This window comes from Fringilla coelebs (genome assembly GCF_963513975.1).
Source record: "Fringilla coelebs genome assembly, chromosome: Z".
Taxonomy (NCBI): Eukaryota; Metazoa; Chordata; class Aves; order Passeriformes; family Fringillidae; genus Fringilla; species Fringilla coelebs.
This window is the reverse complement of record NC_140031.1, coordinates 10,718,959-10,790,828: the sequence shown is the minus strand read 5'-3', so window position 1 is coordinate 10,790,828 and position 71,870 is coordinate 10,718,959. Positions and strand designations below refer to the sequence as shown.

Below are 71,870 nucleotides of genomic sequence, written 5' to 3'. Positions count from 1 at the left end.
CAGTAGGTACCGTAACATTACAGTGCAGCTAAAATTCTATTAAAAAGAACACTATGTCAACAGAAGTCTTTTTTTATTTCTAAGTGTTCAAATTGTTATTACACATATGCCATTTAACCATTTTTTATTTTAACATTAAGGTAATTACAGTTGAAGGGCTCTACTTCCAGTGGTCTCTCTGCATTGGACACCACCAGAGCAAAACATGAAACATTCCACACAGCTAACAATAAGACATTTTAGTTACCAGAATTACAATCAACTTTTTCTTTTTGCTAACAGATCACATACATACATAACCAGGGCCATCTTCTTTAGAAGAAATACCAAAATTAGTACTGCATTTGTTTATTTTCAATATGAACATCTATACATACGAGCAACATGGTACATGACAGTTTGATTATCACATATACAGTACTTTGGCAGTTCTGTGTTTTTTCCCCTAAGCTCCACAGTAGGCCTTATTTATAAAACATATTGCTAATATGCCCTGCATAAACACCAAGAATCAAATGCATCTTTCATCACCTAAATGGGAGAGGGAGCAGTGCTTTTATCTTGCATTAGACAGCCTTATCATGCATACACAATTTTCTTCCATGGACACTTCAATACATATCCGAGCTAACACTGTCTGCAAAAAATAATCTTTAGTCAAAAAAGATCTGAATTTTCTTCTCAAATTAAGAGAAGCTACAGATGATTACATGACAAATCACTAGCATTTGTTTCAAAATAATACTGAATGTGTCACACTTTTATTGAGGTTACTTGCATATTACCATCTTACAATCACATCAGTCACCTGATCAAGTCATCCCATTTTGAGTTCATTTGTGAAACTGACTTGTCTCTTTTGATACCTACTAATAGTTTGTGATTAACAAATGCTAACTTCTTTGAACACCTCTACCATCATATTCCACATGAAAACTAATCACTATATTAAACCTTTTCACTCAACCTCCCCAGATGAATGATTTCAATTTCCCACCTTCCTGAACACAATTGACCTATTAGCACAGTAATATAAGTGAGGACAATCTTCCCTCTGATATAACTATGCACTTTTAAGTAGCCAAAGTTCTGAGGTAAAATGCATGAAATCTGGCTGCAAAATTTCAGACTTAAGGGAACAAAATCACATTTTATATATATATTGCAAAAAAACCACCTAGAACCTGTCTATAGGGATCTGAAGCAATGTATTTCACTCATCTGTGAAATTTTAGCAGCTATTTCATATTTATTCTATTTGGTCCAAATAGCCCTATATGTTGTTAAGTCACTCAAAAAAGAATGCTATGCCCAAAACCACATCTGCTTCCACAAACCTCTCCTCACCCTTTTATTCACCCTCAACCAGTTCTTAAAAAGTAAGATTTCTTGAGCTATACAAAAACAGATTTAAATTTTATTTGTAATTAATCAACAGTGGATAAGTTAAAAAGCAGTTGAAGATATGTGACATATTTAAACTAAGTAACATGCACTTAATTTGATGAAGTCTCTCTTCCTCAGCCTTTAAAACCTATTTGCATTGAATTATGAACTCTGCAGTACATAAACGGACAGCATATGGCACTTACAATCATGTCTGCAATATAAACAAATATATCAAAATGTTCTGTAACTAAACAAGAAGTAAATCTTGCTTATCTATACAATTTAGAGACTATGTTATCATCAAATGGGAAAATTCCATATAAACTAATTAAGTTGGACATTCACCAGTTTTGAAATGTCCTTTTTCATAACGTTGTTTTATCTTCTTGCTTTGCTTAATTATGTCAGAAAATGAACTCCTCCAATTCTGCTTCCATTTCTTCACTGTAGTTATTTTGTGCCAGCAAATGTTGATCTTGCATCATTAACTTCCACCCTGGTGCGCCCCTTACATCTCCAAGTTCTCTATCACATTCTCCCTTCTCCCTTCCACTGTTTGTGACTCGGTGTCACCCAGAAGCCCTTCCTCTAGGGCAGCATCTTGTGCAACAGAGCTTCCATGTGGCAGAGGCTTTTCTGTCCAGGGTAGCAGGGCTTACCAGCCAAGCTTGCTGGGTCATGGTCCACCGTGTACCAGGTAAGCTCCCTGCGCGCGCTAAGCGCCTTCTGCGCAGAGATAAACCAGCTGTGCACACGTGAGCCACAGAGAGCATCCTGAGCTCAGTGGCCTGGGCAGGCAGCGTGCACAGGGCAGAAACATGACAGAGAGACATTTTGGCTGCAGCAGCTTTAACCCTGTTTGGTGGTTTAACCTGTGTTACAGTCTAATTTAAGCATCACTGTTTACGCAACTTTCAAATGAACGAAAACCCTACAGACAGGTAAACCACTCCTTTTCCACAGAATAACTGAATATGCATTCCAAAATGTATTTAATGCAAACCTTTAAGAGTGTTCTAATAACCACATTTGGAGCCTTTAAATACTGTCTTACTCTGAGGTATATGTCTATTACTGTAGAAGTTAATGCTTCACATAGAAAGTCCCAAAAAAAAAGGGCTACTTGTATTTTCTAGGTCAAGCAAGCTACAGAAAAATGGGAAGAGAGAGCATGTGTTTTGTGTTCAAGTGTTACTGTTTAGCATAATGCTCCATGCAAGCAATGCAAAAAAAAGCTATCTATTCAAGACTGTTAACATTTGAATAAATAGGGTAAATTAGCAAATACAGTATTTAAAATTATCTACAAAAATGTGTTTTTCCAAGTTTTCACTGTTTGTATCAAGTCTTAAAGCAGAAAGCTGCAGGGCAATACCAAAGAAAATGGAATAAAAGAAAAAGTGAAATTGAGACATTTCAAGAAATCCCCTCATAAAACATGAATACTTACTGTAAACTAAACTGAAATTAAAACAACAGCTAAAGCTATTAGGTGGCCTTATCAGCAAACACGTTCAATCAAAAGGCCATAAACAAGTATGCTTTACATATTACTTAATTTGTTTATTTTACACCATGGGGTGAAAGCAACACAATTCATTTTAGTAAAGTATACACAAATAGCCTCACTCAGAATACACTTTTAATGCACATAAAAAAAGTATTCATCTTACAAATTGTTTTGCAATCCAAATATACAATAGCTTGGAAAACAATATTTTAGAAAACTAAAGCCAATGTAGAAAGACTGCTTAATACAACTAAATGATATAAGTTTTTGTATGGCTCTGTCTTTAGAGTTTTCTTACTGCATCATCAATATCAGAAATCTGTTCCTTCAGCTGGTTCCACTGTTCTGGATTTAAAGAAATACCTGAAAAGCATTAAAAATAAACACTTAAAACAAAAAGAAAATAGTGGTGCAGGATCTCGTGCAATTATTATAAAGGCTGCTTTCATACACTAAGCCTCTGTTATAATATTAACACTTGAGTTACTTCAACAACCACCCACTTCCACAGCTTCAACTGAACTTCAGGTTATTTCTAGACAGGTTTACAAAGAAAGTGTGTGGAACATAACTGTAGAAGAACTAGACAAAACACAAGAAGTGAAACAGAACTCTGGCCTTGACAGAAGGCAGTACAAATGTCCTGGGGGATAAGTAGGAGACCATTTATATTCCTGTTGGCTCCTAAAAGCTGTACCTATGCAGACAGGTCTGCTGTGCATTTTTCCAGTACTGTAATTCTGGGGGGGCTTTTCACCTTTTTGTTTCTTAAAGTACTACAAATAGCAGGTGCTATAAGGAGCCTTTTGAAGACTCTCTATCACTCCCTAGCACTCACAGGCCAACACAAAAATTACTTTTTAATTCAAGTTTTTCAGTTTCTAGTGACATTCAACCAATAATCATTCAGTACCCCACAAACCATGACTTCAGTTCTAAATTTGATTTCATCTTCCCTTCAAGCTTGAGTACAGGCCACTGTTTCATTTTTGCTCTGGTCTACTCATTCTTAACCAAAAATTTCTACAACCACTCTGTGGAAAGTGCAGGCTCCTAGGGCTCCCAGTTATCTCATACTTTCTCCTGTCAAGATCTTCCAACTAATTATTATTACTCTCCTCTCCCAGTGATAGCTTTGCTTCACTGCTTTCTCCCTGAAGGTAGAGCAGGACCTGAAAACAGCTGAAACTTTGAATTCCATTTTTGGAGCACAGTCTTTTCCATCACTGTCCTATCAGAGCACCACCACAATTTAGAACAGCAAGTAGTGTACATGGGGCTCCTCCACCAGTCTTTGGAGGGCAGGTTTCATCTGAAAACAGGTCAGGTGTGCTAACCATTATTAAAGGGTTAAATGTCATGAAGATGTCTCTGTATCACAGACCAGATGAACCAAACAAAATTCAGACCTGCAGTTTAAGACACTGACAGTAATTTAAACTGCTGGGTTTATTTTTGTTTTATTACAAAATTTTGACTGATTATACTGGTTTCAGGATAGATAGATAAGCAGCTTATGAGTGCAGCTAGGAAACATTAGACTCACATATTGCATCAGATTATTTTTATCATAACAAGACTCTTTTTGCTGCGTTGATGAACATTTCTATCTACATCCTGTCATTTTTGTCACTTGGCCCACCCATCAAATCCTGTTGTTGTTTGCCATTCCAAGTGCACATACTATTGAATTCTACCTTGAAACACAGAACATAAAGTCCTTAGAAGTTAGAGTAACCTTTTTTGTTAACTAGCAACAAATCCAAAACCAGCAATTTTCCTGTAGAGCACGAGTAGACCTGTTAATGCAAACCTATTTTCAGTGGTTATTTAAGAAATGTTGAAAATGCTTTTTAAACTTTATAAATGACTGTTTACTGAGTTGCTCTAAACACACTAGAAGAATGTAACAAATCTTAGAAGAATGTAACAAATCTTATAGTGATTGTACATTAGATTTCTTCAAACTTAGCAGCCTGCCAGTACATGAGGCTGGGAAAGGACTTTTTGCAACAGCATGTAGTGACAGGACAGGGAGGAATGGCTTCACACTGCAAGTGGGTAGATTTAAAGTGGTTATTAGGAAGAAATTCTCTGTGAGTGTGACAATGCACTGGCACAGGCTGCCCAGAGAATGTGGATGACCCATGCAAGAGACCCATGCAAGAAGTGCTCAAGGCCAGACTGGATGAGGCTCTGAGCAACCTGGTCTAGTGGAAGGTGTTCCTGCCCACAGCAGGGAGTGGGGCTGAATGAGGTGATCTTCAAGGACCCTTCCAACTCAAACCATTCTGTGGTTCTATGAATCCTCAGGGCAGAACATTTCATACTTACCTTTCACTAATGCTATATGATAAAAAGTAGGCTTTCAAAGAGAAGCAACACAACATTAAGCATCACTACTGCACTGTCCTGCAATCCCTATCTTGAGATGTGGAAGTTCTGAAAATGGTACACAGTGAAGCCTTGCCATGAAAAGCAACTGTGCAAGTGACAACTAGAAGTACAATGGCTTGTGCTGTGCTACAGATTACAAACTTGGGATACTTGAGATATTTCTACTTCTACTAAAACATTTTTAACAATCTTTTTTCATAATTAGTCACATTAAATATTTAGGTTGTTTTAATCTAAAATTTAGTAGAAACTGAAAGACATGGTTCGTTTAATAAAATCAAAAATCTTGTAAAAACTATTAAATATTTTCAGCTAATTCTGAAATAAGAAATCCAAATAAAGAGGAAATTAAGTTCATTAAGTTAAACAATTGTGGCAGGGGAGAAAAAATATGGCAATGGTGTAAATATGTTTATAACTCCCTACCAAATTTGCCTGTATTTGACATCTTGCATTCCATAAATCATGGAGGATCTCTTTAGGAAAACAGACTCACTTAAGATTTTATCCATAACCTACAGATGAAACTAATCCTTTGTAAAAGCACAAATCATAAGAAAAATAAAACTCAAAAAGTGTAATGCAGCAACAAAGGAGAGAAATGTAACATAGGAAGTTCTACTGCAAAGTGCAGACCATGTTTCAATACCAAGTAACATTAAGAAAAACAATACCTTTTCTGCCAGGCTTCATTTCACCTTCTTGATCCATCCAGTATTCTCTAATATCAATTAAGACTTTCCCTTTAAAATCCCGAACACTGACATACCTCATTTTGCCAATCTGTCAAAACATACAAGGGTCTATTAGGTATTTTACATATTAAAGCATTCACTTTCCCCAGCAGCATTAGACACTGACATGTCACACTGCAGCTTATTTTAGACACCACAGAAACAACTAGATTAAAAGCTTAATTCAGAGTAGTCAGTAGGCTAATAAGTAACAACTTAAAACTGGTTGAGCAGGCAATGCTCAATGCAAAAGTAGCTCTCCTAGAATAAAAATACCCGTATTCTTGACATGCTTGCTTCTAGCAAGTTGTGAATTCATTGTTTTCTGAAAAAAAAAAATTTCCTTTCTTTGCGAAAGTTCTAAACAAAGAAGGAAAAAGGGAGCGCTACTCCCAAATCTAAATTTTAGTTCATTCCACAAGTACAGAAAGCAAATTAAGATGTTCACATGTAAAACCTTCCCCCCTTTTTTTTAAACACAGTAAATACAGATGGAAATGAAAATTTCCATCTCTATTTACTGTGTCCCAGTAAATACTGTGTCCCAACTGTCCCACACCCACTCCCAAGTCCTCATGGGCACCTCACTGTACCACCAGATCTTCAAAAGCACAGTCAAATCTTTGAAGTCTACCAGTATGTAGCACAGTATGAAATTTCGGAACTCGGATTTTAGAATTCAATAATTTTCAAATCAGTGTCACAACTGCATTACATAGATACCTCTTTTTTTTGGCGGGGGGCAGAATGGGGAGAAACTGGGGAAGAATCATACTACCAACTATGCAATACACTCTGCATTTGGGCTTATTCAATATCTTTCCAAACCTGATAAAAATCTCTCTATTCAGATAAATTCCAAGTACAAGGTGAATTTGATAATCAGAAAATAAATAACTAAAACATAAGCAAATAAAACTTCTTGCAATTCTAAGAAATCTTTTGAATTCTGCATGTATCTTCTGGATACATTTTATATAACAAAAAAACACATTCTAAAGTACACAATTTTAAAATAAAACATTCCCTCCTGGTAAAACAATAACTTTCAATTTCAACTTCTTTATCTCTCCATGTTGCATTTTGATACAATTTAAGGATGGGCCCTGCACTTCTGGCCCAAAAACACTAGAATTAAGTTTGATCTGTAAGACTGAAGAACTCTCCAATCAACTACAATAATTCACAGATGTTAAAGTCATATCCTCACATTTCACAAAATAGATACAAACATGAATACTTTATCTTTGCTTACATGAATTTTTCTTTTTCTGCAGATGCTATATAACATCTTAAATTGATTTTAGAACAATTAAGATAATGTAAATCTGAAGTACTTTTCTTACTTTGAAGCATCCTTTAAAATTAATAAGTCACTACTGTTCATAAGACAGTATTTTCATTGTATAAAGTTACAATACAGATTTAAAACTCAAAAATAAAACTATAATGTTATGGCAGCTTAGCTCTTTCAGACCAAACCTGGTACCATGCCCAAGTCCATCTGCATTCCTGGCAAAGAATACCCTAAATACCCTACATGAACAACCTTTCTTAGTTTTACCCTTTAACACTCCAGGAACTTTTAAGGTCACCTCCAGGAACAGCTTCAACCAGCAGCACTCTGCAGCACGCTTTTTTTCCATGGCTATTGAAGAACATTAGTGCATTGCCATGAAACTCCAGATTTGTCAAAAGAGGTAAAATCTAATTGAATGAAGCAGATTACAGCTACAAGTAGAGTAGAAGGGTTTAAAATATGATTTTCAAGGATAAGAAAGATTCTATGTCTTAATTCAACTACAGTAAGGTGAGGGGAAATAAGGCAAAGTTTACATTCATTCAATCATGAAGTCTATCTTAGCTAAAAGCATTTCTCTATGTAAATGCTGAAAATAAGTTAGAGTTCACATCACATCTAGATTTCAGACTAATGTTCCCATTAAATTTCAGATATTTAGTTGAACTAAAAAAGCTGCCACTACTAAAATTATTAAGCAGGCTTCTAAAGTACAGTTCCAACAAACATCTACACTCAAACAAAATCTAGACTTAACTCATTAAGTAAGGAAACTGATGTTCCTTGATACTTAGTTACCAATAATTCCGATACAGGTAAATTTCGGAATATTTATTTTTTCATGCACCTGCTGATAATGTTAAGAGTAATTCCAGTGATTGAAGGTATTTTTCTGTCTCTAAAACCAAAGCAGCATTCTAAGGGTTGCCGTACTGAGAAAAATAAGTTTTCTTCATATTGGCTGCTACATGGCTGTGTTTTGGCTTTGTGCTGAGCACAGTGATGATAACACAGAGATGTTTTAGTTACTGCTGAGCAGAGCTTACACAGAGCCAAAGCCTTTTCTGCTTCTCAGACTGCCACGCTGGCGGGGAAGCTGGGGGTGCTTGGGAGAGTGGGAGGAGACACAGCCAGCAAAGGTGACCCCAGCTGACCAAAGGCATATTCCAGACCTTGTGACATCACCTTCAGGATATAATGGGGAGGGAAGAAGAGGGAAGGGGGCATGTTGGGCATGATGACTTTCGTCTTCCCAAGTGACACTTAGGTGTGGTGGGCACTGCTCTCCTGGAGATAGCTGAACTGGAGATGGCTGCCTGCCCATGGGAAGTGATGAATTAACTCCTTCTTCTGTTCTGCTTGCATGTGTGGCTTCTCCTTTCCCTATCAAATTGTCTTTATCTCAACCCTTGAGTTTTCCAGCTTTTACCCTCCCAATTCTCTCTGGTGGGGGTGTGAATGAGTGGCTGCCTGGGGTTTGGCTGCTGGCTGTGGTTAAACCAAGACAGGTATCACAATTTACAGCTGAGCAGTTAGTGCAGTTCAACCTTCACAGAGAAGTTCATATACTTTTTATTAAATAGTACAGATCCTTAAATTATATTACTCTATTGACTTACATCAATCCAGGTTTCTGTTTCTTAGAAAAAACACACTGAAATGTATCTCTGTTCCTTTCAGAGATATGCAACTGACTTCCTCTGTGAGTTTCAGCAAGCACCTTCTTTGTCCTTCCTATTTCCAGTTTCTCTGGATTAAACTGCACACCCACAGTGCAAGCACAAACAGCAAAAAATCCTCTCTCTTCCCTAGACAATAACCATATGTAAGGACCACAAGACTCGCGTGAACAGTGACATCTGCAACAAAGCTAATTGTGAAATGCATCGGTGACCATTTAAGTTTCGTAATTAGTGTGCTAAACCAGTAACAGTTTCCCAGCATTATACATTTCTATATCTACCTTCTTTCAGGAGTCTATGATAAGGACACTGGGAAATTATACTGGAAAAATCAAAGAACTTATGCCTCAGAAGTCAAAGCCCATATATGGTGAAAACTCGCAAAAAAAAAAAATAAAGGGGGGGTTGGGAAGTGGATGGACAACGCAGAGACAACTTCTGAAATAACAATTTCAGTTAAATGCATGATCATACAATGTGGTTCTGCTCTGAGCAGCCATTAATGAATCCTGACAAACCTTATCCAAATCTGGCATAGGTAGATGATAAGATTAGTCAAACTACCCAAGCACATGGTGCAGAGCTCAGGTTGGCTTGAAGCCACAGACAGGAATCTAATGCAGCAAGGCTAAACCCTTCCACATTAACACAAATAATGCCTGTCCTTAGGGCCTCAAGTAATACATCACACATGGGAGTAACAAATTTCTGCATCGTAACAGCACATGAATCTTTCATCATGTTGCGGAGTATATACCACGTTCCCTATAAAACCTAATAAGGCCAAGACATGCAAATACATAGAATACACCTTGTCTCTTACACTGAACAAATTGTCTTCTCCTTACATTAACATTATTCTTTTAAAGTAGTTGCAAAAAAATCATTACACCAACAATTTCAAATAGAAATACAAAATGCACATATTTTTGAAAATTATGAATCTTCTGACTACAGTAGTCACAATGATCTCTATATTAAGGGAATCTGTGTGCTTTAAGAACACAGCTTGAGGGTGTAAAACAGGATGACTCTTGGTTTCACATCATTTGCAACCACTCCCACACACAATATGGACACCACAGAACTTGTGACTATCCTATGAATGCTTTACAGTCTGATTTCCATCAGCTGAAGCCACTCTTGTAAAGATATACTGCAAAGTCACTTCCACATCAGAGATCATTTTACTGCCTTGAGAAAGAAGCTCTCCAGAAAGGTTTCTAGTATCATTAAGATGCCTAGAACAAACAAAACTAGATCTAAAAAATTAACGAGCATGCCCTCCTGGGTAGGGGGGGAAGAAGGGGGAGTATTCTCAGACCCACTGTAGTTTTATTTCTATAGTTCAAGATTTGCATGTTCGTTACTGCACAGAAGTTTATGTGGACTACAAAAACTGACAATGCTTCACCATAACACAATGAGTAGTCTAAAAAATATTTTATTGTTGATTACTTCAAAGGCAGAAACAGACTGGGTAATGCTGATGTTTTAGGTCAAGGTGATATTTAAAGATCTGTATTCTACTCAACACCAGAAGAACCTTGTTCTTATCAGAGTAATATGAGTCCTCTACTGTCTGTTTTTAGTAACTTTTTATTATCTTAGGTCAAAGAGGTTTCAAGAAACCAGAGCATGCATACTTTCGCTTTTATTTGAAAGGATCTGAGTGTGTTTTTGCAGGGGCACTAAAAATTTTGACATTTTCTCCACGGCTGGGATTTCTGAACTTACTACAAACATAGCAACTAAAATTTCTAAATTTACTACAAACATATCATTAAGTTTATACATAGCTCTTTAGAGTCCTACCAGCAGTTCACTTCCTAAGTTGTAGAATTCACCATTTCATTTTTCCTACAGGGTTCAAAGCATGCCCAAGCAGACCTAAAAATATTATAGACTTTCTTCAATACAGAAGTCCAGACACAGCCTTCAAGTGAACTTCTCCCTTCTAAGCGAAACTGGAAAAAGTAAGAACTCAGACATTAAAAATAACTGCCCTGTATGGCAGTATCAGTTAAGCAGGTCTTCTCTCGGGGGAACACACTTTTCTTCCCCTGTACTACTTCATATGGATACAGCCCAAAACCATTTCATTCACATTACTCTGCACTTGGGTCATCTCACTAGGCACCTTTCCCATACCCTTTCACAAACTTGAGACTCAAAGCCTCAAGAATGTAAGTTCCTTTCCAGCCAGCTAGTCAGAGACCTTTAATAGATCTTGATCCACACCCCCAAAACAGGCAATTCTGAGCTGTTTATCAACCCTCAGCACGCACTGCTACTGCGTTGGCTAACCCTGGGAACTGCAATACCCTGAATTCACAAATGCATCTTTCTACTGAAAAACAGACATTTATCCCATCTTAAAAACAAGGCAATACCACAAGTTACTATCTTTATGGATCTTCAGTGATAAGACCCTAAATCATGACATAAAGGAACAAACAAAACTTATTCCAAGACGCTGTAATAACACAGGAGGCCAAGCTGCCCTTGACCTAGTTAAATAGGAACGAAGAGTCCACATTTTGGTTTCCAAGAACATATTTTTCAAGAGCCCTAATTAAAAAAACATTTCCATGTAGAGAAAAACCTGATCTAATATTTCTGATATACTGATAGCAAGTACTGTATTTACTGACAAAATGAATACCTACAGATACCAGGAACAACGTCATGAGAATCAGATCAATTGATACAACTCAGATTCTTTTACTCTTGTTGAAACCTAACCAGGTTTTTCTGAGCATCTCATCTAAACGCCAGCATCATAACACCCTTCGGCCAAGGATTCCAGGAGGCCAAGCACTACACAGTCAGGAAGTTCAGATCACCTCATAAAATCTATACAGCATATGATGTAACATGTTACCTTAACCAGGCTCTATGAGTCATCAATTTTACCTGAAACATATTCTCATCTCTGTTACTGCTTTGCTTAGAAGAAGCTGCACCTTTTGAACTTTCACCAGTCTTTTGTTTCTTCACAGGTTTTTCTGGAGTTACTTGCTTTTTCCGCTTTGCCTTGGAGCAAAACAAAAAGAGAAAAGCATGAGCCACACTCTCTCTGTATGCTACAGATAAGTTTACATTGTATGTCACAGCCTACTACCAGGCAATGCACTTCAACACCTTCTTGCTGTGAAGGCAGGAATTCAATACTGTACATTTAGGCTGGAATTTAAAAACTTCAAAATGAACCTGATTCTGTTCTCAGTGAACTAATACTTTGGCTTCGAAAAGAATTTAATCACATCAGAATACATTTCAAGAATCCTTCTCTTTTTGCACAGTAACACTGTCAGTTCAATAGTTTTAATAAAAAAATTAAGTCTGATGGAAATGGCACCCTCTTCTCCCCTAAATGGAACAAAAAGTACAGAACAGCTTGCAACACCTCCAAAAAAAAAAAAAAAAAAACCCCACCAAAAAATAGATAATAAATAATCTAGAAAAAGATAATAAAAAAAATCTGGAAACCACCTCTACCAGATCATTGTTTTTTCAATAAGCATCTAATTGCTGACCACAGCAACTTATTCGACTTTTTAAAGCATTCAGAAATATCACCTGTAAATCAGATTACACAGAGAAGCTACAAAGTTACTATTTCTACTCCTGTAAAAATAGGAGATCAGATCTCTCCATGTACTGCACTGCATTAAAAGACCTGATGTCTATGTTACCACCTAGTCTTTCTTAAAAAAGATAAATTAGCAATTTTTTTTTAAATCACTTTGATTTGTACAATCATTTTGTTTTTATTCAAAATGACTGGTACATCTACACAAACTTGTAACTTAAATAACTATTTAAATTAAATGGAAACATTTGATTTATACATTTCTAACAATCATATTAAAATTTATCAACTCAGGTTGGCTCAGCTTTTGAGCGAGAAACTAGCAGATGGTGTAAGAGCAAATAAAACAAAATAAAGCAGAGAAAAAAACCCATGCAAACAAGTGACACAAGGAGCACAGGGTAAGTGCAGATTTTTGTTATGGAGAAGTAATCCATATATTAAAATGGCAGAGGGTGGCTGTAGGCATGTTCTCAAGTTCTAATTCTTCCCACCAGAGCAGTTGATACAGAAGTGTTCAGAAGCTTGCCACAAAGCAGCAAAGAATCACAGGGAATTTGCAATTATCATATGGAATGGCATGAAGAAAACAAAGTGCAACTAAAGAAAAAAACTTTTCTTCAGGGAAAAAATTATGCAATCCACCCATACTTGGAAGGTGGATTGTTTGGTTTTTGGTTGTTGCAGTTGTTGAGATGAGTGGGTGGAAGAGAAAGTTTCTTAAGAGTGTCTGATAAATTATATGGAATGACATACATGTTGTAGCATAAGGCTCACCTAATTCCTTAACTGCAGCCTGAAAAAAAGAGTTAATACAGTAGTGAATTGTATGTATTGTTCACCTTTTTGTCAACTTCACTATCTGAATCACTGGCAGATGAGCTTGAAGATACAAGTTCCTTTGATTTAGGCATTCTGGGAAAAGAAAAATAACATGAAAACACTATATAAGGAGTGACATTCTATTTTGGCTGAAAAGCAATCTTCAAACCTGTTTGTACTGGCTCATCTTCTTCAAGCCCTCCTAAAGATTTTCCTGCCTTTTCATTTAAGCTTTAATATGCACTGCAGATGCAATATCAAGCACTCTTCCCTCTTGTCTCTCTTCCTCTTTTTGCTGCAACTGCATTAAAACACATCTAGAGCACATTAAATGCAGTGGTTTGGCATCTGAACTGTCTACAGCAGAATGATTTTTCACAATTTTCATATATCCCTGCACATGGCAAAACCCTCAATGTAAAACACACAGTACAATAGTGCCTTTCAGCTGAATCCTTTCTACTACCTCCACAAATATGAATTATTAACACTCTAGCAGTATGTATACTCTGGCACGGGCATCTCACCCAGCTGGATTTGCAAGCAATGTGCTGCACAAATGTCACACACGAAATGCCTGGGCTCCCACCTATAATCTAACAGTCTAAAATACACTTCAGCTGCAGAGAGCTACAGCACTGCAATTAATATTTTCACTGCAACTTCAACACATCAGTCACTGGCGACTATTAATTCGCCAGACAAGCAGACACTCAGCATTCCTTGAAGGCGTGCTGCCAGGTGCACTTGCACGTCACCCTAGTATGCAAACATGTGGTTAGGTATAGCGGTTACACATCTTCCCTGCTGCTATAAACTCTTTGTAACAAACATACTGCTCATTTGGTCTTTTAGAGTAAAATTAAGCATCCCTGAAACTGTACAATACAAACCTCAGCTAGGAAAGGCCAAGATAGTATTACACAGTATCTCAGGAAAGAAAAAAGGAGTAATAGCGTTCTTAAACGGGCAGTGGAAAAAAAAACCCCACAGAAGCAAATGAAAAAAAAAAAACCAACAAAAAACCCAACAAAACAAAACAACCAAACCAGAGTCCAAATAATGCTAATGGACCAACGTAGTTCTAAAGTAGGGCAAGACCTGAGGTAATAGCCTGTAGCACAAGGACGGAAGCTGCAGCACTGCACAGGATACAGGGTGTGAGGAAGCACACACAAGCCACGCTCTAGGATGGAGGCAGAGGAGCGCTGGAATGGGACAATGTGAAAATAAGCAAACGGATGACACTGAGTCGGCGAGCTAAACGATGTTTCGGGGGATGACCCCGGGGGTCCGCATGGGACGGAGAAAGGGACAATATGGAGGAATGTGTGGGCGGAAACCGGACGAAAAAGGGATGCGAGGTGGTGGGTGCCCCCCGGGAGAGGCCGAGCGTGAGGAGACACCGCAGTGCCGGGGAGGGGGACGGGATAAACCAGGCCAAAGGAGACCGGGGAAAGGTAAGGCAAGGAATACGAGTAGAGAACTTCAGGTAGGCGGATCCCAGCCGCCATTTTCCTCCCCTATTCCTCTTTTCCACGGCTCGTGTCGCCCCCCGAAGATACAAGTCGAGACCCGAACAAGGATGGGGGCGAGGGGGTGGGCGGACGAGAACGCCCAAATCTTCCTAGGGCAGGGCGGCAGCGAAGGGACTGTGGGTTACCCGCGGCTGAGCGGACGAAAAGGACAGCACAGAAACTAGCGGGCCAGGGGTCGCCAGCGGGCCGGGTCTACCCCCGGCCCCCGACGCGGGGGGGAGCACGGCCGGGCGCCATCTTATCCCTCTATCAGAGTGTGCCCCCCAACATGGCAGCTCCCCCTCGGCAGCGGCGGCTCGCTCCTCCCGCTCCACAGCGGGGTATCTCTCCCGCTGGGCACCGCGGCCACTCGAGGAACAAGGGGAAGCCTCGCCTCGGCGCCACCCATCCACGGCTGCCCCGATGGGGCCGGGAGGTGCCGCGGCGGTGGGGGTCGTGGGAAGGGGCGCGCGGGAGAAAATGGCGGCGTGGCGGGGGCGCGCGAGGGGATCCAGCACTCACGTCCTGCTCCACGCGTGGCTCCTCCGCAGCGCGACACAAGCGGAACTGACGCGGCTCGGAACGCCCGCCCCGGGCCGCTCACGTGGGGCGGCGGGGGGCGGCTTTAAAGGGAACGCGGCCCTTTGTCCCCGTCGTCGCTCGTTCCCGCCTCCCTGAGGGGCGGGAAAGGGATCGTAGTGCTGCTGGAAAGGAGATTTTTACAGGATCACAGAAAGTCCCGAGTTGGCAGAGACTCACGGAGGACATCGACTCGTGCTTCTGGCCCTGAACAGCACACTCCAAGAGTCATACCCTGTGCTTGAGAGCGTTGTCCGAACACTTCTTGGTGCTGTGACCACCTTTCTGGGGAGTCTGTTTTAGTGCCTAACCACCTTCTGAGTGAAAAACCTTCTGGTATCCATCCTAAACATCCCCTTACTCGCCAGCGAATCCTGTCGCGGGCCACGAGAGCGAAGATATCGGTACCAGCCCCTCTGCTTCCCTTCGTGAGGGAGCTGGAGACTGCGACAGACCTTAGAAAGAATTTCTTCGCATAAACGATTAGACATTGGAATGGGCTGCCCAGAGGGGTGGTGGAGTCATTGTCCCTGGAGATCTTTAAGGAAAGACTGGAAATGGCACTTGGTGCCATGGTCTGGTTGACCTGGTGGTACTGAGTCATAAGTTGGACTTATTATTAGTTGTCTCAAAGGTCTTTTCTAAATTGATTCTGTCGTTCTCTGAAGTATCCCCTCAGTCTTCTCAAGGTAGAAAAAAACCCCTACAATAATTCATAAATAGCAGGGCTTTTTCACGCTCTGCAGCGGTTCCTCGATGCCGCTCGGCGCCGCCCGGGCAGCGGCGTGAGGCGGGCTGCGGCTGCGGCGGCTTTGCATAGCGAAACCACGGCCCCGCCGCACCTGGGCCGCCGCTCGGCAACCCCTCCTGAGGCTTCCCCTTCTGAGGCTTCCCCTTCTGCCACCCGATCCCCCTTCTGCCACCCGTGCCCCGGGTTTCCTTCTCTTACCGCGGGGCTCTGCAGCTAGGGAGCGGGGAGCATCAGGGCGCCTGTCCTGGCAGGGACGCCGGGGGCTGGAGCACCGCGGATGGAAGGTTAAAGCTGTCTCAGCGCCTCTTTTAAAACACTTACATTTTAAAAGTTGTCCAAGCAAATAAGCTTGAAAACATACTGACAGCGTTGGGGTTTTTTCTGCCGCGTGTTCAAGTGGTGATGCGTCCCCAGCGCCCTGCTGAGGAGGGCTTCACAAGGCCGAGTTCGCCCAAGCGAGTTCTGCTTCTGAGACACACCGAGATGGAAGGGAGGTGAGGAAAGGGCCCTCTGCCCTCCGCTTTGCAAGAGGCGATTTTTAGCAGCCTTTGCAGACTGCGATAGGCCAGGCATGCTGTCAGAGCACGAAGTGGTTTCATGTTGTGTCTTCTGTGTTACCTGTTGAGCCTTTCAGTTTATGATGAATGTAATGTTATGAATATATAATGAATATAATGAATTTATTGCTATTACTAACATTAAAATACGGTCATGATTCACACAGAACTAACACAGCTTGCTCCTATTTGCTGATCACTGTTTGCAGCAATGGGTCATGTAGTTGTGTTGTGAGCAATGACAATTCTTCAGACACCCTGTACCAGTTGAGTCCTTTTCTCATTCTTACTAACTCTAGACTTATGCCTTTGCTACCTCGTGAGTACAACCTTTTTGTAAAAAGTGCAAGCAAACTATAAAAAATAGGAAGTGGACTATAATCCCAGTTCTAGCTTCCAGATAAAATTGATACAGACTGAGTGAGGGAGGGGTTGATCAGCTTTCATAATTCCAATAACAAACACCTATTAATAAAGTGTTGAAAAGCAAAAGTCTTTGGCTTTTTTTTTTTTATTAATTGCAAAGATCTCTGTTTATTAATGTGGGCCAAAAAGGCAAACAACATGTTTCTAGAAGGAATAATTGTCCATAATCAGCATGAGCAGCTGCAAGTTCTAAGCAGTGTTTCTGAAAAAGTACTTCAAGGAGGTGGACAAAAAAATTTTCAGAGGGGATCCATGAAGTCTTTAGAGCCCTCATCATGAAGTAAACTGGCTTTTGCTGTGACAAGTGGCTACCACTTCTTCACTTTAATAGCAGGAAAACAGAAAGGAAATACCTGAAATAGGAAGTGCACTCATCTAAATAATCCTTGGTAACTTGTAGTTTCACAATGTCATGTAGATTGCAAAATGAAAATAAAAATAGAAAAATATAGAATTCCTACTACATGTCTGACCTTTGGAAGATAAAAATACATCTGTTTATACAAGCAGGGGTCAAAGTACAGTAAATGATATGCAGGCAATACAGCAGTTATCACCACTGCAGTAACGCCTGGCTTGTCAAAACATGTAATTGTGGAAAATGAACAGATATAGTATAACACTTAATGTTTAACTCCAACAATAAGATCATCTCAAAATAAGGACTATTAAGTTGTAAAAAAATATAGTAAGTCTTTTCAACTAATTGATGCTAATTTTTCATGTTAGAGGCATAATGAGAGTTTAAGTGTTTGTAATCCGTATATGCCTTGCTTTTTTACAGGTCAACACTTGGTACACAAAGAATGTTCAGGTTTTAATCAAATCATGAAGGAATTGTTTATTTAAATCAACAATTCTTTATGCATTTCTAATAAATCCTTTCAGTCTTGACATAAACTGACTAAAAGAAACATTTTCTGCTGGCTCTTAATGAGTTAATTTCTCCCACCTGCAGTATTTCCTCCAAAGCAAGCACCAAGTTTATTTTTACAGCTGAATTCCTAAATAGCAGGTCAGTAAGAGGAAAGGAAGGTTTGCTGCAACTGGGATTTCATGTTCTGCTTTTCAGGAATGTTACATTTCTTTAAGAAATATTCTGGTCATTAAGTATAGCAGCAGTTTGAGCTTTTGGTAAATTACCTTCACTATATTTTATTGTATTTAGAAAAGAAGAAAGAAGCGACTAAGAAAAAATGCTGTCTTTAGAACAGTGGGGAAGGAGCCATAATTTTTCCAAGGTAAATCTCTGCTGTTACCTTCTGAGTGAGTCATCTATCCCCCCCAGGGGTATAGTTCACTTTCTGAGCTCTTAAAATAGACTTTTGTAATGGGTTTGTTCCTTCATCAGACACTTTCCTTCTGTAGCTGCCTTAAAAGGGCTTAAATTCTTCTAGTTACTGCCTGATTGCCTCATTTCATATCCCGCATGTCTTCGGCAGAGAAGAATGTTGAAGCATTAGTTTTTTCTTCAGTAACAGATTTTAGCATGCAGATTTGCAGATTTGAATGAGAATGCTGAAAGATACACGCTAGTGCTTCTGATCACATAGCAATTGCTAACTGCAAAGGATGGCTCCTCTGGTTAGAAATAGTAGAGCTAGCAAGAAAAGCATTTTGGGGCAAACCATAAGTGTGGGACAGCTTTTAAAGCTTTGGTGTTTGTTCTTACTAGTTTAAAAGGTAGAAGAAGAAATCTGCTGTGAAAGGGTAGGTTAGCTTATAATATTGGCAGTAGTTTTATTAAAGTGTCAGGAAAGAAAGAGTAAGGGATGCTACCACACAGTGGTTTTGTTTGTGGAATTGAAAATGGTTCGTTTCTCATGTGTATCACATAATTTGAGTTTGCATCAGTACTTGCATATGTTTTTATTATGCTTGGGAAGTGGGGATTTTTTATGTTGCAATTTAGTAACCTAAACAGTAATAATTTCCATCAATAGTTTAATAGGTCTGTTGTTATGGTCACTGTACAATATCTAAACCCTGTTGTTAAAACTAAAACTTTTTTGCTTTAATAATTGAAAAATATAGGGTCTTTACTGCTTTTAAAAAGTGTAATTTCACTCTTAAATAAGAAAGCTGATAAGCTGATGAATGTCTTGTCTTTCTAGGTATCTGAAATAATTTCCAGGTGAGAAGATCGCTCTGGTTTCCATGTGCTGATTGTAAATCTCTTTCTATCTAGAGCATTTACAAAGAGAGCACTAAGTATTAAATTACCTTTTCAGGAAATAAAAGCAGCTTTTGTTGACATGGTCTGTGCTGTGTTGGAAAGCTTTCACGTTCTGCTGCATGGCCCTGCCCTCTGGTGGGCACGCAAAGGCTGGCTGAGAGCCTGCTTTTACATAAACTAGAATGTTGCCTCCAAGAAATCTTACCTAATCTTACTTAGCAAATCTTGATATTTAAAAACATTTCGGTTTTCCCATTGTGTTTCAGTCGCAGTTTTTCAGTCCTGTGGCAGCAGCAGGACTGAAACATTATCACATGCATCTTGGGATATTAAAGTAAAATAGTAGGAATGATAACGCTTGTTATTGTATTGCTTTCTTCTTCTCACCATATTTTGGAGATCTCTCCTCATACGGTTGAAATGAAACTCAAAAATGTATTTTCCTGAATGCCAGCTCACGTGCCATTTTTGTCTGTGATATTTTTAGACACTTTGAACTTTACACAGATAGAGTATCTGCCGTATATAATTCCAAATTAAAGGTTTGTGTTCCAGCATATGTTTTCACTCTGGAACTTCTTGGCTGTTCTTCTGTAATCTTATTAGGACTGGGGATAGAGAAGTTTCTTTTTCCTGTTTAAAAATTATCTTTTTCATGTTTCACTAAAGCTTTTCTGTCTTTCTCTCTGTGCCACAACCTGCACTTTATCACTCCATGTATTATCCTTCTAGTTAAAGATACAGAAATCAGTAAAGGTCAAAATGCCCTTAAGGATCTAATCTGAATTTATTACTGTTTTATTTTGAAGCAATCTGATACGTGTCTTAAGGAGATAGAATCTTGTTTTATAACCCACAGAGTTTTTTTTTAAGTATAGACCATGAATCTGATCCTGCAAGCTAGTAGTAGCATAAATAGATGTTATGTAATGGTTCACAAAGTCACCAGGAAGCATCAGATTTTTTATTAGGAAACTACTGAGGGAAAGACCTGTATAATACTAGTGGTTTGGGGCTTTTTTTCCCAAGGAGAAAGGAAACCATGGGTTTAATTTTTTTTTTTTTGTCAAATTTAAAAAGTATGACTTCTCACAAACTACGTTATAGTCTTTTTAAAGTTATGTATGCACTCAAAATGCAAAATTCACACAGGAAAGTAATCTGAAACTTTTTCTGAAATTGCAGCTGAATTGGGCTGCCAGATAGGAGCTTATGCTCAGAAATAAGCTGAAATCACAACATAAAGGCTGTAGTATTTGAATTTTAACTACTAGAAACTACTTGAATGAAGAAGAGTTATGAAATCTGAGTCAAAAATCTCAGTTGTGAGTAAGAAAGCCTTGGGTTTTTTGTTTGTTTTTTTCTGATTGTTTTTCATGGAGACAAAGTTGAAAAGAGCGTAAATATTCCAAGTTTATTTGGAACATTATAATATAATACGTATAAATAGAAGTATATATTAATAATGTGGAGATCTGTGGAGAGAGTCCACAGGATCATCACTCATTTGATGAGAGGAATTGGAGCACTACTGCTATGAGTAAAGGGTGAGTGAATTGGGTTTGTTCAGCATGGAGAAGGGAAGGCTTTGGAGTGACCTTAATGAGGCCTTCCAGTACCCAAAGGGAGGCTACAGAAACAAGAGCCTGGAGTGACAGGACAAGGGGGAATGGCTTCAAACTGAAAGAAAGTAGGTTTAGCTTAGATATTGGGAAGAACTTCTTTACTGTGAGGGCAATGATGCACTGGCAAAGGTTGCCCAGAGAAGGTGTGGGTGCCTCATCTGTGACTAAGTTCAGGGCAGGTGGGATGGGGCTCTGAGCAACAAGGACTAGTGAAAAGTGTTCCTGTCTATGGTAGGGGAGTTGGAATCAGATGATCTTTAAAGTTCCTTCCAACCCCAGCCAATCTGATTCTGTCATTCTATGAAATTAATCTCATAAATGAACAGCAATGGCAGGCCTACCTACTTTGCAAAAAATAGCTTTAGTGATGCACTGATAAAAGGTATGTGAATGTCTGTGTGTATAGATGCTTATATTTTTAATGAAATGTGTATTGAATATTGTCTATTTATCAGGATATTGAAAGGCTTATAACTGAAAAAACTTGAAAAACAGTGGAACAAAAAAAGCTTGTGTTGTCTTCTTGTCCAAGCAGCATGATCCAGCATGATCCAATTATGAACAATTTTTAATAGAAGTAAGGATAGATATAAACATCTATAGAAATCATAAATCTTTTTATAATTTGTATCTTCTGAGTCAATTGAGATTTTCATGACAGAGGTCATGTCCTCTAAGTTCTTCGGCAGAAGGTTCCTGTAGAGCCTTCTCCTTGAGTACTGTCCCATTGAATTGTGGATTAAGGCTTTTCTTTCCTAGTCTGTAGCAATTAAATATTCACTCAGTAGCCACTTTCTTCCCAGAAAAGCACTTTGGGCAGAACCAAGGAGATTTCTTTTACTGTTGTGCTTGATTAGGATAAGAATGAACAGGAGGTACAGTAATATTCAGTTCCTATGCAAAATTAATAATAATGACCAACAAATTATGTTCAGTGAATTGGGAAGGATATTTGGCATTGAGAATGGCTGTACTTCATATGCAGCTGCAGTAATGTTAGCTATGAGATGAGGAAGTACTTTCCTCTTCTCATTTTATGAACAATAATATCCTTGCAGTCCTACTGTGGTCCTACTATGACCACAGCTACTGTAGGTTGTGGGAATCCCTGCTTTTGTTAGGACTGCAAGAGGGCATCCCAGACAGGTGTGTTTTGAAGAGGCTTAGCTTACACTTGACAAAATTATATCCAAAATGATACAGTATACTGAATCCAGTGTTTATTAATAGTTTTATAAGCCTTGATTAATCTACTGATAATGCACACTGTAGCACAGGCAAAATACATAAAGGGGATGAAAGTATTTAAGCATTCAAGTTTTGCTTAATGTTCAGAGTTTTGGGGGACATCTGATGTTCAGAGGGAAGGATTCGCCGGAAGGAGCGGCAGAGCCATGGGGAACGGACGCTCATTCAGTGCCTTTGATCGAGAGGGCGCTGCACCGGCCGCAATGTGCTGCCCAGCGCGTTTCAGCAGTGATCTGACGGACTGCTGGCTTCTGGAAGAGCCATGGGGAATAGACGCTCTGTGGGTGAGGCAGTCGCAGCGTTGCAGGTGCAGAAAGCATACAGGAGCCACGGCGGGACCCTACACACCGCATACCCATATGCATGTCTGCGTGCGTTCTAAGGGCGCCGCGAGCGCGGCTCCCCATGGCCGGCCAGCGGGACTACAGCTCCCAGCGGCTCCCGCGCACATCGCGCGCCTGCGCACGCGGTCCCCGGGGCGGAGGCGGCTCCCTGTTCCTTGAGCGGGAACCCGGCTGCGGCCGGACTACATCTCCTAGCGGCCCCCGCACGCATCCCGCGCCTGCGCAAGCGGAGCCGGCCTGGCCGCACTCCGCCGTTGTCGCCGTCGGTGGGTGGGTGGGGGAAGGGAGCGAGCGGGAGGAGGAGGAGGAGGGAGGGGGGGGAGAGTTGAGAGTTCACCCGCCGCCGTCGCTGCTAGGCCGGACTCATGATTCCCATATGCCCGGTAGTTTCGTTCACCTATGGTGAGTAGCGGTGCTCGGCGTGTCCGTGCTTGGGGAGAGGGCGGCGGGCGGGGGTCGGTTCTGAGGCGCCGAATCTGACCCGGCGCTCCTGCGCTCTCTCTCTCTCTCCCTTGTCCTTCTGTGTGTCCCCTTCTTTCCCCACCGCCTCCTCTCGCCGGGCCTCCTGTCATGGCCCCCGCCGCCGCCCCTCGGTCGCCGCCGCCGCAGTGCCCAGCCGGCTGGGGGAAGATGCCAAAATGGCCACCGGCAACTACTTTGGATTCACCCACAGCGGGGCTGCTGCCCAGTACAGGTGAGCAGCGCCGCGACCCCCCGGGACCTCCCCCAGGGCCCCTCTCCCCGGCCGGGACCCCGGGCGACTCCCGCCCCTTGCCCCGTGCCGTGGGCTGTGCTCGGACCCTCCCGCCGCGCCCGCGGGTGTGTGTTCTTATCTCCCTGTGTGCCTGGGGGTAGGAGGTGGGGCTGGGCACCGCCGAGAAGGAGGAGGAGGATGATCAGCGACAGCATCGGTCTCCAGGCCCTTAGATTAAAATGGCCACTTACAGTCAATCAGCAGCACCGGCGAGTCGCCGTGTGCCGCCCCCAGGCCCGTCTTCTGCCTCAGCTTCGGGGAACACAGGCCTTGCTCCCCAAGGCTTTGCTGTTACTGTGGGAGCCCAGAATCCCTTCCAACACGGGTTGAAAACCAACCTAAGGGAGGCTGATGGATCAGGGAGAGATCGAGCACCGGAAAATAGCAGGGGACTTAATCCAATTGAAGTAATGTGTCTAAGAAAGTAGAGGAGGTACTTTCGTGGACAGGTACCTTTTTTAAAAAAGTGTCCTACTCTCATTTCTAAGACCAGTATTAGCAGTAGGAGCAGTATTGTAGTGGAACTTGAGGACCCGTGACTGTGTTAGACAGTAGTCATGCCTGTGTCTTACATGTCGGAATGCATCTACCAATACAGATCTCATACAAACACACTGCCACAAGTCTTCGTATCTTTGTAGTTTTTATTCATCAAAATTGTGGCCAGAGTGTTAAAAAGTAATTGGTAGCATCTATTATATCACAATTTCTGACATCATAATACTTAATTTGCTAAATACAGGAACATCTTTGCAATTTTGGCTTGTAATGGAGTGACTCCTTGAAGTCCACATTTGAATTATGTTGCCCGTTTCATAAATCTGTAATAAGGACCTTCCTCAATGCCTAAGTTGTGGTGTATAAGATAAAACCCAGAAGAATAAAGCAAATATATCAGGGATTATTGACAAATGAATGCAGACCTGTGCTAGTAGTTAATAAAAATTGCATACCTTAATGTAGTTTTAGGAATTTACAATTTTGTGGAGGTGTTGGAATAACTGTTTTTCCATTGATTTTTTTCCTGAAAATGAATGTGAAGTACACTGAATTTAATTTACTCTGGTGTTTAATAGAGGATTAAATTTAACTAATCTTCTAGTTCCTTTGGGTGCTCACAGTGCATGTATGTGTTTACATTTTACATGATGATTATAGTGGATATTTAGGACATATATATAGACTTTCCATTTAAGCTTAAAGGTTAAGTGAATAATAAACGAAGATCTGTATGTCTGCAGTTTTGAAGTGCAGATGAATTTTTAAAATCATCTTTTATTGCAGGGCTGAGGTGATCTTTAGACTAAAGATCCTGAACAATTTCTTTGAAGTTATATAATTGGAATAACATTCAAGTTTAATAGCTGATCCTAAGTGTGTTTTTGAGAAAATGGAAAACAGATCAAAAGAACCTTTTCCCTTTGCTATCATAAGTTTAAGGTACTCTTTAATTTGCTCTCAGTTAAAGACTCTGCATCCTATAAATGATTTGTGTGTTTACCACATCTGGAATTGAAGACATACAGCAATCAGTGTTTAAGTAGTCCTTTCATAAGAAGGAATTTAATATTTTGAGCTGAAAACACAAGAGTCACTTAAAATGTCTGAGGGAGCTTACTTTTACAAAATGGATTTGTTAGGTCCTTACTGGTGTGTTTACAGAGTGCTACAAATCATGTATTCCACTCCAGTGTATTTGAGAAAGAGATGGTGGTGGCAGGGGAAGGTGGTAAGATTTGATTTTACAACAAGTCTTTAAGTTTTTTTCCAGTATTTGAAGTGGCAGTTCACAGAATAAAAAAATAGTCTTCTTGGAAACCAGGGCAATAGATAAACAAACAAATTTTTTTCTACCTACTGAATGTATAGGTGAACCTCATAAATCTTGAAAAATAAAAGGTGTTTCTGGATGCTGAATTAACCTATGGATTCTTAAAAAGTTGCTCAAAGTAACAAGTTGTTTTATGAGAAAAAAATCACACTTGCAGTTGAAGTCTTTAGTTCTTTATACATACACCATTTGAAGTTCTGACACTGTAGTTTTTATAGCAACAAACAGAAATTTTCATAATAAACACAATATTGGTCACATTTTTAAAGGTTCTCTCTTGCCAAAATGGCTGTGAAAAATTCTGATATGTTAGAAGAATATTAGTCTGCAATTTTAGATGACTCAGTACTCCCCAATGGTAATAATCAGAATTGTATTGATTTCAGCACTTAGTTAAAAAATTTGTGCAATCCTTTTGAGCATACACACTATTCTTGTTGTATCTCCTAGTATGAGTATCTCAAAATATATCAAATCTTCATCTGGAAACATGCAGAGAAAATAAAAAACCTAAATTTTGCATCAGAAAGAAGAGAGTATAAGTAGATTCTGCTCAATTTCAATGAATAGAAGAGACTCTTCCAGTTGGACCTACAGTCATTGTCCAGTCACTTGCCTGTCCACTCAGGGCTGGCCAAGTTCCAGCACGTTGCTAAGGGCACTGTCAAGGGCCTTTGAACACTGACAGACTGGGGCATCAACCACTTCTCTAGGAAGCTGTTCCAGTCAGTGCCTGACCAGCCTCTCTTTATAGAAATGCCTCCTAATGGCCAGGAAAGCGCTCCCGGTGCAGCTGTGAACTGCTCCCTCATGTCCTGTCCCAGGATTACAGGGAGGAGAGCTCAGCAATTCCCCATGCCCTTCCCCTCTTCAGGAAGCTGCAGAGAGCGGTGGGGTTACCCTTCAGCCTCCCTTTCCCCAAACCAGACGAGCCCAAATTCCTCAGCTGCTCCTCACAGGAAGTTCCTTCCAGCCCTCCCACCAGCTTTGTTTTCCTCCTGGGGACACCTTCAAGGACCTTCCCATCCTCCTCCACCTGCAGGGCCCAGCAGGGCCCAGGTGAGGCTGCCCTGAGGCTGAGCCCAGCGGGACCATCCCCTCCCTGGGCCGGCTGGGCTTAGGGATGGGGTTTGTCCTGGGGGCTGCCCTGGCACTGCTGACCCACCCTGAGCCCAGCATCAGCCAGCCCCATACCCTCTCTGCAGGTCCAGCCACTCCTCTCCCACTTCATCCCTGTGCTTGGCATCACCCCATCCCTGGTGCAGAATCCAGCATTTGAACTTCTTAAATTTCACTCCTTTAATGACTGCTCAATTATCTATCTAGATTCCTCACCAAAGCCTCTTTTCCCTAAAGAGCATCCACAGCACTTCCCAGTTTGAATCATTAGCCAAGTTGCTAATGGTGCATCCAACTCTTGGTTGCCAGATGAAGCCCTATTCAATACAGCCCTTTGAGTGCTGCCATCCAGGCAGAGCACTGTGAACCTGCTCATCCCACAGCTGGGCAACTTGTTGGAAAAGGATGCTCTGAGGGATGGTGTTAGCAGCTTTAGTCAAACTGGAACTGCATCCACTGCCTTCCCTTCTTCCAGAAGGCAGGTGACCTTTTGATAGAAGGTTGGTTGTTGGTTAAACAGGACTTTCCTTTGTGAAACTGTGTTGGCTGTAGGAGATGATTGCGTTGTTCTTTAATAATTCTTTCACCTTCCAGTAGGACTTAGTATCTCCATAGTTTTTCCAGGAGCTGAGGTTATGCTAATAAGTCTCCAGTTCCGTTTCTTGCCTCACGCCTTTGTAAATGGGAATTACACTGGCAAGCTTCCAGTCAGCAGTGACCTGCCCAGACTCCCAAGGCCTTCAGTAGATGATTGAGAGGTCTTGCTGTAACAGCTGCAGGCCCATTCAGTTCTCTGGGGTGAATCCCATCAGGGCCCGCAGAGATGTGGGAACATTCAGTTTATAAGCTGGTCTCTCAGAATTTGAGTATTCACCATTGTGGATCTCCCACTCAGAAGACTCAAAAGAAAAAGTCTGCTCTATTAAGTGATTGCTGAAAGATGCTTTTAAGGAACGTTTCTGTATTTAATTCTAGACTTACTGCAGACTAGTATAAACTCTTTCTGAACTGCAGTTTCCCAAAGTGACAGTATTCTAATTTGTGTTATTAGCAGTGAATCATAGTATCATAAAATATACTGAATTAAAAAGGACCCACAGAGAACATCAAAGTCCTGCTCCTGGCCCTATACAGGACATCCTGAAGAATCACACCATGTGTCTGAGAATATTGTCTAAACATTTCTGTAACTCTGTCAGGCTTGGTACTATGACCTGTTCCCTGGGGAGCCTGTTCTGGTGCCCAGCCACCCTCTGGATGGAAAAGTTTTTTGCTGATACCCAGCCTAAATCTCCCCTGACAGGCCATTCCCTTGGGTCCTGTTGCTGTCACCACAGAGCAGAGATCAGTGTCTGCCCCTTTGCTTCTACTTGTGAGGGTGTTGAAGGCCACAGTGACTCCCTCAGTCTCCTCCTGGCTGAACAGACCAAATGACCTCAGCCACTCCTCGCAAGGCTTCCCCTCCAGGCCCTTCACCATCCTTATGGCCCTCCTGTGGACACTGTCTTAGAGGTTAATACCTTTTTTATATTGTGGCGCCCAAAACTGCCCCCAGCACTCGAGGTGAGGCCACCCTAGTGCAGAGCAGAACAATCCCTTCCCTTGCCCTGCTGGTGATGGCAAGGGAAGGGATTGATGCCCCCAGGACAGCGTTGACCCTCCTGGCTGCCCGGGCGCTGCTGACTCAACTTGTCATCATCCTGGAGCTCTAGGTCCCTTTCTGTGACACAGCTTTCCAGCCTCTCCTTCCCCAGTCTATCCACACATCCAGGAGTGCCCTGTCCCAGGTGCAGAATTTAAACTAAGACAGTGGAACATAGAAGACACTGTGTCTTCCTGGAATTCCAGCTTATGCATGGCCCTGGTGGATCATATAAATAGTCATCCTTCACATGAAGAAGAAATTAAAATGTGTCCAAGTCTTAACATTAAATACTGATACTTGAAGCAGTTACAAAGGCCAGGTTGATAGATGCTTAGGTGGTAGACCTTGGATTTGGAAAATTCAGGAGTACCAGGTTATTGCTGTTTAGTCCCAGCCAGCAGCTAAGTACTACACAGCCTCTTGCTCACTTCCTTCCCACCCTGTTGGGGAGGAGAATCAGAGAAGTAACTCCTGGATTGACATAGGAGCAGTTCAGAGTTGAAAGAAAATAAAGTATAATAATATGAATTATAGCAGTAATACTAATAAAAGTAATAGTAGTAACGAAGGGATTAGGGGAAATAAAACCCTAGAGGAGAAAGTAATGCACAACATAATTGCTTATCCCCTGCTGACTAATGTTCAGCCTGTTCTCCAGAAACAATCAGCAGCTCCTGGCCAACTTGCCCTGGTTTATACATGCACGCATGATGTTCTATGACATGGAATAGCCCTTTGGCCATTTTGGGTCAGGTCTCCTGGCTGTGCTCCCACCCAGCTTCTTGTGTACCTGCTCACTGGCAGAACACAAGGAATTGAAATGTTCTTGACTGGGAGTGAGCCCTACTGAGGAACAACTAAACCATCTCTGTGTTACCAGCATAATTCTCTTACTAAATCCAAAACACAGAACTGAACCAGTGACTGAGAAGAAAATTAACTCTACCCCAGCCAAAGTCAGGATGGGCATGCAGAACTTGATAATATTTATTGTTGTGACAGTATAATCAGTAAAGTTCTTTCAATTGGCTAGATAAGAAGAGGAATAGATTACTGTATTTATTAGTTCATAAATACTAATTTTCATAAAACATACTTGAAATCTTGTTTCATATTTAATCAAAGACAGCAAAAGAGCTAAATACCCTTTAAACCTGTAAATAATGTATTAGAAGCATTCTTGTTCCTTTCATTGTTGTTGCTGCGTAAAATTTCCTGCTACCCTACTAATTTAAAATTCTTTGTGTGCTCTACCATGTAATAATATTGTGATTTACTGAGGGAAGCATTAGATTATGCAAATAGTAATGCAGGAAATTTCTCTGAACATTACAGGACCTTTACAGTTTGTGCTTTCTGCTAGGGGTGGCATTAGGGCCTAAGGTTATAAACCTGAATGCAATGCAAACCTCATTTGTTACTTATTGCAGTGACTGTACTAATCCATCTGTTTAGGAGCCTAAAATAAATGTGTAATTTGGTGGTACTAGACTTCTTTGTGTGTGTGTATGCATGCTGCGTACCTCACCAGAGCCACTGTGTGACTACTCAGTTTGAAGTTAACACCCTAATATTGGTTTGTCTTTCCAATGTGAAATAATATTAGTATTCTTTGTTCAGTGCTGGAAAGAGGTGTAATTATGCTTTTAATCTCAAATTGGGTGGTTAAAATGCTGATGGAGAGATAGGAGCATTGAGTAACATTTGGACAGAGAAGTGTGCAAATGTGGTAGTTTCATTTAATTAATCTTGTGTTATGGTCTTGGTTAAAAAGGTGAAGAATCTCTTAAGCTTTGTGAGTTTCATCTTGGTGGTATTCCTACTGTGTCTTGCTCTAACAAGACAGAACACTGATGAGAGATGCTTGGGTGGTTAGGAATGATTTGTTAACTTTGAATTGCCTTCAAGCAGCTTGAATATTACTGAGTGTGGTGAGCTGTCACAGATAAAGGCAATTTTAGCACTGCAAGTTCAGAACAGACCACAATGCCTGTGAGTCCAGCTTAAGATGCAATCTTCTAGGCAGCAATGTGGAAGTGAGCTCTTGCAATTACAGCTGGTTTGGAATTCAAACGCAGTGCACCATGTTACAGCATATTCAAATGGTGCAAAACAACAAAAGAAAGTGAATTGCTACGCATGGATGAGTTGGCTGTTGAGAATTGATTGGGGGTGGGGTGTTCTTTTCACAATTGCTAATATTTCTAATTAATTTTGTCTTCAAAATTCTGCCCCAGTTAACTCTTCTTCGTCTCGAAACTGGTTTAAAAAGGATTGAGTCTTTCAGAGATGTTAGGGCTGTAATTTGCACAGGCATACCAGACCAAGCTTAAGATATCACTAAACATAATTCAGTCTTGTGTTGGTGACAACAGGATGGTGAGGACAACAGTGGGTAGAACTTCTTCTGCAGACAGGATGTACTCTTAGACTGGAGCAGTGAAATAATCAGTTTTACCGCAGGATGAAGCTAAAAACTCAGAATGCTTGCTCTGTGTGCTTTATGCCCATGCTCTCTTGAGTTCCATCACGTCCTGACACGTACATTAGCAGAAGAGACTTCACTGAATATGGTAGAGCTGTGTGGAGCTGATTCTCTTTTGATCAATGAATGCTAGTGTTTAGTGCTGTGGTAAATATGCTGTTCTAGCTCAATGTACACAAGAAGCCTCCGGTACTGTTGTTTGTGAAAGGATTTTGATGGACTTCTTTTCAAATCAGTGAGGTCCCACTCTCAAAGGAGATATGTCAACATTAGAAAGGCAATAAGTGGCTCTGGGTTTGTTAACATGGATTGTATGTCAGTATTGTAATAGGCTATAATAGGGAGACAGAGAAGGTGATAAATGAGGGGGAAAGGTGCCTTGAGTGAAAGAAGCCTTTGTCATTTTAAGGAGAGCAAGCCTGCCAGCTAGTTGAAATTTACAGCAGGTGCTTGACTTTAGGAACTGACCACTTTAGGAAGATTTTCTGTTAATGGTATAGCTGTGTCCTCAGAATGGGTTGGTGGTTATAGGCTTAACTGTGTTAAATTAACGGTGTTAAATTATGTGTGAAATTTTGCATGTTACTAAAATACATCAGTGGTAGCTTAGAGCATAGTTACATTACATATGTAAGTAGTGGCTTAAGGCAGGAAATACAGAATGTTTTAACAATTTAGTACAATTTTCCATACTAGTCAAGTTTTCTTCCTTTTATGGAGAACTTGCCAATTTCAGCATTTTTTCTGTTTAACATCTTCATTAATGGTCCAGATGTTAGGGTCGAGTGTATTCTCAGCAAGCTTGCTCATGACAGAAAATGATGAGAAGTGACTTACATGCCAGAAGGTTACAGTGACATCCAGAGGGACTTCAGAAATCTGGAGCGAAGGGCTGCCAAGAATCTCGGGAAGTTCAACAAGGGGAAGTGCAAAGTTCAGTATGAAAGAAGAACGCCGTGCACTAGTATATGCTGTGGGCCACCCAGCAAGAAAGGAAGAGGACCTGGGGTTCCTGGTGGACACTAGACTTGAATGTGAGCCAGCAGTGGGTCCTTGCAGCAAAGAAGGAGAATGGCATCCTGGGATGCATTAGATAAAGTATTACCAGGTGGGTGAGGGAGGTGGTCATTCCCCTCTTAGACAGTACCAGTGAGGCCACACCTGGAATCCTGTGTCTGTTTATGGGCTTCAGTACAAAGCCCAGGAGAGATATGGATGTACTGGAGAGAGCCCAAGAGGCCCACCAAAGCTGCTGAGGAGTCTGCAGCATTTCTCTAATAAGAAAAGTCTGGGAGAGCTGGGACTGTTCAGCCTGGAGGAGGGTGAGGAGGATCTTAATAAGTATAAATACCTGAAGGAAGGCTGCAGAGAGGGCAGAGTCAGGCTTTTTCTCAGTGGTGCCCAGTGCAAGGACCAGAGGCAACAGGCATGAAGTGGAGCACAGGAGGTTCCCTCTGAATGTGATAAAGCACTTTTTGAATACAAGAATGACTGAGTCCTTTTGCATGAGGCCTAGGTAAGTTGTGGAGTCTCCACCCTCAGAGATGCTCAGAAGCTGTCTGGATATAGTCCTGGGTGTTTGGCTGTAGGTGATGCTGCCTAAGTGGGATTGGACCCCTGATGACCTCCAGAGGTCCCTTCCAAACTCTGCCATTCTGTGATTTTGACAGGTATGATGTTTGTAGTTCCTCCTTTTTTAAGCAGATGTAACCTATTAATCTTAGAGGCGAAACAAAGCTTTTTGTTTTTCATATTACCATTCAAGGCTGTTGAATAGACTTGAAAAAAGTGAACATTTTAAAGAAAGCAGTATGGACATTGGACTGTTGTCTGTAGTCAAGCAAAGAGAGGTTGATACAGAGCATATATTGCATCGCTGTTACAGACACCTGCAGCGTATACAGGGAACAAAAAGTGGCAGAATTTGATTAGATTTAAATCAGGTTGTGAGACTAAATGTAGAGATTATCAAAGAAAGGATGTTTTGAAAACATGAAACTGTTCATCTTTGAGGTGAGTTATTGATAAGTATATGGTTTAGCTATCTAGTGGTAATCAATCATTTGTAATGGCATGATGCAAGCAATTTTTTAGAACAAGGAAGGGGAAGGGAAAACTCAAAATGGCTACAAAACCGTGTCTTTTTGAGGCTTTGTGTAGTTAAACCATAGAATGTATTACTGCTGAAATTTAGCAGAATTCATGAGGGTGTAGCACATTTGCATAGAATAGGAAAAAAGTCATTTTCCTTAAAGTTCTAAGAAGTTATTCAAATATTGAAAGTTTTGTGCCTGTAGTAGGTGACAGACTCCAGAAATACAGAGGCAAAGTCACTCCTAAAGTACAACATACTGTAGTGTGATATTTCATTCCACCATTTTATGCAGTATATTGTCCAGTATGTTTAGGAGAATAAAACTCATTTTTTTTTCCTTGTTAATTGTAATTCTGGTTTTGTTTTGCTCTGTCCATGTTCCATTAGCACATCTGAAACGTCATCTGACCAGTTATTCAGGAGTGCCTCTTCCTAGGTTAGGATCTGAAGCAGTGGCAGATTACACTGCTTCTAGCAGTTTTTACAGAACTAGAACATACTTGTTTCAATCATCATGTTCCTGAAAGAACTGCAGAACTGTGTTTTTGCTATTCTGCTATTAATAGACTTATCTGTGAAACTTCGAGAAACCTGGCACTTAGATTTCACCAAATATGGTTCCTTAATGCTAATGTGTTCCAATGTGCTTAAAAGGTACAAATCAAAAAATACATGCTAATTAGTGAAGGTTTCATTCAAGATCCTCATATTTTAAAAACTATTTTAGAACTTACTTACCTTAAATGTTGTGCATGGAAATAAAAAAAAACAAACCCTGGAAGAAATATGTTTTAAAAGTTGTAATTTCTGAGGAATACTGTATTTTGGGTAGAGACATACTTTGTTTTAGGCCAGTTCCTAACTGTCTATCAAAACAGCACTCGTCAGAAAACTGAAACTGAAAAATCAGGGATGTTCTTTGCCTCTTGGAGGAGAGTTTTTAGTGTTCAGCAAGATAAACAGAGCTTTTAGGAGCATATGAGCAGCATTTGTGTGCATGTGTTTCTTGTTAATGCAGCAGTGTGCTGAAGATAAAGCATGTTATGTGCACATGAGTAACAATTAATTTCTTTTTTTTTCAAATAAATGAATCAAGTGTAATGAAAAGCAGGCCTTATAGGGAACGTTTTCTGTGCTTCCTGTATACATACCCTTTATGTGCTATATATCTTATTTGGAAGTAAGCTGCCTTTTCCTGAAAATGTATTATTCCTCGGACAGTAACTGCCATAGATGGATTGTCCTGGTTCTTAATGCATGACTTACTCAGCAAATACCTTAGTGTGGAAAATAAAGTATCTTACAATCTTCATTCATCGGTGAAATAGATAGCAATATAAAGAAAATACAACATTTTGATATAATGCTAACATGTAAAAATACATAAAGTTTTCTACTTCCCATTTAGTTTTAAACAAAAAAAAACCTCCACACTTTTTTCTAGAAAAGGGCAGTAGCTGGAAATGAAAAAAGACCTGCCATAAGTGTACTGCAGAAGAGAATTCAATTTTTGTTTCAGATTTGCCCTTAATACTGTGTAATTCTTTGGAAATCCAGATCTTCTTTCAGTGTTGCTGTTGGGAAGTAACTAACAAAAGTTCTCCTGTATTCCACCTAGCGAGTTCATATCTAAGCTTTTTTGGGGAATAATGCTGCTTATTTGCAAACCTACCTTATATGGCTGTTTAAGTGAGACAAACTCGTGGTTGTGGAGCTGAAGAACATTGTTTTGCCAAGTGAACACCTGTACCTCATTAATTGCTGTTGACCAGCAATTTCAGCTCTCCACAACTTCTGACTGTTAAAGTGTGCAAGTGTGCTGCCCGCTTTTTTTTTTTTTTGCTTTGAAAGTCGGTGTTTCTTTTTTTTTGTATCAAAAGCACTGCTACAATGTTCTTGCTGAAGGTCTTTAGGCAGTTCATAAAAGGTTATTACTTGTTGCTTGAATATTCTGCTTTTTAAGAAGAGAACTAGAAGTTAGCAACAGAATTATGACAAATCTAGTTATTTAATAAGAAATACAGAGTAGTGATTGGTAACACCTTCCGTTTTGAGAGCTTGTTCTCAGGGTAGGGTGTAGACTTTTTGTTGCTGATGTTTTAATACAAGTTGGCCAATGGGTAAAGTTTTCCAGACTAAGTATCTACCTAGAATTACACTGTTTTTTTAAAATCTGTTCTGTTGCTCATTTGATTTTGCCGTGTAGAATTGGGCAGGAAGATCTTCGTAATTATTTGGTGCCTCAGTGATTGCAATGGAGACTTTGCAAACAAGAAATATATTTTAAAATACTGTTTTATTTAGACTGACAGTTCTGGGTTTACACAACCAGATCCAATGTCAATACCACGCAAACAGCCACCGTATTACTCTTATATCCAACTTAAAAAGTATCAGGGCAAAATGTGCACCTGCTTTGAGAAAAGGTACTTGTATTTGATGAAAGGAATTTTGTGCACAAGACAGCAATGTGGATAAGGCCAGTTTTGCTTTGGCCTTTGCTCTGGGATGAATTATGCAAGATTAAGAGATGGGATGGTCCCTCACCCCCACCCCTAGAAAATTAGGTTATCATGGAATTAGAGGAACATACTGTGGAGAGATATACATAGTCACAGCTCTCTGCAGTCAGTCTTATCTAGCAGGTTTAATATCATAGTGGTATTTTACAATATGTGCCACTTGTGCTGATACTAATGCAACAGAAAGATTGTTATTTCCCATTGTTAGTGTCAGTAGGAGTTATGATAGATGTTATTCAAAGATTTGATTCAAAGGTGTTTCACAAAAAATACTTGTGCACAGTAATACAGTATTGCTAATAAAGAGTTAACCTCTCATTTTATTGGAGTTATTCAGTTAGAATGTGAAAGACGAGGACAAGCATATACTGTGGTGTAAAACTACTGAATAGAGGTGACCTTGTTTGGGAAGAAGAGAAGAAATAAAGAGGATGAGGAAATAGTATTATAGATGTGGAAGTTTAAAAACAGGTAAGGAGAGATGAAACACTTTAGATAAGGTTCTGCAAATGACCTTCTGTAGTTGACTGAAATATAAACCTACAGAATTGAGCAGAAAACTGGGGGCAGCATGTGTATTGCAAACTGGCTCTGGATGGGGATAGGGATAGGGAAATGCAGTGACACAGACACCTGAACAGGAAGATAGGCATGGAAGAGTGTATTGTTCCCAGAAAACAGAAATTAGGTCAGCTGTGTAGAGAAGCATTATTTCTATTACAGTCAGAAAGACCTAAAGATACAGGTCTGGTATCAGTAAAATACATTGGTATAGAATGAAAATTTCTGTGGAAGATGTGGTATAACAGTAGTACTGCAGAGTACAATTGGAAGCTACTCATAACTTCCTAAATTAAAGAATGATTTATTCTGAAAGTGAATTTAAACACTCCAATAATTGTTATAGGAAGTTGCATTGGATTGAGTGGTCAGAAATTGGATCTGCCTTTGTAGGTGTTGGTCTAGAGCTCATTTGCTTTTGAAACTGGAGCTTTAATAAACTGAGGAAAAAAATCTTGACAGGATGCTCAAACATCATGTGCTGGTTTTGGCTGGCGTGGAGTTAATTTTCTTCATAGTAATTGATATTGGGCTGTGTTTTGGATTTGTGCTGAAAACAGTGTTGATAATACAGGAATGTGTTCTTTATTGCTGAGCAGTACTCACAGAGAGTCAAGCAAGGCCTTTTCTGCTCCTCACCTCACCCACCACTGAGGGGCCTGATGGTGCACAAGAAGTTGGAAGGGGGCACAGCCAGGACAGCTGACCCCAACTGACCAAAGGGACATTCCATACTATGTAGCATCATGCTCAGTGATAAAACTGGAGGGAGAAGGAGGAAGGAGGTGGTGTTCAGAGTGATGGTATTTGTCTTCCCAAGTAAATGTTTTTCTGTGATGGAACCTGACTTTCCTGAGATGGCTGAACACCTTCATATTTTCTGGGCATATTGCTGCACCTCAGTGTTTTGTTTGGGGCCCAGAACTGGACACAGGATTCAAGGTGTGACCTCATCAGTGCCTCAGTACAGAGAAGAAATCACTGCTCTGTTCCTGCTGGCCACATTGCTGATACAGGCCAGGATTCCATTGATGTTCTTGACCTCCTGGGCACACACTGGCTCATGTTCAGCCACTGTTGACCAGCACCCCCGAGACCTTTCCCGCTGGGCAGCTTTCCAGCCATTCTTCCCCAGGTCTGTAATGTCACCTGGGGTTGTTGTGACCTAAGGTCAGGACCCAGCACTTGGCCTTGTTGTGCCTCATATGATTGGCTTTGGCCCATTAATCCATCCTATCCAAATCCTTGTTTTGTTTTGCTTGTGTGTGTGGCCTTTGTCTTTCATATTAAACTGTCTGTCTCAACTAACAAGCTTTCTCACTTTTACTCCTCCAGTTCTCTCCCTGCTTCCACTGTGGGGGAGTGAGCAAGTGGCTGTGTGGGGCTGAGTTGCCAGCTGGGGTTAAACCATGACACACCGGAACGGGTTGTCTATAGCAGCCTTGGAGTCTCCATTCTTGTAGGTGATCAGCCTCTGACCAGACAAGGCCCTAGCTTCTAGCTTTGAAATGAACCGTGTTTTGAGCATTGGATAAGGACAGTTCTTATCCAAATCTTTGTTTAAACCTAAATTATTCTGTGAGTTTTAAATTCCTTCAAGTTCATAAAGCAAACTGAATGAAGTGCAGAAGAGAGCTTGGACTCAAAAATGCTAGTAAGGGGTATTAGAATTTATTTTGAGGAAGAGAAGAATTGATCTACAAAGAGAACTGGCTGCATCAATGAGTTAGCTTCTTTCTCTGCAGTCGTGCCATACCTATTGGTGTATTCTTAACTCATAGAACATACAGAATAATTTGTATAAATTCAGCTTTTCCCCATGGTGTTGAGGGATGAAGAATATGCGTGTGGTTTTTTACTGTAGCTCAGCTGATATACTGTATTTCATTGGTGTTCTAATAACTTGATGACATGCCTAGATCTTTTGGAGACTTACTTATCAAGACTAGGAACAAATACTTGATGTAGTGCAGTATGAAAAATGACTGCTTAGGGTAGAGATTAGTAAAATTGTAGAGAAGGAGCTGGTAGAGGTGATTAGTAGAATTAGAAGAACTATTATCAAATAGCAGTAACTGCAGTGGAGTTCACTAGGGATTGGTTATGACTTTAGTATTTCTACTAGTGTGGCATATTGTGCTATTTGATGTGAGAAAAATAGAGTCAGCACACAGGTAACTTTACAAGAATCTGCTCTGAGGAAGCTAGACTGCCGGGAGAGAAAGCAGTTGTCTGGAGTAGAGTGGGTGGCACAGCTGAAACTTCGTATGAAATGACGCATGAGGTTCTTGCCATCTGTAGTCAAAGAAAAACAGATAATATTAAGATAGGTGCACAGACGAAGGAAGAGTGGAATAGGGAGTTTGGCAGAATAATCTAGGAGGAGCTAAGTTCATCTCAGCAAACGTGATGAGGCGCTAATCACCAAACCAGGATAAGAACTCTTGTCAGTTAATTAAAGAAGTTGGCACAAGGACATTTTAATGTAAATTAATTACATTAAAACGTCTGCTCATCTTAATGTTAAAGGTTTTCAGTCAGACCATGGAAGAGAAGAATGTCACAAATTTAGAGGAGATGTCACCATTAATTTCTGTTAAATAACGTAACACAACTTTTAGGAAAAAGCAGTCAGTTCTAGAATACTTTTCTTGCAGTCTTGCAAACTCAATCACTAGCTCTGCGTGATGTTGCAGAAGCAAGGGGAACAGATCTGCTAAATTAAACTTGGTCATAGAACCTGTATTGGCCTTAGAACTCTTAATTATTTGGGCTGTTAATTCTATGCCGTAACAAGGAATTTTGCTGCTTAGTTGCACGAGAAATTAAGTTGTCTGTACCATAATCCTGTTAATAGTTCTGCTGGTAATGTTTGTAATCTCTTCACAATTTTAAATACTGAAAACTATCAGGTATCTTTAATCACACATATTCTGAGTACGAAAGCATTTTCTTTGCTTAATTGACTGGTACTGTTACTTTGTAGTGTGTTGTGAGCACTGTATCTTGTTTTGTTACAGTAACAAATAGTTTCATGAAAAGTGGAAAAGCCATGCTAGTGCTTCTGCACAAGTCTTCTCCTCCCTTTTTGCTCCGTTTCCCTGTATATATATAACTAATATGGGTTCTGACTCTCAGCAGACCTATTTTGTAAGCTGCTGTCTTTCTTAACATTTCTGCCATGCTAGAATTTGACTCCAACAAGAAACCCTCACATTGTTTTCTGCTAGATTAATGAGTTAAATCAGTGCACTGAATGGCTTGACAGTTAGCACCAGGGACGGAATAAGATGGCTTAGCCAGGATTGGTGTTTAGGAGAAGGCACGACTAAGAGTAGGAAAAGTGTGAAACAAGACGTACCTTGTTGGTTGTATTAGACTGTTGATGTGTTCCGCTGCAGTCAGTTAAGGAGTCTGCTGTCTGTTTACTCAGTTTAATGTGATTTTAGTAGATATATATGGCCATGATAATTACCTCCAATTTTGTGACTATTTTACACTTATGTACTGTTAGATATGTAGATAATGAGGCCTAATTTTATAGACTGTCATTCACTTCTACCATAATGAAACAGTCTTCCTGGATTTTGTGATGGAGTCCAGTTTCTCATGTTAAGTAAACAAAATTTTCTTGTGAACATCAGGGAGGAGAAGTTGCAAGCAGCAGTGTGAGGTACATCGAAGTGGTTTAGGTCTTTTCATTTTGCTCTTAGGCTAATAATTGAAAATAACATAAAACATTGTTTTATGTACAACTCACAACTGAAGTAAAATTGGATAGAATGCAAGTAGTCTTTTAAGCAGTGAGGGACATATGATGGGAAGAAAGTGGAGTCCAGGCATATAAGTCCATCAGTAGTAAAATTTTCTCTGTTTCTGCTGTGAGAATGGTTGGGGGGGGCGGGGCAGGGGCTGTGTGAGTATGTTTTTTTAATTTATTAAAGTTCTGCTGTAATTGAAAGGAAAAAATCAGGTTTTCTAAAAATAAATTTAAAAAATAACCGAAAACTAAGCAGTTGTGGAAATGTCTTATGTGAAATTAAAAGTGTATAGATATAGCTATTGTTCAACAGCAGTTTAGGAAATGTGCCAAAATAATCATAATTGTCACTCTATCCCCACTTGATGTCATTATTCCAGAAAGTGATATTTTACCTACTTCACTTTATTTGCTTAAAAATCAAAATAACTATTCCAAGCTTCTAATCATGGTCCGCAGTTATGCGTCAGAATAGGACCACATTGTGCAGAGTTATGTCAGTACAGGACAGTAATTCTAGTTTCTGTTCAAGTAATTAAACCTTTGAAGCAATCAATTTTTATTTCTGCTGTTAGTATTTGTGGATTTTTAGTAAATTGCTACATATTAGCATCCTACCTGCAAATTTTAGAGAGGCAGATTAGTCTCAGCAGGTGCCTGGAAGATTGCCAGAGTTCTGGTAGTGGTTTTCTTGCTTGATGTGATTGTCTGCACTTGTGATGCTTTGTGTTACGTCAGTGGACTTCTGCTTGGGCAAGTGGGACCAGCTCCTAAAATTCTAACCATCTGTTTGAGAAGTCCCCTATCAGATATATGTGTCTAAGTAAATGCAGCAGTTCCAAGCTGATTTTCATGGCTGTCTTTAAAATTTCATTGCTTGAATATAGTGTAATGAAAAACTTCATGTTAGTATAGGTTACTAAGGAGCTCTCACACAAAAGTAGCATTTTTCTTAATTTGACAGGTGTGTCACTTTACTGAAGAACTACTAAAGCATTTAAAACTTGACAGTCTGGAAAAGCAAACAGTTTGGGATTACTGCATCATTGTGAATGAAAGACTTGTGTTCCACTGCTTAGAGAAAGCTCAACACAAACACCCTCCCTTATGAAGTAAATAATCGTCTACATGAAATATCAGGAAGTGATAGAACATGGAGTAGAGATAGAACATGGAGTGATGGGTACAAATTGAAAGAGGGGACATTTAGGTTCCGTGTTGGGAAGACATTCCTTACTCTGAAAGTGGCAAGACAGCTGGAACAGATTGCCCAGGGAGGTTGTGGGTGTGCCAGCCCTGGCAGCATTGGCCTTGAGCGATCTGGTTGAGTAGGAGTTGGCATGGAGGTTGGGACTAGATGATCTTTAATGTCCCTTCCTCTGTGTTAACATTCTGTGTTTATATTCTATGTGTTCATCCATAGAAAGTAAGGAATGATACAGCCTTTTTCATGAGGATGGAAGATGGTTAATAAAAGCCATTAAATAAGAGTGTGCACAGATAGAAGGCTGCTCCAGATCTGTCTGTAGAACAGGAAAAGTATTAATCAAATCTGGGATTTTGAAATGTGTAGGCATCAGCTTTGTACGTTGGATTAATTACTTACTGTCTTCTGCCAATACAGCCAGCAGCCAGCTTCGGGTGTAGCCTATTCCCATCCAACCACAGTTGCCAGCTACACCGTGCACCAGGCCCCGGTGGCAGCGCACACGGTCACTGCAGCCTATGCCCCGGCCGCAGCCACGGTGGCGGTGGCCAGGCCTGCCCCGGTGGCTGTGGCAGCTGCTGCCACAGCTGCTGCCTACGGCGGCTATCCCACGGCACACACAGCTACAGACTATGGCTACACGCAGCGCCAGCAAGAAGCTCCACCACCACCACCTCCCGTCACCACACAGAATTACCAGGTATGTTCCTGCTGTGTGATTTTAAAAGGTGATTTGAGAGGAGGAAGCCTGTTTGGAAAAGAAAATGTAATTTTGTGCAACTGCTGCTGTAAAGGAAAGCACTGTCTTCTGTTAGCTTAGATGTTGGTTTGGTATGCAGTAAACTAGGTCATGGAGCTGAAAGACTGTTCCAGTAAATATTTCAGTAGAGGTAGAAATAGTTCCTTTGTCAGATTCCTGGGTGCCACTGGAGTCTGGTACCAAGCCTGTGAGGACAGAAGATTGCCCTAGGAGATAAACTACCCTATAGGTAGTTTTTTGGATATCCTCTTTTGAGATCCCTGCCTATCTGTGGATACAGGCTCTTGAAAAAGGGCTTTTGCTCTCTGTCCCCTTTCATCTTGAAATACTATGTTTCTTGCAATGGTTCTTCAGCTTTTTAATTCTGAACTTATCAGGGCATTATCTAGATTCTAATTAGTGTTTTGGTTTGTTTAAAAGGACTATATTATGGCTGCATGTTCTCAGTTCTTTTGTACAGTTTCTGTAATTTGTTATATATTATGAGGGCAGTTATTAGATACATTTGGAAAAAAAGAATCCCCTAAACTAAATAAAATAATTCCTGTTTACACAGGTTGGACAAAAAAAGATTTTGTTGTTGTATTTCGTGGAATTAAAAAGGATTTGAATATGTTAGTGTATTTCAGCTCTAGTAGGTCATGCCTTCTTCGCCCTCACTTTATCAACTCTGTGCTTTATCATAAACACGGTGAGGATGGGAGAATGTATGTACATGCATATTGTGGCTTCCAGGCATCTCCTTCTAAGCTTATTAGAGATCTCCTGAGTTGTCAAGGTATCAAATGAGCTACTTGCCTTGCCTTTGAAGGCTAGTTACGTTTCCCTAATACACCAAAAAGTAAAGAAGGCTTTAAAAATACTACTTTCATACTCTAAAAAATGCAACCAAGAAAAATGTTGTTAATGTTAAGATTTTTAAAGCCAATACAAGCTTATGTTTCTACCGCTGAGAATTTATTGGGCCTTATAGAAATTCGTGTTTTGTAGAGATCTGTGATGGATTTTTTCCTAATATTTTACAGAAATAGAATCTGATACTGTCATTAAAAACTATTGCAAGTAGATGCTTTAAAAAAAAAATTTGGTAGAGGAAGGGATTAAAAGCATGAGGATAATTCCAGTATTGAGTCTGTAAAAGGCAGTTTGGGCTGTTTCAGGCCTGAAGTATCTATGAAAGAAAATTTATTTTCTCTAATGCATTTATTTGTATATACTGTACATGTAGATGGGGAGTTTTTATTCTGCTTGAGTCGGCCAGAAGACTCGGCTGATCATTTCTGTTACTCTAGCCATATACTTACAGATGGCTTCTCTGTTTTGAATCCTTAGGATTCCTACTCTTACGTTCGATCCACCGCCCCAGCAGTGGCGTATGACAGCAAACAATATTATCAGCAGCCAACCGCGACTGCTGCAGCTGTGGCTGCTGCTGCCCAGCCACAGCCCTCCGTGGCTGAGTCCTACTACCAGACAGGTGGGTGGCATGATTGAGCTGCTCTCATTACTCACAGTCTGGTCGACTACTTTAAGCCTTAGAAATAGTTGTTTGACTCCTTCACATTATCTCCTTTTTCTGTTTTAAGTTTTGTCGCGTAATCTCTGTCACTGTGTGGAAAGTTTTTCTCTTCCTAGAACTTCAACACTTGTGACATTTCCATAAGTAGCTGCCTCTGAATTTTGGACTGCTACTAGATATACTCGAAACATACTTGTAGGCAAAGTTTACCTGATTTGTCTATAAACCTTGCTGAAGTAGTTGAGATAATCAGTGTTGTGTTCAGATGATAACTCAATTAGAAATACGCTTTTGATTCTCTAGGTTCTTCATGTATATAATTCTCTAATTATTCATATCATGATTGCTACGAAGCATTAATCCTGCTTAGTTTTTTTAATGTAGAATTAAGAGGAAAGTTTAGGTGTGTGTTCGTTTGGAGTATTCTAGTAAAACTGTTAGATAAGAAGGTTGTTTAAAACATGTTTAAAATCATGTTAAAAACATGATAGCACAGTTAAATAAATAAATTAAAGGCTTACTACTGTGAGCTGTGACTTGATTGAGGTACATGGTATGCAATACATAGCCATGACAGTAAAGTAACACTAAAAAGCAAAACAAATGAAAGAAAACTCTGAAAACAACCCCCCCCCCTTCTTACATATTTGCTCACGAGCATGTTAAGCATGCCTTAATTTTCCCTTAGTATAGTTTGCATTTCACGCAACTAAAACATGTCGATGTTTCTACGGTTGTATTTTCTCTCCTCATTAGCTCCAAAAGCAGGATATAGCCAAGGGGCAACTCAGTACACCCAAGCCCAGCAAACACGGCAAGTGACAGCTATAAAACCTGCAACCCCAAGTCCAGCAACAACGACATTTTCCATATATCCAGTGTCCTCGACTGTGCAGCCAGTGGCTGCTGCAGCCACTGTTGTTCCTTCCTATACTCAGAGTGCGACGTACAGTACAACAGCAGTAACTTACTCTGGTAAGAATTTTGCATGTTTTCTTGCTGGGATTTTTGAAGTTGCTGCAGAAGAGGCTTTCAACGCTCAAAAGTTTAGCACTTCATGCTCGATTACATCGTATTCTGCTGAGTGGTAGCAACCAGTTCAGTCATTACAATGGCAAAATGTTTTGTGATGTCTTCAAAATAGTTTTGATGTCTTATGTACCTGTTTTGTTAGATATGAGAATATACAAATTGCTGACATTGCTATCAAGCAGTGACTTATTGTAAGGTGAAAAGGGAAAAACAAGGAATACAAAATGTAACGAAATGCATCCCCACACTCCCAGGAAATGGGAAGGGTGCATACAGTTACAGAGACAGGGAGGAACAGTTCAGTATAAATCTTTCAAATTTCAGCTGTCCTGACCCACAATGGAATGAGAAATGTGTGCTGGAAAGACTTTTTTCAACCATTAGGAATCCAAAACATAGTTAAAGATAAAGATATGGTGACTTCATAGCCATAGATGGTAATTAACTGGCATGTTATACCTACCCTGAACTTTTTGTTTTCTTTTGTTTTTTGCTTAAAAAGGGATTTTAATACTTCCTTGAGACAGAGCCTAGTTTCCTTGATTTACTCAGCTGGAAGTCGGGGACTATGTAGCTAGGTTTTAGTGAGTGAAACATCTTCTCTATACCAAAACAACTTAAATCACTGAAATAGGATGTAATAGCACTAGATGTTCTGTCTTTTATCTTCATTTTTTTCTCCTTCCTCTCCATATTATCAGTCCTTGCCATTTGGAAATGTGAACAGCAAATCAGATTCTAGAAGATTGCTTGCTTCATGTGGCCTTTGCTAAATCTTTCATTAAAATTCTTGTTCCATCATACCCAATCTTACCAGATGTACCAGGAAATTTCATATGTTCTCTAGGGATGCTTTGTTATATCTAAGTTAACTGTGTGTCTGCAAAGATGTGTCTAGAATTTAATATATTCCCACACAATTGTTGGCTGCATACTTGTCTACTGTGAAACATGAAGCCAAATTCAAGACTGCCTGATAAGATCTCAGTGAATTACTTACATCTCGCCTTGCCCCTCAACTGTTATGCAACATGATTTGAATTAGTGTATTATGTAATTGATACATTATATATGGTGATGTAACATTTGTTTTTATTTTAATTTTTCAGGTACCTCCTATTCTGGCTATGAAGCTGCAGTGTATTCAGCTGCATCGTCCTATTACCAACAGCAGCAGCAGCAACAACAGAAACAGGCGGCAGCGGCAGCTGCTGCTGCTGCTGCAACAGCTGCTTGGACAGGGACCACCTTTACTAAAAAGGCACCATTCCAAAATAAGCAACTGAAACCAAAACAGCCTCCCAAACCACCCCAGATCCACTATTGTGACGTTTGCAAGATCAGCTGTGCTGGACCACAGGTATCTGTATTATGTATTATTCTACTGTGCTTTATTCTACTATACTTTATTCATAATTTCTTTAGCTAAAAACCTTACCCTCTTAAGAGTCATAGAATTTTAGAATGGCCTGGGTTGGAAAGGACCTTGAAGATCATCTGGTATAAGCTCTGTGCTGTAGGCAGAGACACCTTCACCAGAGCAGGTTGCTCAGAGCCCCATCCAGCGTGGCCTTATGCACTTCCAGGCATGGGTCACCCACAGCCTTTCTGGGCAGCTGTGCCAGTGCATCATCACCCTCACCGTAAAGAATTCCTTCTTAATACCTAAACCTACTTCCTTTCAGTTTGAAACCATTGCCTCTTGTCCTGTCACTCCATGCTTTTGTAAAAAGTCTCTCTCCATCTTTCTTACAAACTTTCTTTACATACTGGAAGGTCCCAGTTAGGTCGCTGAGTTAGGTCAGCCTTTTCCAGGCTGAACAAATCAAATTGTCTTAGCCTTTCCTCATAGGAGGCGTGCTCCATCCCTCTAATCAAGAGTATTTGTAAATTTTTAGCCCTGATTCTATACTTTGTACTAAAGGAATAGTGAAATAAAAATGTGCGCTATTATAGAAAGAGTACCTGTTGGAAGACATAAAGATACACCCCTCTGGGTTTGTACAGAGGAGCGTCACCTGACTTCAGAATTATTTGAAACTTTGAATGTGATTTGTTTCTTTAGCATAGAGAACTTCTTAGAAAATACTGTTTTGAAAGCTGTGGAATTACAAAAGTTTTGTGAATGGGAAACCTGAAAATTTATTCTTCATTATATTCCAATTTCCCAGTTTAGTGTCGTAGTAGGTAAAAGTGCCTAGAAAGTCATGCAGAATATTTATGTCTGAGTCTGGCTAAACAGTTCTGTAGGTAACCTTGTTGTTATTTCCTACTTTGTCTGCCCTAGATTGCCAGTGTTGATATAGGAACTAATAACAACTTCTGCATTTCATTTTCAGTACAGCTTTATTTGTGCACTACCTTCTTTTAAATTGATTTTTCTGTTTATCTGGATACACTTAAAGTTTGAGGAAAGCTGAAAATCAAGAATAATTGAATGCAGTGCAGGAAACCAGAGTTTCTGGTCCTGTCAAGTTTTCAGTAGTGATATCTGTTGACCACTACTTGATTGGGAAGTTGAGAAGTTAGAGGAGAAAAATATGTATTGTTTTACCTAAGTGTGGGATCCTGATGCTGGAGAAGAAAAATTTCCGATCTTAGAAGTGGCCTGTTAATGCATGCCATACCGCAGAAATGTTTAGTGTAGGAAGTACTTCCTAGGTAAAATATCCCTACTTCCTAGGTAAAATGTGTTTTCTGCCATGTTCTGTATTACATGTATTCACAGGAATGATGAACCAGCATTACAAAGACAGCTTACTGTGTGTTTTGTTTATTTGAACAGACTTACAAAGAACACTTAGAAGGCCAGAAACACAAAAAGAAAGAAGCAGCGTTAAAAGCTTCCCAGAACACCACCAACAACAGTACTTCTGCTCGTGGAACTCAGAATCAGTTGCGCTGTGAGCTCTGCGATGTGTCTTGTACCGGGGCAGATGCTTATGCTGCCCATATCCGTGGAGCCAAGCATCAGAAAGTAAGAGATTTCTCTTGTTCTTACCATGCAAGTCAGTATATATGTTTGTACCCATAATTTTTTCTCATTTTAAAGAAAGAGAAATATGCAGAAACAGTATAATTTTTTACTGTTATACAGTAAAAATTTTATACAGCAAACAGTATAAATTATTTTATTTAAAAATTTTAGTTCTTCTTTTCCTTTCACATTTGTCTTTAGGCTCAGTATTAGAAGGGCATTGTGGAAAGAAAGGGGGAAAAATATTGCCATGGCATCAATGAAAAGAGAATATATTAGGATATCATCCAAATCATAGGAAGAAGGTGTGGATTGAGATGAGGGAAAGGTACCACTGAGGACATGTGGTACTATGCTTGTGCCCCCTAACTGTTCTCAAGATCATTCTTGTCTGGCTGGGACAGTAAGCCTTTCAGTGCACTTTGAAACACTGTAAGCTAAACCAGTGCAAAGAACAGGCATCATTCTTTGATAGTTCCTGCAAAGAAAACTATCCTCTGGACACAAGGAACAATGTCCTGTAGTAGACTTTTTAATGACTAGGTTTAGAAGACTTCTGGTACACGTTTTTCTTATTGTTTGGGTGCTCTTTTGTTGGCATCGTGGAATAAAAACTGTAGGCTGCACTGTGAAATGCTGTGACCTGTGTTTTAAACATGGCCGTACAACAGTAAGTTGGTAGAATGTGTGTTTAGAAATTACAGATTTTCCTCTTAACTCTGGAAAGATTAATGCCACTAACAAATACAGTATTAATACTCTGCTTTTATAGCTCTTTGCATCTCAGGACACAGGCATCAGTAACATTGTACCTACTAAAATAAATAAATCTCATAGCGTGTTTAAAATAATCTTCCTCCGAGAGCAAAAATCAAAATTTAGAGGGACTTGTCCAGTTAGTAAACTGAGCCATTACTTTCTTTGGTTTTGCCATATATATATCATAACTCCATAGGTACATGGAGTATAGCATATATTATCCTTTTATATTTGGGCATAGTTTTCTCTTTGTGATAGTCACAAGCCATTGCTGGGTTTAGGTTCTTACCAGTGTGAAAATGGTATCTCGAAGGACACCATTGCTGTGGTAATTAAAGAACTGTGTGCATTCTACTGGAAAAAAGTAATTTTGAACAGTTGCTTGAGTTTAAATTTATACTATTGTATGACATTAATATGTCAGTATTCTGATAGGGAACATAAAAAATAAGAACAAAAGCCTAAGAAATTAATTTGGACAGTTGTGTGCATATCATGATTGTGTACATGTTCACGTTTAAGGCATGTCTCACAAGTTTGTATTTTTTTTACTGCTGTTTTCAACACTTAGTCTTTAGTTTTAATCTTGCATATTCTTTTTCATATGGATTACTTGCGTTGCTTTTTCAGATGGTCATCAGCAGATGCCAAAAAGAAGTATTCCATGAGAGACATGTTATAGAAGGCCTGTGCTTATTAATCTAATAAGCATTTGCCTCTTTTCTATAAGATACTAAAGCGCTCTGAAATACCTCTTGAATCCTTCTTAACTATTTCTAAACACAAGGAAAAAAGGGGAAAAAAGGAAGGCATTTGCCTAAGGAAGCTCTTCAGCTTGGCTAAATAATGTGTGAAGTCATTCAAGTTGAAGACTCTTCAAATGTAGCAATCAAAAGACACAGTGTTGCCTAATCTGAATTAAATACTCTTAGTTACAAATATTGTTTGGAACCAAAACAGTTTCATGTTTTGCCCTTTCAAGGGAGACTAAAAAGTGAGGAGGCAACAAAACAGACACATTGAAACACTAGGAGGAAAATGTTTTCTTGAATTTATCCTGAATTGTAACCTTGTTGCATTTCTGTTCCTATCCAAACAGCTGTGGGAGTAGATGCCTGAATTTCTAAAGCAAGTAGGCAATGTGAGATAACAAGTACCTATTTCCCTGTTATAGATGACAAGAGCTTTTACACGTCCATCTTTTTTTCTTTCCTAAGACCACTTTTTATAAAAAAACAAGCTAACTATTTATATTGATTTTTTAGATACTGATATTTTTGCTTGTGATACATTATTTTTACAGCCATCTCAGGGAGATCATGTATGAATTTCTCTTCCTACTTACAGGTAGTAAAGTTGCATACAAAACTTGGCAAACCCATTCCTTCGACTGAACCAAATGTGGTTACCCAAGCTACTTCCTCAACATCCACATCTGCTTCCAAACCAACGGCCTCTGCTTCAAATATAGCAACTAGCAGCAGTACAGTGAACTCCTCTGTTGCGTCCTCTGCAGTGAAAGTTCTTACTCCCACGGCAAACACACCACTTAACACTGCATCCAACAACAAAACATCTTCAACCGCTGCTAACATAGCTGTAAAGAAAATATCTACACCGAAAATAAACTTTGTAGGCAAGTACAGAAGTCAGTCTTTATTTTGAAACCTAACTTACTCTGTAAATTTTTCTTAAGAGCTACTGCAGCAGACACAAATGTATTTAGGTAACTCCATGCATTAGTTACTCCACTGTGTTTAAGGGAATTACTGATAAGTGAGAATTTCTATAAAAGTTTTGCTTCCACATTGGTACTGGTGTTTTCTGTCCCATTGTCTCCATCTGCCCCTTTTAAATACTTTTCCCATCTTCATAAGAAGCCTCCCACCTTTGGTTTCTTACGTAGTAGCTGCTGGAGTATTGCAGTTTATAGTCCTAATTTCAGCGTACAGCCTGGGCTGTTAATGCACCTGCAATAGATTGGCAGTTTGTGATGGGTAACTGAAACATCCTTTTTCGGTGGAAAACTAACCATGTAAACTTTGAACTGAACATAACAGAGATGGGAAGCAGCTGTTCCTTAATGAGCTATCCTGCTCTTCAAGGAGAGACCTATACACAGTTGCAACACTTGGGGTATACTGCCTTTACTAGTATAAACATTATAAAGCTCTGAAGTACTTAATATAAATTTACAAAATAACAAAAAAAGAGATTATTAAAATACATTTTCTGAGTTGTTCCCCCTTCAGTCCTGTCTCTTGAAAAAGCAGGAAAACAAATAACAAAAATGGTGATTTTATAAAACAGAAGTTTTTCTTGTTAGAATAAACAACTTCAGTGTTTAAGTAACCTGAATGTTGTTAAATTTACTGTTAAAATATTTAATTGTATTGAAAATATATTTAAGTTTTGGTTGACTTTAAAATCCGGTAGATTTTAAAAGATCTAGAATTCTTTGCCCAGATCATAGGTATTTGCAAATAAAATTTTCAGTTTGCACCTTATTATTAATCACATTCTCATTTTATGAAAAGCAATAATTTAACTTTTTTTTTATTTCTAGGTGGTAATAAGCTTCAGACAACAGGAAGTAAAATGGAAGAAATGAAATCAGCTGAAAGTGTTAAAACACCTCCTGCTGCTACAGTGCAAACACAGGAAGTAAAGCCTGACACAGCAGCTGAACCAGTGACTCCCACAACTCTTGCTGCCTTGCAAAGTGATGTCCAACCAGTGGGCCATGACTATGTGGAAGAGGTATTAATATGAAAGTATTAATTAATTTTTAACTGTTATAGTGAAACGTAATCATGGAGTGATTGAGATTGGCAGGGACTTCTTTAGGTTGCCTGATTCTGTCACCCTGCTTAAGAAGAACCACCTACAGCCCATGACCCAGAACCATTTCCAGATGTTTTTTGAGAATGTCAAAGGATGGAGACTCCATAACTTCCCTGAGCAGTTGTGCAAGAGCACAGTCAGTCACAATAAAAGTGTTCTGATGTTCAGCTATTTTTCACTTGGTGCTAATTGGCTCTGGTCCTGGCACTGGGCACCATTGAAAAAAGTCTGGCCATGTCCTCTGCACCCTTCCTCCAGGTATATATAATCCCCCTCTGCCTCCTATTCCTGAGGTGACACAGTTGAGATCCCTCTGGATGTCAATGCAACCCTTTGGCATATCATCCACTCCTCTAAGTTTTTTGTGTCATCAGCAAAATAGCTGAGGATACATTCTCCCCCATCATCCAGAACATTACTGAAGATGTTATGGGACTGTATTGACCAGGGGCTGCATTGCTGGCTTCTGGCCTCCAACTGGGCTTCATTCTGCCGACCACTACCCTTGGCCAGGCTGTTCTGACTTTTAGTCCACCTCACTCTGTACTTATCCAGCCTGTGCATTAGCAGCTTGGAAGAAGGATATTGTGGTGAGCTGTGTCCAAGGTTTTACTGAAGTCCACAGGGACAGTTTTGACTGCTCCACCTTCATCTGCCAGGCCTTCACCTTGGTGAAGTCATGCTGACAGCTCTTGATGGTTTTCTTGCCCTCATTGTACCTGGAAATGGTTTCCAGGATTAGCAGCTCCATTGCCTTCCCAGAGATCAAGATGAGGTTGACTGTAATTCCGTGGGTTCTCCTTGAAGATAAGACTGACAATGCATTGAACCTGTAAAGGTTTGTGCATATGTTTACATTTTTGTATTGTGCATATTTCTTTTTTTTCATGTGGTTGATATGATATAGGTGGACGAACTCTGATGTAAATTTTGCATGGTACACAGGTGTGTGATTTATTAGCTCACTATAGCTGTGTACTCTTTGGAATGGAAGGACCTTGTTCCCTGCTCATTACCAAGCACATTGGTGTGTCAGTCAGAAATGAAAGTTCTACTTTTCTACTTTGCCTTCTTTCAGTTATTGTGAGAACTTCTTCACATGTTTTAGGACAGGTAGACTTTAGCCAGTGGCACTGGATAATTAAATTAATGGATAATTTAATTTTATATCAGCCTTATAAAATAAAAAAGAAATTACCAAATGTGTTTTGACTTTTTTTTCCAGGTAAGGAATGATGAAGGAAAGGTGATCCGCTTCCACTGTAAACTTTGTGAGTGCAGTTTCAATGATCCTAATGCCAAGGAGATGCATTTGAAAGGGCGGCGGCACAGACTACAGTACAAGGTAAAAATGCTAATGCTTCTCTCTGAACATCGACCAGATGTCAGCTAACTGGTCGGGTCACCTATTCCTTAGGTTTAAAGACTAGACAAAGGTAGGCACTCTGAGTAAACAGCATGTAAAAAAAGAGAAATATATTTCACAGGCAGTGTAGTCTTAAAAGAATAATATAAGAATAAATAACTGTGAAATTCTATTTTGGTTGAGGCTTTCTAAAATGGTTTGAATGTTGCTTGTAGTCCAAGTGATGCAAGCAACAATAGGTTCTTTATGTTGCTTACCATGAAGTTTAAAGAGTATAAAATAGTATTGCTCAGTGTTTTTGGTAGGATAAACAGCACACGCTCTTTGCGTTGTGACCTTTTAATGATAAGTGCACTTGTGCAGTTCTAAAACTGCATTTTACTCGTTTTGATTTTATTGTAGATGAGTAGTGTACGTTAAATATGTCAGAACTACTCCATAACCTTGAGATGAGGACAGGAAAGCAACATTTAATTCATTACTTTTCTGATCTAGAAAAAAGTAAATCCAGACTTACAAGTAGAAGTAAAGCCCAGTATTCGAGCAAGAAAAATTCAAGAAGAGAAGATGAGAAAACAGATGCAGAAAGAAGAATACTGGAGAAGGCGAGAAGAGGAGGAGCGCTGGAGGATGGAAATGAGGTAATGCATTATGTTTCATGAATGAATGTGACAACCTGCTGTCAGATTGTCTGAAACTAAACTCCATAGTTACTTATTTTAAGTACTTCAGGGAACTCTGTACTCTGTTGTGTTTTAAATTGTCATTCTCTTGCTGGGATTTTTGTTTGCTGCGGTTCAGTCCTTCTGAGTAACGCAGAGTTGGTAGAATTACTTTGCCATAAATGCAGACCTACTCTTACAACAATAATTCATGTTGTTACCATCTCTTCATTGGTATTTGCTCATGACTGCTAGAAGTTGTTGAGGACAGAGAAGGATCTGTCTAGAGCAGTGTCAAGTATTAACTGCTGTACAAAGAGAACACTTTGATTGATGCACTTCAGGCGATATGAAGAGGACATGTACTGGAGGAGAATGGAGGAAGAGCAGCATCACTGGGATGACCGTCGCAGAATACCAGATGGAGGATATCCTCATGGCCCTCCAGGACCACTAGGTCTGCTGGGAGTTAGACCTGGAATGCCTCCTCAACCCCAAGGACCAGCAGTGAGTTTCTTATCTTGAGAAAAATATTAAACCATTCTTACCAGGAGGCACAGTTAAGAAATATAAAATTACTCAGTGCTACTGCACTTGTCTCCGGTGTTTCTTAATAAAGGATTTGGAAAAGAGAAGAAGAAATTACATGCTAATGAAATGGTGTAGGTGTGCTAGTCTTCCAAAATAAGTCCAATGAAATGACAAGAGGATGCTTTATATATTGCTTCTTATGAAACACAAGTCATACTGAATTTTTCTATTTTTTATTTTATTTGATTGTGTTATACAACATTATTTACCTAATTGTGCATGAATGTATGGATAAAAAAGTGTCTGGGTCATCAGTCTTGGAGAATAATGGTTAGTGGTGCATCATATTCTAGCAGTGTGGAGTGCAGTACCACACTGCACATGGGTTGATTCTGACATTAGACTGAAAAGCACCTTATCAGGGATCTGAAAGCTGATGGAGTGAGTGCACACTGTTGAGGTCTGCAGCTGGCATGAACCTGAATCCCATTGGGATGGGGAGAATAGCTGATACCTTGGATGGCAAGGCCACCATCCAGAGGCACCTAGGTGGGCTGTAGGAGTGGAACATTATGGAATTCTGCCAGTGCCTAATGCTGCGCTCAGAAAGGAAGAACCCCTTGCACTGATACAGGCTGGGTAGCAGCTCTGCTGAAAGGGATCAAAGGGTCCTGGCAAACAACAGTCTGGGCATGTGTCAGCAGCATGCCTGGCAGCAGGGCCAGCAGCTACCTGGGCTTTAAAAGAAGCACAGTCAGTAGATTAAGGGAAGTGATCTGCTTTTGTTAGACCCCAATTTCAATGCTACATTTAATTGTGGGCTTTTCAGTAGAAGATACATAAACTATAATGGGCTCAGTGTGGTGCTACCAGAATGGTCAGGGGTCTGGAGCACTTGCCTTGTGAGGAGAGACTGAGGCATCTGGGATTGTTCGGCCTGGAGAAGAGAGAGCTTCAGTGGGACAGAGTAGCCTTTTAATAGCTGTGCTTTATAAAGAGTATAGAGCCAAGCTTTTTATAGTCATGAAAGGGTGAGATACATCCAGCTTAAGTAAACACAAAGGAGATTTAGACTGAATAGAGGAAGTCTTTTTTTGTACAGGTGTGCAGTCACCATCTTTGAAGTTTTTCAAAAACTTACGGGCTAAAGCCCTGAGCAACACGATGTGGTCTTACAGCTGACCATGTTTTGAACAGGAGATTGGACTAGATGACCTTCTGAGGTCATCCTGTACAATCCTTTGATTGTACAAAAGTAATCATGGATACCTAATTTTGTAGCAATATCCAAGTATTTCCCAGTTGAGGAATACCTCTGATCTTTTAGGATTTGGCCTTAGTTAAATTTTGGTACACTTCATGTCTTTTCAGACATGATTGATTGTGACACTGTAGGCTGTTGAGGAAACTTCATGTTTTGTTACATTTCAGTGATGTGAGCTTTGAATATTCTGTTCCTTAGCCACGTTTGGGTTTGAATATTCTGTTCCTTAGCCACATGTAGTCTCATTTGTGAACTTGGAAGTGCACCCAGGTTTCAGAAGAACACTTTTTTGTCTGTTCAGCCTCTACGCCGCCCTGACTCCTCTGATGACCGCTATGTGATGACCAAGCATGCTGCTATATATCCAACTGAGGAGGAACTTCAGGCAGTCCAAAAAATTGTTTCTATTACTGAGCGTGCTTTGAAGCTGGTTTCTGACAGCATGACTGATCATGAAAAAAGCAAGAACAAAGAGGGAGATGACAAAAAGGATGGCAGTAAAGACAGGTATTTTTTTAATTACTTTTTAAAAATTTTGTTTTTCCTTACCCAGTTATCAGTGTTTTCAGGATCTCAACTCTTTGGGCTTTTATGCAGTATTTTGAAGTCTTGGAAAGATGTGGAGTACTATTTTATTTTACTTTTCTATCTTCAGGGTTATTTTAAGGATTTTTACATTATTATTTTAAATGCAACTTTTAACTACAATTCACAGAGCTTTGAAAGGCGTTTTACGGGTGGGCGTTTTGGCTAAAGGCTTGCTACTCCGTGGAGACCGAAATGTCAATCTTGTTTTGTTGTGTGCTGAGAAGCCCTCCAAGACATTACTCAGTCGTATTGCTGAAAGCCTCCCTAAGCAACTTGCAGTAAGTAGAATTTTAGAATTTAGACTTTTGGATTTGAGTTTTTGTAAAAGTATTGTAAAAATCTGTTCTCAAGTTAAATGTCTGCAGGACTCACTGTGCTGCTACATGACATAGCTCAGTTTCAGTTTCTTTCCATTTTCTGAGTGTTGTCATCTCAATTCAGAAACTGCTGCATGTTCTGCTTCCTCCATATTGTGACCATATAAGTATGTGCTCTAGCAGTGTAGTATCAATCACTGTTTAAGAGATTTCTTTTATTTGGGAAATAGAAATGAGCTCAAGAAAGACCATTGATCAGTTACCAGGAGCAATAGAGAGAATTACAGCACATTACATGTTACAGCATGCCTGCTGCCTCAAAGTCAAAGTTCTCCATTGATGCCAGTCTTTTGTACTTATATCTTGTTTCCTTGTTGTATGTGTCATTGCTTTATAGTTCAAAATTAGCCAGCTAAATCTAGTGTGGGTTTTTTTGGAATTTGAACCTTTAAAAAAGTAAACATGCAGTCTTAGTGAAATATAAACCCATTGTACTTCCACAAGAAAGTATAAAGTCTCTGCTCTCTGCTGAACAAAGCCTGTCACTGCAGAGTGCTTGTCACAGCATTAGTATTTCAATGCAATCTAGTAAAATGCTTGACAGAATCACTGGCATGATAGAAGCTTTAGCAAGATCAGATTAATGAAAAAATAGTCTCAAGTTTGCTCTTCTCTGAAGTAACAGAACAGAAGTAGATTTAACAAATGGACATCTTGGTCTGTCTTCATGGAAATGTTCACCAAGTATGTAGAAGAAGGTCACAGAGGTGCCTGCAGCTTTCTTTTGGGGCTATTTAGAATTTATTTAATAAGTTGCAAAGATCAATTCAAAATAAATACTTTATTAGTTAATCTTACATTTTTTCCCTGGTGCTTATCTTGCCCTTTTTTCTTAGCATGTTGTGACGCCAAAGCATAGGATATACCTAGCAACACCCATTTGTAATTGTGAGCTTGAAAAATATGCATATTTGGTTTTTTTCTGTGTTCCAGTGAGAAACACCCTGCTGACGTTTTAATTGGCTCTGAGTCTTTTCTTTATTTCAAACACCATTAAGATTGCTATGTAATTTATATTAATTTCTTTTCTGGGCAGCTTTTTTTAATTCTAACTGCTTGGTTGTATTTTTTCATTAATAATTTGGAAAAATTATGCACGTCCACATAACTTGATACTGTGTAGTGTGGTTTCATGACTACATAGGTACCTGTTTCATATAATTATATTGTGTTTCTGTCTTTCTGTTGAAAAAAGAATATGTTGGAATCCTTTTTCGTCCTGTGATACTTTTAATGGCCACATGCTAATAGAAATTTCTGTTTCTCGATATTTAGGTAATAAGTCCAGAGAAATACGATATCAAGTGTGCAGTCCCAGAAGCAGCAATAATTTTAAATTCGTGTGTGGAACCCAAAATGCAAGTTACAATCACATTGACATCTCCAGTCATTCGGGAAGAGAACATGAGGGATGGAGGTTGGGAAGTTGTTAAAGATGTTACTTATTTCTCACCTATTTTTTATGTTTATCTATTCTGCTTAAGATGGCACTAAGGTCCTGGAAGGCAACATGCTGGCACACATATTTGATCAAAAACTTTGTTTTTCAACAACCAGTCTCAGTAGAAAACAGTTGGTTAAAATGAATGTGTATGTGATGCTTTTAATTTTTGAAATTTCTAACTTTATGTCCAACCTCAGCTTTCTGGAAAAGGTACAAGCTTGATTTTTTTTTTCCCCTTTTAAAATTTTGTGCAAAACTAAGTATTTTATAGCAAGTGGCTATAAACTGGCTTTCTAGAGCAGTCTTGCCTTAAGAGAAAGATTGTATGGATTTAGAAAATCAAATCACAGGTTTTTGGGTTTGAACTGGGTCAGTGTTACCATCACTTAGACATTCTGACTAGTGCCACTTAAAATGCACTTTTACAGTACTTTTTACAGTAACAGTGCTTTTAACTTTAAAAGATAATGCGATTTTTTCCAGCTCTCTGAGGTTGTTTTTTTGGTCTGGAGTGCTTTTTGAGTATATTTAGGCTCCTGGTATTACAATCGCTCTTCTATCCAACTGGCAAACCCAACCAGTACAATAAGAAATGGCTTTGTCGTTGAGCTGAAGCAGAAGGTGGAGCTTGGGAATCAATTTACGTTTGTGAAGTCCACAGTTTCTCTGGTGCCAGCAGTGTTGCTTTAGGGTCTGTTCTGTAACACTTTCAAAGCTCCAAAAGCTTTTAAGCCAACAAGCATGATTAATGTCTGCAGTACATTGTTTCTTTTTATTTACGGGTCAGATAAAATTAACTTTTGTTTCCTTTTAATCCTGTATTTTCATAGTTGAAAGAGATCATAGCAAACAGGGTTCTGGTGTTTGACAGTGAACCTACAAATAGGAAATCTGAGGCTGTTTTAACACTTCTCATATACAGGTGGAAAGAAATTTTATGTGTGTATGTATACATGTGCTTGTGTATATACGTATTTATATAAGCCACTGAGGTTTTTTTTTTAGATTTCATCTCATCACTACATGTCCTCTAAAACACTTGAGGTTTTTATATAGCATTACTAAGTGTCCTGTAGCTGTGACTAGTGCATTTATAAGCAAGCTATGTTAACAAAGTCATCCTACATAATCAGAAAAATTTTCAACATGTATTTTGTGGTTTGGATGACTTCCAAAGAGTCTTAGAGTGCTTTTGTTTTAAGCTGTGCATTTTATTCCTAGCTATAAAGGCTTTGTATGTGTACTGTCACACCCAACCAATTTTACTTGATTTTGGACAATCTGAGTGTAACATGACTCTGGGCTGAATCCAACTTTCCATATTATCAAAGTTTTTTTTAAAAAATGCATTTTATTATTAAATTACACTAACCATTTAATGAAATTAACGGTAAACATCATGTTTATTTCTTGATGTACTGTGCAAAAGTGCAGTATTGATTCCTGCTACTATACTCAATTTCAGCTAAGTGGTTTCTGGCCTAAAATTCTATGATGTGGACTAGAAGTAAAGCAAATTTCAAATGACTACCATCAGTCCCCTAAGTTACACCACCAAAAGGAAACAAATCTGTATTTTTGTCTGACCCACACTTGAGTTAAATTATCTTTGTGAGTTTATTCACTGCTGAATGCAGTACTGCCTCTAGGCAAGCAAAATCAAGTTAGATTTCTCTTCAAGACACTGAGCAGTATAAAATGGATGTGCAGAAAAGTTCACTTTTGAAACTGGAGCAAATAGAAGACTGAATTGCCAATTATTGCAGCAAAGAAGTTCCTTATTCCGAAGACTGCTGCTTATTTGCTGCAGAGTAACAGTATGTGTTTGTGTTTTTCTTACTGCAGCTTCTCATGCTCTGTGTCTTACATTGGTTTGAAGTTTTCATTTTCCTTAGCCCGCTTGGGGAACTAGTTCAGACGTTAAGGAAGGCTTTACCGGAAGAACCAGTTGGAGTAAAGATGCAACTTGAGTCTTGCATGTGGAGTAGAACCATGTTTGATGTGTTATTAAGTAAAAGGCTAAAAAAAACCAAACAGTGAAATGAAATTGTTAACCGCATAGCTACTGTTCCTTACAGTATTGTGCGTTTGACAGTTGACCAAATCTGATACATTTGAAGAGCTCTAAGCCAGCTGTGGAGTCTTCCTTCGGCAAACAAAGTGTACATATTTACAAACACCTCTGTGTGTGCGCGTGTGTCTTTTTTATCCATAGCTAACAGCCCCGGTCCAAAGCCTTCTAGCAGAGGGACTTGATTCCTGTCAGGGGTTGCTGCCAAGACATCGGAAGGATTTTTGACCAAGGTTTTCTAAAGCTCAGTGTCACACCTGCCATGCTTTACAAAGGAGGGGTTTGGATGCATAGTCCTAGCATCTGCTGTTACTTTGTGTTTGGTTTTTGTTTTGTTTTTTTTCTTTTCGTCTTTGTCTCTTTCCTAGAATGAAGCAGTGTTCACACTAGTCTTATAATAGTTGACTGGATAAAATGCATTTTACATAATAAAACTTACCTAAATTGACATACCTGTTAACTTTTAATGAAGAGGTAGTGTGGACACAGCACGTCTATTTAAAGATTAACCCCTTATGTTTAGGCTAGTAATAAGTTATACAGGGTAAGAATTCATGCCCATGTTTTGTAAATTAATTCAGTTTTTGTCCTAGTTTAGTAGGCTGGTAGGTTAGGCATCTGATTTTAGTTACACAGTCTTTAAGGGGTTAATCCAGAAATGTGAAACATATGCAAAAATCCACAGAATAAATATTACAGGAGTTCCCTTGATACATTTTTGTAGTCAGTGTTTTCTCAGTGTAGTACCTGCCTCAGCAACTTCTGACTTTCAGAGTCTTTTTAAGTTCCAAGGGTATTCTTATGACAGCTATTAGTAACCCACTTTAGATGAACATTTCCAGCACTGAGTAAGATTCTTTCCTGTACATTTAAATTGCAATTCTTCTCAGTAAAACTATTCTACAGTTTGAAGGTTTTCAGAGGTAGAAATTTCAAATTATTAATGAATTATTGTGCTAAAAGTTTGCACAGTGTCACCTGCATATTAATTTTAGAAGAGTGTAAATAATTGACTGATTAGACTATTGGCCCCACAGCACCTTTTTGCATTTTTAATTTCTCAAACTTATTTTGCCACTTTTTCCTGTGGTGGGTCTTCTCAGGATGTATTCCGTGTCTCATGTATCTGGGTTGTACTTCTTTCATCACATAGCTTTAGCTGGCATCCCTCTTGTGTAGGTTTGGAGGGGATTTTTTGTTGTTGCTTTGCTTTGAAAGAAACATCACTTTAAATGTCTTCATTTGCTCTGTAATTGCATTTTAGTGAAGACTTTCATTTTTCCACCTTAATATATAGTTTGTAATTTCAAATATCTGTGTGAGAAGTTGCCTATGTTCTTCTCAACTTTGTTGTTATGAAGAGCAATGGGACTATCCTATCACAATGCTTAAATCTGAATATAGTACTTCACATTAAATTTAGTTACTGTACTTAAAAGCTATACTACCATGTTAATTCATGGCCTTTTAGCTCTATAGACTAAAGAATCCTACTATTTTACTTTTGTGGTTTCAGAGCACAATTTCTGCAACATATCTAAAAGCTTCTCGTTGCAGGCATGTTTCATGAGCCTCATTATTTTTTATTTTATTTTATTCCCTGGCTTAACGTAAATTTAGATCTTGAAGGAGTAAACTGTACTGTTCCAAACAGCTAGCTCCTGTGGAATGTGTGCCATTGAGAGAGGGCTTTTTGTTTCATCTTACTTGGTGTATCACCAGTTACACTAGCAACATTTTTTGTGACTAGTCACCATAGCCATTTTCAGAATGATTTAAAAAGTAACTTCTAATGGTGATCACAGATCTGATTATATCCATATAGTTTTCAACTCAAGGATACCATTTCACACTGTTTAGTGATTCCAGTTTCACTGATTAAACCACTTCTGTGGTTTCTTCATTTTTGCTAGCAAAGCAGTCAGCTTGGTAATCAAATTATTTTCTGAACATTTAAATAGGCAATGTCTGCTATGTTTTCTTCATCTTTCAGACATTTTGCTTTGTTTTTTAGACTGTTCCTTGCTTTTCTTTATCTTGGTGTGTCCTTGGTAAAGCAGTCCCTTTTCAGATCCTTTCTTGCATCCTAAGTGTTGCTGGAACATATCTATTATGGGCTGAGGAATTTTATTTATATGTGTAAGAGAGAAAGTGCTAGAAGACAAGGAACTCTGTAATATTGAAGAACATGTCACATTCCTTTAGTCAGGTTTTTAAAGTAAAATAATTTTAAGACATGATAAAAATAACATCATTACTAAACATTCAGTGCTTTTAAGATTTGTTATTCTTAGTTTTTCTTTCAAGAATAGGTCCCAAATAACACCTGACAATTAAAATTTAAAAGAAACTAAGTTTGAATGTTTCTACTTGGTTAAAGTGGATTTTTGTGTTCCTTCTGTCTTGTGTTCTCTGTGCTGGTGCACTGTGTCCAACCATCCTTCCTTCGCTATTTAATTTTAGGGGATATGTGTTTTTCCATTGTTAGCTGAAATAAAGAAGTACTATGCATTGCATAATCAGCAATGCAGTTAAAAATAACTTCAGAACTGAAGTGCATTATGCTCTTGATCTTCCTACTGGGTCGATGCCGTAATCCTAATTGACCGACTACTGCTGAACATTTACATTTCTCATTCAAGGGTTTAAACTTTAAATGGCATGTGTGACATTGAAGCTATTTAAGGAAGTGTCTTGCTCACCTGGTCAAACACCCATTCCTCACTGCATTTTGCCAATTCAATCCATTTTAGATGTAACCTCGGGTATGGTGAAAGACCCACCGGACGTCTTGGACAGGCAAAAATGCCTTGACGCTCTGGCTGCTCTACGCCACGCTAAGTGGTTCCAGGTTCGGAACATCATTTTACTTTCTTCTTGTAGCCTTATGAGAGATTAGTTCAGTTGCAATATGAATGTTTAACTGTGTGAAAACACTCAGCGTTGTTCATGCTAATAATACTTAATATTTCTCTGGTCCCTAAATTTTAACTGTAGGAGGTTGAGTATGGAGGAGCTGCTTTATGCAGTTATTGCACATTTGACATCATTTTTTTTTCCAGTCATTGAGAAGGCGATGTTGAAAGTTTGACTCGCTTGGGGTGATCATATGTTGTATATTTGTTATATATTCCATAAGGCTGCAGAGTAACTTCGCTTTAAATAATGGAATATGTGTTTAAAGCTTTGTGTTTAGATTTAAGACTTTTTTTTTCTATTTCTTTTAGTGCATTAAGTGTAGGGAATGAAAGGTGAGAAGCAACTGTTTGGTTTAGTGACTTTGCGTTCTGGCAAAGGCACAACAAAGAAACCAAACAGATTCCCTTGACCTTTCAGTCTCTATACCTTCTTCTTAGATCTTTACTTTATCCTTTTTATTTCTAATATAGAAAGATACTGTATTTATTGTTTCAAATGAACGTGGGTCAAAGTGTATAGGGGATCAAGAAATGTTATTCTTGTATAACCTGTGCACTTTGACTTCTACCACCTTAAATTACTAACCCTGTATAAAATACTGCTGTAAATGGCAGCTCACGGAATAAAGTTGTAGAATGATTTGTTTCAATCTTGTATCTGAGCTTCCATTGAACAGTGGTGTTTTAGTCTTTCAACAAGTCCTGTTTGCTATGGGTTCAGGGGTTAATTAATTAGATTTTGTATTGCTCTCAAGGCTAGAGCTAATGGTCTGCAGTCCTGTGTGATTATCATACGTATTCTTCGTGACCTCTGTCAACGGGTTCCTACTTGGTCTGATTTTCCAAGCTGGGTAAGTAATGTTTTTTTAATGAGTCTTCTTAATAAAGATTTTACTACAAGAAGATTATAGGGAAGTGTTAATACAATTTTTAAATTCAGACTTTTTCAATACGTAATGTAGGGTTTTGTTTGGGATTTTGGGTTTGGTTTTGCTAACAAATACTCCAGATTCCATCTTAAAATACAGTTTTCTGAGGTTTTTTTATTTGAAGATGGAAGTTACTGGTTTTTTCCAAAAGAAATTTTCTTGTTCTTTTCTATTCTTTGTGGTTAGATTCCTGTTCTAGGTTTTAGCAATTTTTCCTTTACTCTATATAAAAGAACCTATTTTTTTCTAACCACCTACTCTGAATTGCTTGGAGTTTGCTGAAACATATTTAAAATAATATGTGTTAACAGAACTCGAAAGAAAAAAGTAATTCTTATGATTATTATGTCTCTTTCGCAAGGTGAAATACCACAGTACTTCAGTACAGCCTGTGGTTGTGTTATCATCATATTTCAGTCAGTGTCACTTAAATCTCAGGGTTGTATCAGGTCACCTTTCATAATTCAGTTGAGTGTTCTTGCAACATTCTTTTTGTATTGTCTACCTTACAAATGCTCCAAATACTAACAGGTGGACAATATGTGGATTGGACAAAGTTAGTCGGAAACAAATACCTGAAATATGCATCATGTGGAAGTAAACTTAGCTCTGACTGTTGTGTTTTACAGACCAAACCATTTGCACTATGCTGCTTCCTTCTCAGTTTTGACAGGAAGAGCACTAACATTGTTTTGATCAGTTGACTTTATTTAGATGAGAAATATTTTACAACTCCACTAAGTCTGCAGACAGTTTTATTAAATTACTTCTAATAATATTTATTGCTTCTGGAAAGGAAGTGGAGCAGTAATGTCTGTTTTTTAAAATATTTAAATGGAAAAAAACTAGTGCCAGTTTCAGTACTGCATTTCATGAAAAGTACACTAAACAAATACAGCTTCAAAGATGCCAAGTGCTCTCTTAATATCACTATGGTACTGAGTTGCCAGAGAATGAACCTTGGCATACTTTCGGAAAAGTATCCTTACAGCTGTTGCAGCACAGAGCAGGTATATGGGTGAAGAACAAGGAATGTGGTTTCTTAACTCTCACATTATGTGTTCCAAGGCACATCCAGAAGGGCAGAGAGATAAGAAGCAGCGTGTCAGACCTTGCTGTGTCTCAGTTCTCTCCAAAAGTGATTCCTGATTTGTTCCTGGTGCCTGAGCATTCTCAGTGCAATGGATCAGCGCTGAACTGTAGTCAGCTCTTCTTTTGGCCTGTAGGAAAAATGTTACTAATAAAAACAGTAACAAAATGAAAGTGGTGATTTCAGCCAGTATGGATGGAATTGCACAGATTGGAGTAATGCAGTTTTCTGAATACAGATATTCTCCTACCCTCTATATTAGAAACCTTTTACAAATGAAAGAGATGACAGAGCTTTTTTGAAAAAAAACATGAGTAGTTGAAAAATAGAAGTTAATGGGAAGCCTGAATGCTCACAGTAGTAGCATTTCATGTACCTAAAAGTAGAAACTACATTAGAAGAATTTTGTCAGGTTCCTACACATCATTCAAATTTGAAATCCAGCCTTTTGTCCACATAAACACCAGGACATCATAATTCACATTTTCCTAGGACTGAGTTATAGACCTCAGTGTATTGTATGAGCATCCAAAAGAACTAGGTTTTAATATATGCAAATCCAAGATCTGCTTTTTTTTCTTGACTGATGCACTTTGTTTCCTACTTGAAAACATCCTAATTACTTTTGCCAAACCCTGACTGATACAGCAGGAATATGGAAATAACATGCTCAAGAATTGAAATCTGTCAGTTAAATGGAGCTAAAATAGAAAGGAATGGGCAGCCTTAATGATTAGCACTGCCTGTAGTTACTTGCATATATCAGAATAAATATTTACACCTTGAAAGGAAGAAGAAAAGATATAATTTAAACAACTGTAGATTTGGTGAGGAGGACAAGGTCCAAACAAGTGCCTCCAAAAAACCTACTAAAAACTATTATTTGAGAAATAAACTTGCCAAAGAGGTGGCAGTGAAACATTTGTCTAATTCTGGGAAAGAGATCTAGGAGAAGTTAGTTGTTTCTTTTACAAATACTCTTATAGGTTCTGCTGGGAAAAAAATAGTGTCTCATAAAAGTGAACAATGGAAATATTCATGGAAAAAACATCAGTACTTAAAACACGGCTAATGATTTAAACCATTTTAACTAACATCAAATAATGTATACATTTCAGAATGTATACATTCTGAAAATGAAATTTATACATTCAGAAAATATATTTATCATAGAGGTTTTTTTATACTTGTTTAACATTTGAGTTAGTGTTGCTTACTAACCAGGAGAAAAATTGCTTTGAGCTTTAGTTTTGCTAAACTGAAGGACTAGTGAGGATATTAAGCATTTTAAGGACATTAAATTTTTGATGTTTTAAGTTTCTGTACTCTTGAAGAAAAATCTATTTCTATTTTTGAAAGCATCCTGTTTCATTAGGTATGCTGTGTACTGTATTCATGTGGCTGACAGAATCGAGTGTTTCATACTCTCAAAAATGGCTGGACAAGTTGTCTACCTGTATATGTAGGCTACTACTGTATACATTTCTACAAAATCACTGAAAAACTTGTGACGGGAAGAATCCCATCATAGAATCACTGAATTGTTCAGATTGGAAAAGACCTTGAAGATCATCAAGTCCAATTGTTAATCTAGCACCACTAAACCATGTCCTTAATTGCCATATCCACATGTTTTATGAACACTTCAGGGATAGTGACTCTGTCAACTCCCTGGGCACCCTGTTCCAATGCTTTGCAACCCTTTCAGTCAATTTTTTTTTCCTAATATCCAATCTAAACCTTTTCTGATGCAACTTGAGGCCATTTCCTCTTGTCCTCTCATCATTTATGTGGGAGAAGAGACCACCCCTCACCTGGCTACACCGTCCTTTTAGGTGGTTATACAGAACAATAAGGTCACCCCTGAGCATCTTTTTGTCCAGGATAAACACCACCAGCTCTCTTAGCAGTTCCTAACAGAACTTTGTGCTCCAGATCCTTCCCCAGCTCTGTTCCCCTTCTCTGGACACATTCCAGCACCTCAGTTTCTTTCTTGTGAGGGTCCCAAAACTGAACTCAGGATTTGAGCTGTGGCCTCACCAGAGCCCAGCACAGAGGGGCAGTCACTGCCCTGGTTCTGCTGGCCACACCACTGCTGATACATTCAGGATGTCCTTGGCCTTCTTGGCCACCTGGGCACATCCAGCTCGTGTCCAGCCACTGCTGACCAGCACCCCCAGGCCCCTTCCCACTCAGCAGCTTTCCAGCCACGCTGTCCCAGCCTGGAGCTCAGGGGTTGTTGTGAGCCAGGGACAGGAGCCAGCACCTGGCCTGGCTGAACTCACACAACTGGCCCTGGCCCATGGATCCAGCCTGTGCAGATCCCTCTGCAGAGCCCCCCTGCCCTCCAGCAGATCAGCACTCACACCCAGCTTGGTGCCATCTGCAAACTGGCTGAGGGTGCTCTTGATCCCCTCATCCAGATCATCAATAAAGATAAACAGGACTGGGCCCAGCACTGAGCCCTGGGGGGACACCAGCAGTGACCAGCTGTCAGTATCAGTACTCATTGTTCACCTGGCACCACCTTTCTTTTTGTTCATCTTTATAAAATAACTGGGGTTTCTTTCCATTTTAATTGAAACTGTTTTACAATGTGTAATGTTCTTCATAATTCAGGATTCAAAATTCGCTACTGAGGAATAGTAACAGCTTTATTCTGTCTTAGTCTATCTTCTAATTTGGCTAAATCCTCCTGTTGTTTGTCTAGGCTATGGAGCTGCTTGTGGAAAAAGCAATTAGCAGTGCGACTGGACCACAGAGTCCTGGAGATGCACTGAGAAGAGTTTTTGAGTGTATATCTTCAGGAATAATCCTTAAAGGCAAGTTGCTGTTTATGTGTACATATACTTAACTAATCTGTAATCTTGCTCGTAATAACGTAAAGATGTGTTACTAATTCCCCTGATTATTGTAGGTGGTCCAGGCCTTCTGGACCCTTGTGAAAAAGATCCTTTTGATACACTTGCTGTAATGACAGATCAGCAACGCGAGGATATTACTTCAAGTGCACAGGTAAGGAAATGTAGTTGTGAAGTAACTTAATACAATAGATGGTTTTGGTTCTGTTTTCTTTTTTTAATGTTGCTTTATATTGGACATGAGGTTTTTTTGGTTTTTTTTTCAGAATGTGGTTGGACCAGTCTTAAGCTAGGCATTGAATATACCACAGGAGAGGATGTTTGTAGTGCTCATTATTGCACTAAAATAAATATATTTTCCTAAATAATTTATAGCATTCTCATCTATATCTATATATGTAGAGCTGTAAACAGGCTTACTCTACAGCAGTATGCTACTAGACTGGAAATTTTATAAATAAATCTGTGTAAGATTCATATAATAGTTACGACCATTCATGCTTGCAGTTTAAGAGGTTACTGCCTCTGCCTCTTCATTTGATCCTTTTGCTAATGATTCCTGTGCACGTGTCATCTGATATGACATGTGAAAAGCCTTGGCTGCTTCAGTGCAAGCCCAGAAGCCCAAACACATGTACATTAAGCTAAGATGCTACACTTACAGAATCAGCAAAAGCAACATACACGTTTTATTGTGTTGTTTTTGTTAAGGGACAGAAAGATGGAATAATTAGAGCTAAGGGTAATATCACACACCACTGATATTCTTCCCTAATTTTTTGACAAAGTGCTCAAAATGAACATTTGTTTGTAACACAAGTGATTTTCTGTACTGTTTTTCTAGTTTGCACTGAGACTCCTTGCGTTCCGTCAGATACACAAAGTTCTAGGAATGGATCCATTACCACAGATGAATCAACGCTTCAACATCCATAATAATCGTAAAAGGAGAAGGGACAGTGATGGGGTTGATGGGTTTGAAGCGGAGGGAAAGAAGGACAAAAAAGATTATGATAACTTTTAAAAATGTTGGTCATCATTGCTAATATTGATGGTAATGAAAAGTCCATTTGTTGCCTTGCTTTTACTTCATTCATAATGATGTCTGTTTAAAACATCCAAAACCAGCTTCTAAATTAGATTTGGAAGAGAACAACCTAGCTCTTCTGTGAGATTCTGAATATTTTAATTGGATGTACTGTAACAGACAAATTATGGATGGAAAGACTGCAAATGGAAACTTGTCATAGGAAAACATAGTTTTCCCTCACTGCATTTTCTTTAAATGTGTTGCTAAGTTTAGTATCTTTTCTTCTTTTTTTTTTGGTCTTTTTTATTAACAAGTGCATTGTCTTCCTATCTTGACTGTATTTAACGCAGCATTTGTGCTTCTGTTGCTATGTGTATTTTGACTTTTTATTTAGAAGTATTTTTGTTTGCCTTTGACACTAGTTGTATGAGTTACTTTGTGTTAGGTAGTAAAACAGTTCCCCTCCCAATTAATATTTTGCAGAAGTTTTTTTTTCCTTTTTTTGTAAAGTGAGACTGCAGGATCATGTTTTTTTCTAAATGTGAAGGGGTTACAACACATAATTGTCCTGCCATTTGAGTGCTCAGAATTAAATGTTTTTGCCAATCTTGTGGCATTTGTCTCCTTAGTGTGATATAACGGTGTAATTAAGACAAATTTGTGTTAATCTAATCGAGTTTGCTGTTAGTTGTGCATTAGCAGTATAAAAGCTAATATATACAGTATGGTCTTGCAACAGTTTTAAAGCCGCTACATAATTGATCAAAGATTTGCATGATGGGTTTTGTTTTTTTTTTTAATAGAAGGGCTTTAAAAACTATTATCTTAGGTTAAATGCATAGGTCTTTGTATGATTGACTTCGTGACATAGCAAGGCCAAAAAATAACTTTCTGAATTTCTTTTCTCAACAAGCAAAGGTGGGCATTTTCCATTTAGACAAAGTTAGTCATTCTTTTCAGTCAACTTTGTCAATATGGTATTAATGCCTCTCAGCCCTTAAAATAAATGTTTGTCATATCAGTGCCTGTGAGGTTATTCCTTATATCTGTTCCTGTATAAACTTTCTGTGATTTTTTTCAATAATTCACATTTTAAAAGTGAAGTATTACTTAAAAAGTGAAGGTTATCAAAGAAAAAAACCCAGAAAATTATTTGCTGTGGCCATAGTGTATGCTTATGTCTCTTTCAAAAATCTAAATATAGCAGTGGTGTAAGTAAAGTTACATCATACTGTTGATGTATGCTCTGGTACACAGGTGTGATTTGTTGTCACAGCACTACAGTGGAATACACAAATAAAAGTTAAAATTTATTAAATTACTAAAATTCATTACACACTGGAAACTGAAGTTTCACTTACTCTGTTAAATGTGTATTATGCTTTGTTGCAAACCCATAAAACACAGATTAATATAGACTAACATTCCGGTAGGTACTTTATTGATGGCTGTAGGAGAGTATCACATGTGACAAAGATAATTTGTTATTTCTGATACCGTTTATTAAGAAAAGCCCAACTTCTGTTCCATTTCAAGGTCGAATTTATCTTTGACCTTTTTAATAAGCAACTATTGGAGCAGGGGGCATGTTTCTGTTCCCAGCATCTACTGCTAACCAGTGTGGGCCTATGGAATAAAAATACAATATTTTAGAAAAATAGAGGGAATCTAAAGACCTAAAAAAGAAAAACATTTAATAAAAGTGTTCTGCTAGCATCAGAGTGCAATTTTCAAGGGAGTGATTATAAGGGGTTAGCATATAAAAGTAAAGCTTTCTCATTGTAGGAAAGCTTTCTAAATAATTAAAAATACAAAAAGCAGAAATGCTTTGAAGTTACTTTAAAAAATTACACTCATTTTGTTGTCCAGCCTTCATGCATAGCTCCAAGCATATGCTTGTTCTAGGGGATATCTTGCTGCCATCGTGTCTAGTTAGCCATTACTATTTATTTTGAAAGCTACAGGTGCTATTCATGTGGCTAGTTCAACTCCATACCAAAGTTTCTTTCCTCATAAAGCAAACTTGTCTATTCAGGAATGTGACCCTAACATAGGATTAAAAAGGTCAAAGATGTATTTTAGATTTTCTGTATTTTTGTTCTACTGGCTTTTAGCTCCTAACCAGTTTCTGGATCTTTTGAAATATTGTATACTTAAAGTGATTCCACATTAAATATGAAGCTGTGACCATGATTTTTGTGCTGTGTGGTGAAAGGTGAATTTGCAGTTTATTTCTGGTGTTCATGCCCATCTTAATGGATAACTGCTGACTCTTGTTAACAAATCTAAGAATGTAAAAACAAGGTTTTCAAAGTACAGAGCTAGCTTTGACTTAAATACTACACTGTGCACTTGGGAAGGCAAAACTGACTAAATGAGCATTTTAATACCCTGTGTTTTGGTAATGCTAGCAGTTTGCTAATAATCACTCTTCACATTTCAGCAGTGCTGTGTGTTAAATCCCACAATTATAAACTCTTTAGTCCTCGTTCACAAAAGGGAAATATACACAGAAAGGATATTTCCCCCCCATGCTCATCTTAGAGGAACAGTTTGTCAACATGTGAGCTGTTCTGTTTCAAAGCTTTCTTGAATTTTGACTTGTCTTCCTAGTTCATAAGTGTGTCCTGTCTGTGAGCAGTGTGGTTTCACATGGATCTGTGCATAAAGGCACTGCTAGAAATCAAAGTCTGTTAGACATAGTCCATCAACTTCTTGCCCTTTTATGAAATGCTAGATGAACAGTTAAACTTGCAGAAATATTGAATATGATAGGTTCATTTGCAGCTTTTTAGTACTTAAAATTTTTCTGCCTAGAAAACTTCCAACAGTTGGAGTCAACTTTAAATATTCCTGCAAAAATGTGCATGCATATTTAACATTCTTATTGCTAGTTGAATATTTGCTGATCATTAGTCTGCTAAGTTGTCACACAATGCCAAATTCATATTTAAACGGATTTGAATAGTGTAGCATTAATAGTGGTGGGCAATAGGCAAAGCTAGCAATGGTTTCTTCCATTTATATTTCAGTTTTACAAAGTACAGTGACAGAGTCAAGAAAAATATGTATCTTCCTTCAATTTTTTTTAATGACAGCTGTAAGCCAAAGAGCCTTCTAGCCAAAAAGGCTAGTGAATTAAATTTCTCCTGGGAGATTCTTTTGTAGATCTCAGAAGATCTTTTTATCCTTCAGTGTGGTATTTCTCAGACTTTCAAATGAAAGAGATAGCTGGTCTTTTTGGGAAAGAAAAAAAAAATCCAAGAAGTGTTTTTGATAGACTTACTACAGCAGTTTTGATTTATATCAAAATGAAAATCAGATTTCATTCTATAAATATCTGTTAATCCGTATTCGGACATTTTGTTCCACTTTTTTCGCTTACATTCTGAAAGTCTGAGAGAAGCTTGCTGTTGTTTATTGAACTTTCTGATTATTTACAGTTTGCATTTGAAGAAACACTGCTCTAATAATACTCAACAAGTGTCCAGTTGCTACCAAGGGCAAAAGCCACTGTTTTTTATGGACTGGCAGCTCTTGCTGGGGATGTTGACCCTGCACAGTGCACACCTTCATGGTCCTTACATACCTGTGTTAGTAAGGGTCATAATATAGAAAGATATTTAATTGTTTTCTTAAACTTCTGCAAAGCCATGGCCACCAGTATTTATTGCAGGGTAGTTTAAAGCATACCAGCTTGCAGAGGCACAGCCACTAGCTTAAATACTTTCATATATATTCTGCATCAGTCCTGTTTGAGGTTGATACCTTGAATCACAATAAACAAAGGATGGCATCAAGAAACCTTTGTGGATTTTGTAAGTTTTATGTAATTAAAAATCTAGGACTGCAGAACAGAGTAACTGACCAAGATAAAAAGAAATGGGGTTTTTTTCCTACAGTAAAAAGGTTACTTTAACATTAAAAGTGAGACGAAAGGCCTCTTGTTTTGACAAGAGAATCACAAACCTTGCTCCATATATAGTCTCTTTTATTTTCTCTATGCTGTATTATGTTTCTGTCAATAGTATGGATATATAATCAGACTATGTAAGATAGCCTTATCACAGACTTTACTTCCGGTACACATTTAAGTTTGATAAGTAATTTAAGTAATTTAATTTAAGTAATTTTCTGGTTATACAAGTTAATGAACACTGTGGGAGAAATGAAGGTGGCATCCTGAATACAGTGGTTTACTATGTGTTACATGCTCC

General features: G+C 39.0%; 2 protein-coding genes across 4 annotated transcripts; one reads left to right on the top strand and one right to left on the bottom strand.

Moving 5' to 3' along the window:
* Positions 1-2,931: 2,931 nt before the first annotated feature.
* SUB1 (SUB1 regulator of transcription) lies at positions 2,932-15,599 on the bottom strand. 2 transcript variants are annotated; one of them, XM_084225595.1, is made up of 6 exons: positions 15,469-15,599; positions 14,531-14,637; positions 13,450-13,522; positions 11,929-12,048; positions 5,971-6,079; positions 2,932-3,262 (listed from the first exon to the last, which is right to left on the bottom strand). In XM_084225595.1, the coding sequence occupies exons 3-6, from the start codon at positions 13,519-13,521 to the stop codon at positions 3,183-3,185; spliced, it is 381 nt and encodes a 126-aa protein (XP_084081721.1). In that variant the 5' UTR covers position 13,522; positions 14,531-14,637; positions 15,469-15,599; the 3' UTR covers positions 2,932-3,182. The 2 variants fall into 2 exon arrangements, with proteins under 2 accessions (XP_084081721.1, XP_084081720.1); XM_084225594.1 differs by lacking the exon at positions 14,531-14,637 and having other exon boundaries at positions 15,469-15,521.
* Positions 15,600-22,976: 7,377 nt separating this feature from the next.
* On the top strand, positions 22,977-69,840 carry ZFR (zinc finger RNA binding protein). 2 transcript variants are annotated; one of them, XM_084224991.1, is made up of 20 exons: positions 22,977-23,054; positions 23,262-23,346; positions 41,049-41,331; positions 42,724-42,868; positions 43,667-43,885; positions 45,052-45,302; positions 46,728-46,919; positions 49,026-49,314; positions 50,245-50,438; positions 51,748-51,867; positions 52,384-52,529; positions 52,895-53,057; positions 54,647-54,852; positions 55,061-55,211; positions 56,586-56,727; positions 61,579-61,676; positions 62,499-62,594; positions 66,473-66,584; positions 66,680-66,777; positions 67,468-69,840. In XM_084224991.1, exons 1-20 carry the CDS (start codon positions 23,018-23,020, stop codon positions 67,645-67,647), a joined length of 3,207 nt encoding a protein of 1,068 aa, XP_084081117.1. In that variant the 5' UTR covers positions 22,977-23,017; the 3' UTR covers positions 67,648-69,840. The 2 variants fall into 2 exon arrangements, 1 of the variants encoding a protein (XP_084081117.1); XR_014616910.1 differs by lacking the exons at positions 61,579-61,676; positions 66,680-66,777; positions 67,468-69,840 and having other exon boundaries at positions 66,473-66,511.
* Positions 69,841-71,870: the final 2,030 nt, after the last annotated feature.

What these genes read in the sequence shown, in the direction of transcription:
- SUB1 (XM_084225595.1), bottom strand. Translation starts at nt 13,521, where the DNA reads ATGCCTAAATCAAAGGAACTTGTATCTTCAAGCTCATCTGCCAGTGAT. An exon ending in ATAGTGAAGTTGACAAAAAG is followed by an intron (nt 12,049 to 13,449) that starts GTGAACAATACA and finishes TTTTGCTCCAAG; the next exon opens with GCAAAGCGGAAAAAGCAAGT. An exon ending in AATGAAGCCTGGCAGAAAAG is followed by an intron (nt 3,263 to 5,970) that starts GTATTGTTTTTC and finishes AATGCTTTTCAG; the next exon opens with GTATTTCTTTAAATCCAGAA.
- ZFR (XM_084224991.1), top strand. Translation starts at nt 23,018, where the DNA reads ATGATTCCCATATGCCCGGTAGTTTCGTTCACCTATG. An exon ending in AAGGATGGCAGTAAAGACAG is followed by an intron (nt 54,853 to 55,060) that starts GTATTTTTTTAA and finishes TACAATTCACAG; the next exon opens with AGCTTTGAAAGGCGTTTTAC. An exon ending in GCCTCCCTAAGCAACTTGCA is followed by an intron (nt 55,212 to 56,585) that starts GTAAGTAGAATT and finishes CTCGATATTTAG; the next exon opens with GTAATAAGTCCAGAGAAATA.